This window comes from Salvelinus alpinus, chromosome 7 (assembly GCF_045679555.1).
Source record: "Salvelinus alpinus chromosome 7, SLU_Salpinus.1, whole genome shotgun sequence".
NCBI lineage: Eukaryota > Metazoa > Chordata > Actinopteri > Salmoniformes > Salmonidae > Salvelinus > Salvelinus alpinus.
In genome coordinates, this window is record NC_092092.1 from 68307449 (window position 1) to 68378562 (window position 71114).

General features: G+C 43.6%; 4 protein-coding genes across 4 annotated transcripts; 3 read left to right on the top strand and 1 right to left on the bottom strand.

Annotated features, from left to right (window-relative positions):
- Nucleotides 1–14006: 14006 nt before the first annotated feature.
- On the top strand, nt 14007–34269 carry LOC139581507 (matrix-remodeling-associated protein 5). Its single transcript, XM_071411336.1, has 7 exons — nt 14007–14283; nt 17744–17982; nt 20802–20931; nt 21129–21519; nt 22329–26270; nt 28390–29299; nt 31942–34269. The coding sequence occupies exons 2-7, from the start codon at nt 17771–17773 to the stop codon at nt 33848–33850; spliced, it is 7494 nt and encodes a 2497-aa protein (XP_071267437.1). The 5' UTR covers nt 14007–14283; nt 17744–17770; the 3' UTR covers nt 33851–34269.
- Nucleotides 34270–35041: 772 nt separating this feature from the next.
- rab33a (RAB33A, member RAS oncogene family) lies at nt 35042–43172 on the top strand. The gene is made up of 2 exons (XM_071411337.1): nt 35042–35402; nt 41939–43172. Exons 1-2 carry the CDS (start codon nt 35133–35135, stop codon nt 42386–42388), a joined length of 720 nt encoding a protein of 239 aa, XP_071267438.1. The 5' UTR covers nt 35042–35132; the 3' UTR covers nt 42389–43172.
- A 5892-nt stretch (nt 43173–49064) lies between these two features.
- selenot2 (selenoprotein T, 2) lies at nt 49065–51984 on the top strand. The gene is made up of 6 exons (XM_071411339.1): nt 49065–49473; nt 50064–50174; nt 50265–50391; nt 50453–50540; nt 50675–50821; nt 50949–51984. Exons 1-5 carry the CDS (start codon nt 49256–49258, stop codon nt 50794–50796), a joined length of 666 nt encoding a protein of 221 aa, XP_071267440.1. The 5' UTR covers nt 49065–49255; the 3' UTR covers nt 50797–50821; nt 50949–51984.
- Nucleotides 51985–52210: 226 nt separating this feature from the next.
- LOC139581509 (lateral signaling target protein 2 homolog) lies at nt 52211–58227 on the bottom strand. The gene is made up of 13 exons (XM_071411338.1): nt 58192–58227; nt 57224–57364; nt 56818–56955; nt 56468–56670; nt 56288–56377; nt 56087–56176; nt 55866–55967; nt 54452–55774; nt 54103–54230; nt 53226–53342; nt 52648–52746; nt 52460–52563; nt 52211–52339 (listed from the first exon to the last, which is right to left on the bottom strand). Exons 1-13 carry the CDS (start codon nt 58225–58227, stop codon nt 52211–52213), a joined length of 2700 nt encoding a protein of 899 aa, XP_071267439.1.
- Between the last annotated feature and the right edge of the window lie 12887 nt (nt 58228–71114).

Here is a 71114-nt window from a genome sequence, read left to right on the forward strand (position 1 = left end):
ATCCAGTATAGACCCTAATATAATATCTGATCCAGTATAGACCCTAATATAATATCTGATCCAGTATAGACCCTAATATAATATCTGATCCAGTATAGACCCTAATATAATATCTGATTCAGTACATACCCAAACCCACTCAGAGAAGTCACCTCTAGCACAGGATAGCAGTGAGCTGCGGGGGGGAGTTTATGGAGGAAACACGTGCCAACGGGGCTTAAGTTTGTGACGTGGGAGGTTCAGAGTCAGACACTCGCCAGGGGAGACAGACTGCAGTGTTGGCAGCTGTCAGTTGAGAGGGTGAGAGCCATGTGCTGATACTCCCAGGCAAATCCAACCCCCCAACCCACCCAGGGAGAGCCCAGTGGAGGCAGGCCCAGCACAGAGAGGCCCAGCTGGGCTTGACTAGAACACCACACACAGACATCGATTTCATATAGATCCCAGGGCAAACACAAATAACTGTGGTCCTTATGAACCTGCCCACGGAGCAATACACTCACTGGATATGGCATCACCTGAGCTCGTCCCTAACCAAACACAATCATACCTTCAATCATCTCTGCCACACACTCCCCGTTGCTGGGATTTACAGCAGATAGGGAGAGTATGGTACTGAGAAGACAGGAAAAGATAAGATGATTTGTGTGTGTGTGTGTGTGTGTGTGTGTGTGTGTGTGTGTGTGTGTGTGTGTGTGTGTGTGTGTGTGTGTGTGTGTGTGTGTGTGTGTGTGTGTGTGTGTGTGTGTGTGTGTGTGTGTGTGTGTGTGTGTGCGTGCGTGCGTGTGTGTGGACTATTAACTATTCTTGTGGGGACCAGATCTCCCCACAAGAATAGAAAACAAAACAAAAATTTGACCAACTGGGGACATTTTGTTAGTCCCCACAAGGTCAAATGCTGTTTCTAGGGGGTTTAGGGACCCTAACTCTAAACCTAGTGTCACGCCCTGACCTTAGTTATCTTTGTTTTCTTTATTATTTTTGTTAGGTCAGGGTGTGACGAGGGTGGTATGTGTGTTTTGACTTGTCTAGGGTTTTTTGTATATCTATGGGGTTTTGGTATTGTCTAGGTAAATGTAGGTCTATGGTGGCCTGAATTGGTTCCCAATCAGAGACAGCTGTTTATCGTTGTCTCTGATTGGGGATCCTATTTAGGTTGCCATTTTCCATTTTGGTTATGTGGGGTATTGTCTATGTGAAGTTGCTTGTCTGCACTCGTTGTATATAGCGTTCACGTTATTTTGTTTAGTTTGTTCAGTGTTATTTCTTTATTAAAAGAAGTATGTATTCACATCACGCTGCGCCTTGGTCTCTTCACTACGACGAACGTGACACCTAGCTCCTAACCATAACCCTAAAACTAACCCTAGCTCCTAACCCTAACCCTTAATGGAATTCTAACAAAAATTTGACCAACTGGGGACATTTTGTTGGTCCCCACAAGGTCAAATGCTATTTCTAGGGGGTTTAGGGTTAAAGTTAGAATTAATGTTAGGGTTAGAATTCCGTTAAGGGTTAGGGTTAGGAGCTAGGGTTAGTTTTAGGGTTAGGGTTAGGAGCTGGGTTAAGGTTAGGTTTTTGGATTAAGGTTAGGGTTATGTTTTTGGGCTAGGGTTAGGGTTAGGGTTAAGGTAAGGGTTACGGTAAGAGTACAGGCTAGGTTTAGGAGTTAGGGAAAATAGGATTTTGAATGGGACTGAATTGTGTGTCCCCACATGGTTAGCTGTACAAGACTGCATGTGTGTGTGGAGGGGGGGGGGGGGATTCGGGCCTTGTCTGAAAGACACAAGGCCTCAAATTTGATCTTCCATGTTCTTTAATGAGGATGATATCATGACATCATAAAACATAGCAATATATAATAATATAACATAGCGTTTCCTGTAATTTATCATTATCCCAGAAAACGATAACAATAGACTTCATGTCTTCGGATTGTGGGCTTTTATGAAATGTCCTTATGCAGCTTTGTGCAGTCTAGTGGAGGACATCAAAGATTTTGAGTGGAATGGAGCACCATCTACTGGAGGAGAGGTGAATGAACAGAGGAAACCCATGACGTGTTGCCAATGTGCATGTAGGCATTTCCTGATCTGACTACAGCAGAGGCTGAGCTGTAACAGTATAGAATCCTGCACATGAGGCTGCCAGCTTTCCAGTCCATACTCCTGGCCACAAAAAATCCTCATTGTTGACAGAGATGCTCCATGGGCCTTGACCCCAGAGGAGGCTGGTGGGAGGAGCTACAGTAGGATGGGCTCAATGAGCCCATCCAGCTGTATCTCCTCCCACCAGCCTCTTCTGCTTCACCCATATTATCCAGTCCCTAAGGTCCAACAAGCGCCACATTTTAAAACAGGGAGCTGATGTATTTTAAAGGTGCACTTCTCCTGCAGGCAGGCATTTCATTCCCGGAGACTTGGCTGGGTCTGAATACGGAAACAGAGCGGCCTGGACAAATAAAGATCGTTCTGGGGCAGGAGCAGAGTGGGAATAGGAAGTGGGGGTTTGAGTCCCATAAATCACGTGGTGGTCCCCAGGGGGGTCTGTGGACTGGCCTGACGTGCCTTGTCCCTGCAGCCTGCAGCTCAGCATTCACATCTGGGCCTGCCATCAGACAGGAGAGCCTCTGTCTCTGTATGGGCCTCATCCTCAGGTACTGTAAACCTTGCCTGGCCGTCCACCAGGCCACCCTGGCCCCTCCATACTCTCTACTACTCCCTCTACTACTATGAGCTAGAGCCACTGAGCTGATATATGAGCCTGTCCTGCTATTGTGTGTCTGCTCGACAACCTGAGCTACTAATTTGCTGTGCCGATTCTTTCGGTGGCCTACATTTCAAACAGCGTACTTTCAAAGCCTGAGTGCTGAGCTCTCACTTTCCTCCCCTGGCAGGCACAATGGCTTTTCCATGTCTGCTGTTCATTTAGCAAGTTAGCCTGCGCCGCCGAGCACCAGCACAATGCGTCATCCGCCCGCCACACAAGATGGCTGGAAGTCAGCCTTACTGGAACTGTTAGTGAATGGGCTTGAATTGAAGAATCACTCAGTCAGTTTCAATGAAAAGCCCGACAGATTTCTACTCCTCATTGACTTTCCATCTCACTAGGCTCAGTCATGAGATGGGTGTAAAATGCCATTTATTTTCCAGCTGCACCACTTCATTCAGGTAAAAATAACAAGGGAAGCCTGGAACTATTTAGACAGTATCACAGTTGTTCAGTGTACCTTATGGTGACCCAGCTAGGAAACATGGATCATATCCTACAGATTAAATCTCGTCTCCAGTAATATTGACTGACTGTAATCGTTCCCTGAGAAAAATACATAGCGCAATGGGCTAATCGGCATGAAAGACTGCCCAAACTACAGATATAGAACATCGTACAGTATATCTCTATGGCCCAAACACTCTGTCTGCATGCGTGTGTAACTGAGTGTGTGAACTCCTGTGACAGTCATAACATGTGAATCCTCGGCTGAAAAGTCTGAGAAAGGTGCCAGACTAGCTAAGTCTCCATGCATGCTCCTTCTGCATGATCAACTCAGCCAATACGATCCTCTGGATGCCTTTTGGATTCATGCCTGGCAGTCAAGCATTGTTAACCTATCAAGGGAGGGAGTCAGGAGGCCCAGCCCTCCAACCACAGACAGACACTGATCCTCCCTAAGAAAAGCCCTCTGATAAGACATAGGTTGTGCAGCTGGATACTATCAGTTTGTCAAGCATCCTGCAGTCCGCAGCAGCAAACGAGAGCAGAGGGAATGATGTCTCTCAGGCTTTGCTTTCCTTTACTCCAATGACTCTAGGTTGTTACTTATTAGGAGTCGAGATGATGAGTGATGTTACCCCACCTCTGCTTTATACATGAGACGGCTTGTTGGATGTTTTGTGTTGGAATGTGCGTGCACCGGCACTCGCTTGCCTCTGAGCCAAATGGCAGCGATTCTATACAATGCACAATTTTCTGCTGAAGGGAGGTCATTACAGGTTACTGTTATGCAGTGTAATTTGGATTCAGTATAATGGAACTATTGTATGCTAGTATCCTATAATTGTGTCAAATGTGTGCATATAATATCCCTCTACACCTCGCTCCGACTCCAATCTTCTCTGACATAGTACTACAGCGTTAAAAAAAATATATATCATGATAATTGATGATGAAGTATGAAGTCTTTGAGTCTTGTTTTCCATTTGCATATTTATGGACATGTATAAGAATTTCCAACTCATCTGGTGGGCGTGTTCTGGCCCGGGGCAAAGTTATGTACAGTCAAGCAGCTGTCTCCTCCCGTTTGCTCTTACACTCAACACAGAAGGAGATGCTATAGCGATGGAACATGGCTGATCAAAGCATACATTGTCTTTACATCAAACCCAAGGAAGTCGGAGCTGTGTAGCTCCATACGGGCCTGATGGTGAAGTTTGCCAAAGAGGGGCAGTGACTGTGGATATCTGGGCATATGTTACAGGAAGGAAACAACACAGATATTCAATATTGAATTGAGTAAACTGCAATGTCAGATGAGTTCAGATCAGATCAGTGGCTCTACCCAGTCCACCATACTGAATATTCCCAGCTTTGTTCCAACCACAGAAACTACACGGCTTCCCAGGGTGGATCATCATGGAGCTATGGAGGTTAAAGAAGCAACCTGTGTTTTGGTTCAATGGAGAGCTCATCCAACCCCTGAGCTCAAATTATAAATTCACAAATCAAAAACTGTGACTGATTTAGTCCATGAAAACATGATGGTTGAAAGACAGATGCCTGTGTTCACGTAGCAAGCGATGTGCCAGGAAGAAAGCCAGTGAACATTTTCCATACTACGGCAGTTTAATCACAAACGAGGCCACATCATCTCCCAACATGTGGACTCTGGGGAGAGGAAAGACGTGAAGCAGATGGTTTCCTCATCACACTGTTGGTCTTCCTCAGGCAGTTGGGAGAGCAGCAACCGAGACCAAAATACACTAAATTAGCTTCCTAGGTGAGTTGAGGCTAATGACACGCACTGAGGAAAAACTAAATTAGCTTCCTAGGTGAGTTGAAGCTAATGACACTCACTGAGGAAAATCTAAATTAGCTTCTTAGGTGAGTTGAGTCTAATGGCATGCACTGAGGAAAAACAAAATTAGCTTCTTAGGTGAGTTGAGGCTAATGGAACGCACTGAGGAAAAACTAAATTAGCTTCCTAGGTGAGTTGAGGCTAATGACATGCACTGAGGAAAAACTAAATTAGCTTCCTAGGTGAGTTGAGGCTAATGACATGCACTGAGGAAAAACTAAATTAGCTTCCTAGGTGAGTTGAGGCTAATGGAACGCACTGAGGAAAAACTAAATTAGCTTCCTAGGTGAGTTGAAGCTAATGACATGCATTGAGGAAAAACTAAATTAGCTTCCTAGGTGAGTTGAGGCTAATGACACGCGCTGAGGAAAAACTAAATTAGCGTTCTATGTGAGTTGAGGCTAATGACATGCACTGAACAAAAACTATATTAGCTTCCTAGGTGAGTTGAGGCTAATGACACGCACTGAGGAAAAACACGTGAATGGAACACAGTCAAGTTTATGATGGAGAAAACCATAGAACACGCCAACCCAACTGTAACATGACTGCAAAACAAGAACACCACACAAACACAAACACACACACACCACACCATCAATCAGCAGCAAAGCGTGACAATGCCTTAGTCTCCCGTAACACCCCCAGCCAACAGTAGGGGATGCTTGACTGCAGCAACACTACACAAAATAACTTCAGAGGGGTATCCACAGCCTTTTGGATAAAATAATGGAAAAGGATATAAAAATTGTATTTCATCACTGTTTTCTCAGCATATTATATTGCAGAGATTTCCCCCAGAATCTGGTCAAACCACTTGTGAATGTTACATTGCTTAGCAGGCGAGATATACTGTACAATACCCCTCCTCTCGGATCCCATTATCTCCAACTGAAATCTGAACACACCTGTCCCATATAACTGTTATCTCTCCCTTAGCCAAAAATAATTGAACTACTGAAACAATGGCCAGTCGCCAAGTCTTAGTCTTGCTGTGTGCTATGTTTTAAACGTGCTGTTAGAGGGTCTGGGATGCTCTGACTCATACCTGTTTGCTTCAACTTGATTTCCATTCACATAATGGCTGAGATGCCATACTACAGAATGGTAGAGAAACTACAGGGATGCAGAAGTAATGAGGAAAGGCATTTCCACACATCTGATGTGGAGCCTACTGCTCAGACTGCAATTCTGATTGGCGGAGTGTTGGCTTCTCCTCGAGGGCGTAAAGAGATACAGTGGAAATGTCTCCTATACACATCTGTTCTCCTGTTCTAATGAGACAAGGCTTGTTTTGAGTCCCGACCGGTAGAGATTCACCCACATGCCAGCCCTTTCAGCAACTTGTCATAATAGGTCAATGCTTTTCATTCAAGAGTCTTCGATTTGATGCTTTGCGGCCCATTTGTTGTAGTGTATCATGGACGGAAAATTGGCAATGCATCCAAAGCATTTGCCGGAAGCTTTGTACCATAAGCTGCATGTTGTATTAATTATTAGGTCTCTGTGAAGTGCACATATCACCCCACTCACATAGATACATATGATATAATTCTGCCTCTTCCGTGGAAGAATCCACGATATAATGAATAGTCTAGTTGCTGTTACTTTTTTCAATAATTCAATAATGTCTTAGTAGGATATTTATTATGTATTGTTACAGGGAACGGGACATATGTATTTTTAATGTAATTTTTTAAAATAGGCGGTAGATCTGCTTAAATATTGCAGATAGATTGTGGCTTCCATCAATGTAATTGTCTGCATCATTTCCAATCCACCATATACAGTGGGGAGAACAAGTATTTGATACACTGCCGATTTTGCAGGTTTTCCTACTTACAAAGCATGTAGAGGTCTGTAATTTTTATCATAGGTACACTTCAACTGTGAGAGACGGAATCTAAAACAAAAATCCAGAAAATCACATTGTATGATTTTTAAATAATTAATTTGCATTTTATTGCATGACATAAGTATTTGATCACCTACCAACCAGTAAGAATTCCGGCTCTCACAGACCTGTTAGTTTTTCTTTAAGAAGCCCTCCTGTTCTCCACTCATTACCTGTATTAACTGCACCTGTTTGAACTCGTTACCTGTATAAAAGACACCTGTCCACACACTCAATCAAACAGATTCCAACCTCCACAATGGCCAAGACCAGAGAGCTGTGTAAGGACATCAGGGATAAAATTGTAGACCTGCACAAGGCTGGGATGGGCTACAGGACAATAGGCAAGCAGCTTGGTGAGAAGGAAACAACTGTTGGCGCAATTATTAGAAAATGGAAGAAGTTCAAGATGACGGTCAATCACCCTCAGTCTGGGGCTCCATGCAAGATTTCACCTCGTGGGGCATCAATGATCATGAGGAAGAAGAGGGATCAGCCCAGAACTACACGGCAGGACCTGGTCAATGACCTGAAGAGAGCTGGGACCACAGTCTCAAAGAAAACCATTAGTAACACACTACGCCGTCATGGATTAAAATCCTGCAGCGCACGCAAGGTCCCCCTGCTTAAGCCAGTGCATGTCCAGGCCTGTCTGAAGTTTGCCAATGACCATCTGGATGATCCAGAGGAGGAATGGGAGAAGGTCATGTGGTCTGATGAGACAAAAATAGAGCTTTTTGGTCTAACTCCACTCGCCGTGTTTGGAGGAAGAAGAAGTATGAGTACAACCCCAAGAACACCATCCCAACCGTGAAGCATGGAGGTGGAAACATCATTCTTTGGGGATGCTTTTCTGCAAAGGGGACAGGACGACTGCACCGTATTGAGGGGAGGATGGATGGGGCCATGTATCGCGAGATCTTGGCCAACAACCTCCTTCCCTCAGTAAGAGCATTGAAGATGGGTCGTGGCTGGGTCTTCCAGCATGACAACGACACGAAGCACACAGCCATGGCAACTAAGGAGTGGCTCCGTAAGAAGCATCTCAAGGTCCTGGAGTGGCCTAGCCAGTCTCCAGACCTGAACCCAATAGAAAATCTTTGGAGGGAGCTGAAAGTCCGTATTGCCCAGCGACAGCCCCGAAACCTGAAGGATCTGGAGAAGATCTGTAAGGAGGAGTGGGCCAAAATCCCTGCTGCAGTGTGTGCAAACCTAGTCAAGAACTACAGGAAACGTATGATCTCTGTAATTGCAAACAAAGGTTTCTGTACCAAATATTAAGTTCTGCTTTTCTGATGTATCAAATACTTATGTCATGCAATAAAATGCAAATTAATTACTTAAAAATCATACAATGTGATTTTCTGGATTTTTGTTTTAGATTCCGTCTCTCATAGTTGAAGTGTACCTATGATAAAAATTACAGACCTCTACATGCTTTGTAAGTAGGAAAACCTGCAAAATCGGCAGTGTATCAAATACTTGTTCTCCCCACTGTATATATACATTTTTTGTAAATATATATACAGTACCAGTCAAAAGTTTGGACACACCTACTCATTCCAGGGTTTTTCTTCATTTTTACTATTTTCTACATTGTAGAATAATAGTGAAGACATCAAAACTATGAAATAACACATATGGACTCATGTAGTAACCATAAAAGTGTTAAACAAATCAAAATCACCTGGAATGCATTTCAATTAACAGGTATGCCCTGTTGAAAGTTAAATTGTGGAATTTCTTTCCTTTTTAATGCGTTTGAGCCAATCAGTTGTGTTGTGACAAGGTATTGGTGGTATACAGAAGATAGCCCTAAAGGGTGGCTACTTTGAAGAATCTCAAATATAAAATATATTTTGATTTGTTTAACACTTTTATGGTTACTACATGATTCCATATGTGTTAATTCATAGATTTGATGTCTTCACTATTATTCTACAACGTAGAAAATAGCTAAAATAAAGAAAAACTCTGGAATGAGTAGGTGTGCCCAAACTGTTGACTGGTACTGTTTATAAAATATTGTTTTATTTTTTTAAATATATTTTCCTTTACATATGTTACCAATACATGCCATATTAAAGGTGAAGTCAGACAATAGTATACTTTCTGTATGCTGTGAACAACATATTGTGGCAACGGTAACAATAAAAAATACAAAACAATGTTTTTGGCATCAACTATCATATATCTGTTTTTTGATGAGATGTTAAAGACCCCTTTTCTCTCCCTCTGCACAACCTGGCCCGCACAGTGCAGGAAAGGGAGTGATAGAGGGAGAGGGAGAGGGAAAGGGAGAGAAAGAAAGGGAGAGACATAAAGAGAGAGAAGAGAGAGGGGAGAGATATGATAACCCTGGGCCCCTGAAAGGCATCCTTTCTATCTGCCATCGCTGATGATAAGCCTCCCAGAGAGGGCCTCTCAGCAGGTGAGCGTTATTAAGAAGTGGATCTGCCAAATCCCTTTACTACCTTCATCTGGGAGTGATGAGGTACTGGAGATGCCACGGCACCACCTGCTGGCTGGCCCTCAGCTACCCTAGGCGGGGAAAGGGGGCGGAGAGAGAGGGTTGGCACCCACAGCCGGGAAATGAAAGACATCCTGCTTTGCCCTCTTTCACGCTCTCACACACACAAAATGCCATATTATTATTGCATTTTTTATTTATCTAGGCAAGTCAGTTAAGAACAAATTTGTACTTAAAATGACGGCCTATCCCGGCCAATTGTGCACCAACCGATGGGACTCCTGATCACAGCCAGATGTGATTCAGCCTGGATTTGAATCAGGGACTGTAGTGTCGCCTCTTGCACTGAGATGGAGTGCCTTAGACCACTGCGCCGCTCGGGAGCCCGTTCTTATTAAATGCACAACGTGTGACCAAGAAAGGTTTTGTTGTTGTGCATTGTTCGGTGGTAATATCACTACCAAAGACATCTGCTGTCTCCCTAATCGTGCTCCATCTCTATAAAACAATTGGAGCCTAAATCATGATGGATAATATGTCAAGTCGCGTTGATAATGGATAGTCCTGTTCCAATAAAACTCCTGCTATGGAAGTGAACTTGGCTGACTTGACCGCCATGAGTGTGTTTGACTGCTCCCCTACAGTCCAGCTGCCAGGGCTGCACACACGCACAGGGCAGGCACGGTGTAGCCTGTCCTATCCTGCCCTGGTCTGGTCTGGTCTGACTATAGAGAGATTTACAGCTCTGCAGAGGAGGGAGGGGTGACAGAGCATTGAGGAGCCATGGACTTATCTACCCAGGGATAACCTTCTTCTTGGCCCTGCTCCATCCTGTCTGTCTGCAGCTGGTCTCGGTTAGGAGAGATTTCCATTGGTCCATTCCTGAAGGACAGACTTGATCCGCCACGTTATTGGAATTGGGGGCAATATGGGTGAGAACAAACGAAGTGTGAAATACATGGAGGGATGGGTCATTTGATGAGGACACTGTTGGACAGATTCACAATGGATATTCATTGTCTCAACGAGGTACATTGATAACAAATGGCCATAGGCCTAACTCTTTTCTAATTGATAAGGAGACATTTCTCAGTGACTCAGCGCTTCTCTACCTGGCTTTCTCCATTGACACTGGAGGAAAGAAAGGAAGGTACGGTGTCCCAGAAGGGTTACGTGTTATTCAGATAATTCATCCCACCATGAAGTCAGAATGTCACAAAGAGCAGTGACCTGTGAAAGGGTTAAGCATTATAAATGAGTGTCAATGCCAAGATCTTGGGTAGATCAATTACTGAGACAAATACAATCCAGTCAGAGATGAGATTATTCCCCAGGAAACCTGGATACGCCCCAAAACTCTATAGAAGAAGAGGTGAACAAACTAACACGGCCCACACAGGCTTACAGAAGAATAAACTGGCACGGCCCATACAGGTTTACAGAAGAATAAACTGGCACGGCCCACACAATCTTACAGAAGAATAAACTGGCACGGCCCACACAGGCTTCCAGAAGAATAAACTGGCATGGCCTACAAGCTTACAGAAGAATAAACTGGCACGGCACACAGACTTACAGAAGAATAAACTGGCATGGCACACACAGGCTTCCAGAAGAATAAACTGGCACAGCACACACAGGCTTCCTGAAGAATAAACTGGCACGGCCCACACAGGCTTCCTGAAGAATAAACTGGCACGGCACACACAGGCTTCCTGAAGAATAAACTGGCATGGCACACACAGGCTTCCTGAAGAATAAACTGGCACGGCACACACAGGCTTACAGAAGAATAAACTGGCACGGCACACAGGTTTACAGAAGAATAAACTCTTATTGACTTCACAGGGAGAAGATTACAAGCCAAACACATTCAGTAGAAGTTGTGATAACCATGTCCCGTGAACTTTTAACTTCCTGTCCACTGAACTGTTGACCACTTGATTTGTGGCTGTCAAAGGGGGTCACGGATTACATGGGGGAGACAGACAGAGACAGAGAGAAAGGGAGAGTAACAGAGAGAGAGAGAGAGAGAGAGAGAGAGAGAGAGAGAGAGAGAGAGAGAGAGAGAGAGAGAGAGAGAGAGAGAGAGAGAGAGAGAGAGAGAGAGAGAGAGAGAGAGAGAGAGAGAGAGAGAGAGAGAGAGAGAGAGAGAGAGAGAGAGAGAGAGAGAGAGAGAGAGAGAGAGAGAGAGAGAGAGAGAGAGAGAGAGAGAGAGAGAGAGAGAGAGAGGGAGGGAGAGAAGGCAGCCAGGGGCTGAGATGAACAGGGTAGGGACAAGGTGAGAGGTGAGAGAGAGACAGAGCACGGCATCGATAATGAACTGTATGTTTCATTGTGATTTAGGAGACCCCCCTTAGTATGTGATTGGTGAAACTCTCCATTTGTATCACAGGAAGTCCAATCATCCTGAGCCTAATTTGGTAATTAAATGCTCGACTCAGCTCTGCTGGAGATGTGGTAGCACTGTAGCCCAAAGTGAAAAGGTTATCATGCATCACACTGCTGGGTTCTGTTCAACACTGGCAAATGGAGGAGAGTATTTCCACTCCTGATTTTTTTTTAGATCATTAGAATGATGGGCTGGCTCACTGTGAAACTGCAAGTAAATATCATTGGCATCTTTATGAATTGAGATGTGGAATGCATGATCATGCCATCCCAGGATGGAGTGGAATCTTAAGAATGTGCTTTCAGGGTGCGCATAGACCATAGCCATTATTGAGTGGTCTCATTGTGTGAGTGCATAATGCTCAATTGAATGTTCATGGTTGATAATGCCTTTTTAATGATGTAGGCCTGAGGTGAACTGCTCCAGCTCTTTACGGAGCAAGTTGGTAGAGCAAGTTGGTTTCTGGTGTAGTAGTTCTATCTGCCATCGATTTTAGGTCAGCAGGCAAAACAAGACCTGATCCCTTTACATACAAGTAAAGTTGGATCAAACACCCAATGATACTTTGATCTTCAAATGGACCTGGTCCAGGACAGCACCACCACAGCATTACATAGCAGTTACACGCTCAAAAGGACAGCCAGGCCCAGTTGATGAAGAGCAGAGCTGAGGGGCCTGATTTGGTATGCTGCTGCCACTTAGCTCTGGGCTAGCTGGGGTAATGACCTAAGAGATCTAAAGGAACTCTGTCCCTGGAGGAGTGAGTGAGTGAGTGGGTGAGTGAGAGAGAGTTAGTTATTTAGTCCCAAATTGTCCCTAGCATGTTGTTTTACACGTGTTAAGTCCATTGTACAGATGACACAGAGAGTGCATGCATTAATATCAGAGCACATGGTGGGTTGTCTGCATATCAGTTAGACAGCGTACTGACAGCAGTGTTCTGGGAATGCAAGACGAGCCCACTCATGTAAGGTGAGACCTCTCCTGTGCATGATCTCTTTCATAGCATTGTTCCCCTGTCAACCCTCACAGTACCGCAAGCAGAGGGCAGGCATGGCTTTATCTGTGTTGGTAGAGAAAAGGAGGATGAATTAATGATAAACTAATACCAAAATAACGTTCAGTCTAGAAATGGACGTACCCTGACTGTCTCTCTTTTGGTTAGGAGTGATTGAGGCTGTTGTGCCAGCTTCCATGGTTCAGATGTCTTATTTCCTCTGCTACATGTACTGTAGCTACAAGGTATTGGCCTGTGTATCTAATCTATTTAGCAAATTCAGAGTGATTGGCTGCTTTGCTATTTCTTCACTTTACAACATTTTCCAAGGTCTGACTATCGCTGAGAAACAGTAAAAGGTGGAGAGAGCCAAATTAATTTGCCAGATGCAGCTGAGAGACATGGTCAGCATGATGATGAGCAGACACATCCTGTCCCGACACTGCTGGGCAAACACAGAAAATGAAACAACAGCAGAATACAGAAAAAAAACAGAACAGAATCTGTTAGGGGGGGGTACTATGGATGGATGATGGGGTGGGGGGCTACTGTGGATGGATGGTGGGGGAGGTACTGTGGACGGATGGTGGGAGGGACTGGGGATGGATGGTTGGGGGGGTACTGTGGATGGATGATGGGTGCAAACTGCAAAGCCTGTCATCACAGACATGGGGAAGAAGATACGTTTAGGAGGTGAAAGGAAGAAGGGGGACAGGAATGTCAGAGCCCAATCTGACAATAATACCTGCCTGACTCATATTTACAATGGGGAGATGGATGGGTGGGGGGGTGTATATTGGAGTGGGGAGGGTGGGGAGTGTATATTCGGGTGGGGGGGTTGCATATCGTATATTGCAACCTCACAATTTGGAAAATTCACAAAAGTATTTGACAACATTGCTTTCAATGCGATTATCTTTGGGGGTATTCATCTGAATATATCTGATACCAACCTGTTCAAATAATCTGAAAATATGCAAAACACTATAAATGTATCATCTTTACATTCATGATATTCTATGTAAAAACCAACCAGACAAGCCAACAGGATAGAAATAATCACAGTGTTAGAATAAGAGAGGGGAGGGTGGAGAGAGAGAGAGAGAATAGAGGGGGTGGAGGAGAGAGAAGCAAAGGCAGAGCCAGAGCACAGCATTCCTCCCCTGTATAGCCAGGCTCTCAGGAAGAGAGGAGTGGGTCAGAGTTAAGCTCTAATCCAGATGTGTGTGGCTGGGTGGACCAGTGCAGGCGCAGCTAGGGTCCCACCTCTCTAAAACAGACCCAACTCTCCTCCATCACTCCTAACACAGACCTAGTGCTGCTTGGTTTACCTCAGAGCGTCACAACAAGACTAAACACAGACTGGATACCTCACTCCTCTACCGAACTGGTGTCTTATTGTCCTGGCTACTGTGAACACTGCTGTCAACCAACTTTTTCTTGGAGGAATTTCCAGGTAAGCAACATACAGTATTTGACAAGAGTTGAAGAATATCGCCACATAGTAAAGATCACATTGTTGTTGGTGCAAGAAGTTATTGCTGATGCACAAAATTCCTTTCTTAGGTGAATAATCAACTGATGCCAAGTCTGATTGAATTAATTTACCATACGTTATCAAAAGAGCAATTGCCTGAAGAATCTTTGATTTGTCAACATATAGGCTATTTAAACACACAGCATTTACCTATAAGAAACAGTCAATTCTAGTTGGAAACTAATTCAACACTTAAATCAAGACATACATTAATGTTATTTTTATATGGTTCCTGTCATTTTGGACTGATTGACCTGTGGTTAGGATATACATTACCGCAATTCATAGTGAAGCGCTTAATCACAATTCAGAGTAAAGACAGACATGTGGAAAAGGGGCTTTAGTCCAACATTTTACAGTCCGAGAGATTCATTTTATTATATCCCTAAAACGGAATATTTAAAATGGCATCTTCAATTTGCTTGAAATCTCAATAAAAAGTGTGAAGGTTCTTCATAACATACATTACGTCATATATGGGAAACATATGGGTGTCATATATGTGTTATTTTGACTCCCAGACAGCACATGTGATTTTGATCTGAATTAGATATATTATACATTACAGGCATGTGGTGCCTCAGCTCTGCCAGGTGATTTATGACTGGAGAGAAACTCCTCTCTAGTGTATAGCTGTGGGTTGTGTTAAACCCATCAATGTAAGGACCAACTGACTGGCAGTTACTTGTTATGAACTTTTGGTGGTACGTGACATGTCATCAGGTGTGCACCAAAGATTGGAGGGTGTTTTCAGTACTGTGGTATACATTTGTACATTTTCACACAATACGGTTTATACCCAGCAAAGCCTGCATGATCACCTACTGACAATGATATAAAAGCACAGCTAACAAACTTTTACAACTAGCAAACATGTAGCATAGACTGCTGTAACCACAAACCTCTCTCTATTTTCACTCCTGTCATCAGTGATTTGTGTGTGATGTGTTTTGGGTTGTAGTCTAAAAATAGAGAGATGATGATGAAGTCCAGTGATGAAGATGCGTCTAGCGACTTGCAGGCGCCAAGGCCCAGCGTGATGACTCCATCATGATTTATGGCAATGCCTGGATGGCTGACCATATGACATCTATCACAAGAGTCAAACATACCTTATCCGTGGCTTTCTCCAGCGCCGGACATTCCCACAGAGAACAAAAGACTGGTGGAAACTTTGTTCATGGAGTCATTGTAAACCTCCTGGTGTAGCGTTCCATTACACTACAGTGGGTTTTTATACGTTTAGAGTTTTAGATATTTAGTATCTTTTGACATCGAAGACTTCTGGTAGGAACCAAGTGTATTCTTATTGCATAACTGTAATAAATCGGATTACTTTTAAATGAATATGAAAGGTAGTCCTCATATGTCTGAGTATTATTCTGTGAATTATTATTTTATGTATGGTCTAATGATAAACATTATTCACACTACACATCGCAGATATGCTTGGCCTCTTAACTGAGCCAAGGTTAACTCAATCATTTAATGCTGACATTAATCGCTAGATACAGTGTTAGCTCTTTGTCTCTCAGCTTCTTAATAATTGCATAACGGTTATCTTGGACACATGTATCTTACTGAGTGTATAAAACATTAGGAATACCTTCCTAATATTGAGTTGTACCTCACCGTCTTCACAGAACAGCCTTAATTTGTCGAGGCATGGACTCTACAAGGTGTCGAAAGCGTTCCACAGGGATGCTGGCCCATGTTGACTCCAATGCTTCCCACAGTTGTGTCAAGTTGGCTGGATGACCTTTGGGTGGTGGACCATTCTTGATACACACGGAAAACTGTTGAGCATGAATAACCCAGCAGCGTTGCAGTTCTTGACACAAAACCAGTGCACCTGGCATCTACTACCATACCCCATTCAAAGGCACTTAAATCTTTTGTCTTGCCAATTCACCATCTGAATGGTACACATACAAAATTCATGTCTCAATTGTCTCAAGGCTTAAAAACCCTTCTTTAACCTGTCTCCTTCCCTTCATCTACACTAATTGAAGTGGATTTAAAAAGTGACATCAATAAGGGTGAATCCACTTAGCTTTCTACTGGATTCACCTGGTCTGTCTATGTCATAGAGCAGGTGTCTGTCTGGTCTGTCTATGTCAAAGAGCAGGTGTTTTGTAAACTCAGTGTACAGTATTCAGAGTGGTGATGCAAGGCTAGCTCCCTTGACTAGACCCATCGGATACGCTTATGGACCAACAGCATTCACATGATAATGGAGTCAGATTGTAGACTATATTATGGTCGTATTACTCGTACACTAACTCCTGTCATCCTCAGACAGAGTGTATTTTCACTCTCTTACAGGGTCCCTTTAGGCTGGGCTGGGCTGGGTTGGGCTGGCCTGGCCTGGCCTGGCCTGGCCTGGGCTGTCAGTATGTTATATTCTCACTCAGATGGGTATTTCAACATGCAGCTGGAGTCAGCAAAGGTGGTGGGGCAGGAAGAGGGGAGGGAGGGAGGAAACTGTCCAAAATTGGCACACTCATCATGGGTCATTATCATACCAACGACAGACATGATAAATCATGGCTCCCTCATAGACCCTCTGCACACACGGCATGACAAACAGCTTAGCCTCTAACCACCAAGGTCCGCACAAGGCAATGCACCAACAACACAAGAAACTGTAGCTTGTTTTATTTGCCCTCAAGGTGAATATTTTGCAGTTTGGGAGGTACTGTACTTGTCATCAACCTTTTGAAGGGGGATTTTGTAATTGAGCTCTCGAATGCGTAGGCCTGCTAGCACAGGCATGCAATAAGTATTTAATGCTTTGCATTTTCTAAGGAAGAATCTTATGGGTTTTTTCCCCTATGAATTCAGCAGCAGCTCTATGCATTTGGATATGAAACATCTAAAACAATATTCTAAAACTCATTCCCATAATTCTTAAACTCTTAACGTTAAAGGGTTCTTCGGATGTCTCGATAGGAGAACCCTTTGAAGACACCTTTTTGGTTGCAAGTAAAACCCTTTTGGTTTCAAGTAGAACCTTTTTGGGTTCCATTCTACCTGGCTGGAACCAAAAAGGATGCTCCTATGGGGACAGCCAAAGAACCCTTTTGGAACTCTTTTTTCTAAGAGTGAAGGACAACGTTACGAAAGCAAGAGATGCAGCAATGAATACAACCAAACACTGTAGCTAGGCCTACTTTCAACAGTTGAATACATCTCCAGCCCTGCTTTTGTAATGTTAGCATGTTGTACTACCACTGAAGAAGATTTTGATTTATTTGCACTATTACAGGAATTCTAGAGTTTGCAAATGTTCAATCACAATAACAATAGCTATACCCTTTACAAAGTGAAACTGCTGAAGCACACTAAACTTCCCTCCTGTGTCTTCATGTTGTCCCAGGTCGGATGATGGCGTGAGAGACCTGCCATGGCTGCTGAGGGTGTCACTGTCCTGGCTCCCTGGCTGAGACTGAGGGCAGTGCTGTTGTTGCTGGTGCTGCTCCTCTCCCCGCTGGCCCTGTGTGCCCCATGCCCCAGGGGCTGCAGCTGCCCCGGCATCAAGGAGGTACACTGCACCTTCCGCCACCTCACCTCTGCCCCACGTAACCTGCCCAAGGACACAGAGAGGGTTAACCTGGGGTAAGACTGCTCCTGTATTCCAAATACTGTATAAATGTTCTATTTAATGAGTGTGACGAGGTTGTGAGCTATAGTCATGTGATGTCAAAATGTAATGTTCTGGAGTGTGACGAGGTTGTGAGCTATAGTCATGTGATGTCTAAATGTAATGTTCTGGAGTGTGACAAGGTTGTGAGCTATAGTCATGTGATGTCAAAATGTAATGTTCTGGAGTGTGACGAGGTTGTGAGCTATAGTCATGTGATGTCTAAATGTAATGTTCTGGAGTGTGACAAGGTTGTGAGCTATAGTCATGTGATGTCTAAATGTAATGTTCTGGAGTGTGACAAGGTTGTGAGCTATAGTCATGTGATGTCTAAATGTAATGTTCTGGAGTGTGACAAGGTTGTGAGCTATAGTCATGTGATGTCTAAATGTAATGTTCTGGAGTGTGACAAGGTTGTGAGCTATAGTCATGTGACAATGTCTAAATGTAATGTTCTGGAGTGTGACAAGGTTGTGAGCTATAGTCATGTGACAATGTCTAAATGTAATGTTCTGGAGTGTGACAAGGTTGTGAGCTATAGTCATGTGATGTCAAAATGTCATGCTCTGGAGTGTTTGCAAAATGTCATGTTCTGGTTTCCTTGTATGGACAGCTGGCGTCAGGTCCTGCCACAACATTCCCATGGGGTTTAGGTACGGACTTTGTCTAGGCCATTCTGAAATGCGGAATTTCTTCTTCTGCAGCCATTCTTTTGTAGATCTGCGTGTAAGTTTAGGAACATTGTCTTGCTGCATGACTAACTTTCGGTTCAGCTTCAGCACGAGAACGGATAGCCTGACATTCTCCTCTAGAATCTTCTGATACAATGCAGAATTCATGGTTGTGTCAATGATAGGTCCAGGTCCTGAGACAGCAAAGCATCCCCAAACTATCACACTCCCACCACCATTCTTGACGGTTGGGATGAGGTTCTTCTGTTTGAACGCAGTGTTTGGTTTTCGAAAAAAACATAACATTTCTAATTGAGGCCAAAAGTTATACGTTTGACTCGTCTGTCCAGAGAGCACGCCATTAAATAGAGTTAATGAGGATATCTGCGCCTTTGTAGCCTGAATGGAGAATGTTTAATGGACAAAGCGGTCCACAGGGAAACAAGTGTATACCTTCCCAAAGATTGTCTATTATATTGTCAAGACAGTCAAGTGACCGCTCTAACAATGGTAATACTGAAAGATGGAAGGCGGGAGGGAGGCAGCAAAATCAGGTGGGACCATTTTAGGCAATAAGAGGGAAGATATGCGTGTGAACATTATAGTGTCTGTGACAGCATGGGCAGCGCTACTGAGTCTATCTCCATGTTAATGTAGTCCATTTTTCTTCTTCTTCATTGGCTGTTTGCTCCCAACTCAGATGAATCCCCACCCAAGTGACTACTTTAAAATGGAGGAAGCCCCCAATGGCAGTGTCCATGCTAAAACAGATAATATCCATGATGAGTCCTCTATCTCTGACAACAGGCACAACTCCAATATAAAGTTATTTTTTTTAAGTTGCCGAAATGTCACGTGAGTCCACTTATATCAACACGTTCATAGCCATTGTTCCCGAGTGGTTTAGTGGTCTAAGACACCGCATCTCAGTGCAAGAGGTGTCACTGCAGTACCTGGTTTGAATCCAAGCTCCATCACATCTGGCTGTGATTGGGAGGCACATAGGGTGGTGCACAATTGGCCCAGAATTGTCTGGGTTTAGCCCGGGTAAGCCGTCATTGTAAATAAGAATTTGTTCTTAACTAACTTGCCTATTTAAATAAAAACATAACAGCCTAACCATGATGAAACTTCTATTCTATCAATTACGCCTCACGTAGCAAATTAACAATATGTTAACAAAAGTCAAAACTCTCTCATTGACCTCCATAAAGAAATTGTTCACTTTGTGGACTTACTTTCGTGGACCGCAATGCATATGTAGAAGCACCGTGGCTAGGAAAAACTCTAGAGATGAACCAGGCTCTGCAGGGTGGCCAGTTCTCTTCTGGTTGTGCCGGGTGGGGATTATAAGAGTATATGGCCATTAAGGCCAGATTGTTCTTCAAGATGTTCAAACATTCGTAGATGACTAGCAGTGTCAAATAATAATCACAGTGGTTGTAGAGGGTGCAACAAACAGGTCAGTACCTCAGGAATAAATGTCAGGTGGCTTTTCATAGCCGAGCATTCAGAGGTCGAGACAGCAGGTACCCTTTTAATGATCATGCTGTTCAATCAGCTTCTTGATATGCCACACTTGTCAGGTGGATGGATTATCTTGGCAATGGAGAAATACTCACTAACAGGGATGTAAACAAATTTGTGCCCAAAATTTGTGAGAAATATCTATTATTTCAGCTCATGAAAGATGGGACCAACACTTTACATGTTGTGTTTCTATTTTTGTTCAGTGTAAGCAGACTGTTGGGTCCTCTATCTTAATAATATCCAATATAATAGGCCAACATGTTCTGGTTACACTTTATTTGACAGCCCAGTATAACATGGTAGCCTATTTACAAGAAACTATGTGGTGCTCTGGGTTATGGGAATTCAACCGTTTTTAAAGAACGCCCTGTACTTGCACCCAACAATCTACGGTACATGTGGGGGGTTGGAATGGCTCACACTGGTGTAACATATTTTAAGCAACTTTCCCTGCCAAAGGATTGCTTGATCTGTTCCATGTCTTTGAGGATTTCTCAGGATGATTGGCTCTTTACTTGTTTATATTTCACACAGGCAGGCAGCTCCTGCAACATTCTCATGTTGTCCCTCCCTCTCTATGTCTCTCTGTGTAGCTATAACAGCCTCCAGGCAGTGGGGGGGTCAGAGTTCACACAACTCCGCCAGCTGGAGATGCTTATGCTCCATGGGAATGATATCACGACCGTGTCTCCAGGAGCGTTTTACAGCCTGCGCTCTCTGCAGGTGAGTTTCCCCGACAGACAGGCTGGCACCAGGGGAGTCTGTCGTCTCATTCAAGACCAGAAAGATAACCTACATAGATGCATAACAGTCAGGGGATTGTGTCTCACTATTAAATATTCAGTCACTTGTCTACAGGCAATCATATTGTAAAACATTTAAATGTTACATTTTTTTAACCAATTTCTCTTTCTTGACAGATTCTGAAGCTGAGCTACAACAAGCTGGAGGCCATCACCCCTGGTATGTTTGAGGGCTTGGTCAGCCTGGTGCGACTCCACCTGGACCGCAACAACATAGACTTCATCGAGCCGTACACCTTCAGTGGGCTAACATCATTAAAACTCCTACAGCTAGAGGGCAACAAGCTGAGGGACCTCCACCCACACAGCTTCATCACCCTCTCTCTCCTGGGGAACTTCTGGAGCTCTGGGCTGCGTCACCTCCACCTGTCGGACAACCAGCTGCACTACCTCCAGCCTGGGACCCTGACGCCCCTCAGCAAGCTGGAGCTGCTCTCCCTGCATGGCAACCCTTGGACCTGTGACTGCCATCTCCAGTGGCTGCTAGAGTGGAACAACAAACATGAGGGTGAGGCCTCTCTCTCTCTCTCTTTCTCTCTCTCTCCAGTCTCTATCTATCTCTTTGTCTCTCTGACCTCTCTCGCTCTCTCTCTCCCGTCTATCTGTCTCTCTCTTTCTGTCTTTGCCCTCTCTCTCTTTCTGTCTCTCCTGTCTCTCTCCTGTCTCTGTCTCTTTCTCTTTCTGTCTCTCTGCCCTATCTCTCTCTCCCATCTCTCCCTCTCCCTCTCTCTTTAGTTGTTTGTGCTGTATATTTCTCCAGTGTCTGCCATACACTCCAACACTTAAATATTTGTCATTCACTTCACAACAATGATTGGGCCCATGTGTATAATACATCAATGTGAGTGTTTATGTGCTGTTTCCTCTGACCCAGTTGGACTGCTAATATTTATAAATAGTTGCATGACTCGATCATTAAGCAATGCTCTAATTAGCGTGCAGTAATCTGTAACTTTCTCTGAACCAACTTTAAGGTAAACAAACTGAAAAATGACAATTCTGCTCTCTTTCTTTCTTTCTTTCTCTCTCTCTCTCTCTATGTCTGTCTGTCTCTCTCTCTCTATCTTTCTCTCTCACGCTCTATCTTTTTCTGTCTGTCTGTCTGTCTCTCCTTCTCTCCTTCTGTCTGTCTGTCTCTGTCTGTCTGTCTGTCTGTCTGTCTGTCTGTCTGTCTGTCTGTCTGTCTGTCTGTCTGTCTGTCTGTCTGTCTGTCTGTCTGTCTGTCTGTCTGTCTGTCTGTCTGTCTGTCTGTCTGTCTGTCTGTCTCTCTCTCTCTCTGTCTGTCTCTCTCTCTCTCTCTCTGTCTCTCTCTGTCAGGAGTGATTAAGTGTAAGAAGGAGCGGGACGCTGCCTCTGGTGAGAGCTGTGCTGTCTGCTCCTCACCTCAGTCCTTAAATGGCAGCCAGGTCCTGGGACTGTCTGCTGGCCAGCTGGCCTGTGAGCGGCCCTCTCTGGTGTCCCATCTGAAGCAGTGGGACAGCCCCAGCTGGGACGACGCGGACTCAGAGCCCGACCTGCCCTACACCAGGGACCTGGAACGTCCCCTGGGCCACCTCACCTTTGTCCTGACCGACAACCACGGGAACAAAGCACACGTGGCCTGCGATGTCCGGCGGCCCAGCGAGAGCTCCTCCATGACATGGGAGAACCTGCGGACGTCCGGGGAGGTGGCGGTCAACGTGAGCCTGGTCAGCCTGCTGGAGTGTGAGATCGACCGGGACGCTCTGCAGAACCTCTGGAGGCTGGTGGCCTACTACTACGAGAGCCCTGCCCTCTTGGAGAGGGGAATGAGGAGGGAGAACACCAGCAGAGTCACGTTTCAGTACTCCCAGGGACACAACGAGGAATCCCCTTACTTTACAGATCTCAAAGGACACTTAATGGCTGAACCGACGTGGCTCCTCCAACCAAGGGTCACCCTGCAGCTGAACAGACGGCAAACCACCACGAAAAAACTGGTGCTGGACTTTACCACGTTCATCTCCAAGCACATCAGTGGTAGGGGAGAGCAGGAGGATGTGACTTCCTCCTGGGCCCTAATACAGAGAGGAAGCCCTGGGAGAGTTCAATCTGTGCTGGAGGGCTCTGAGGTCAGTCTGGGGTGTACAGTTATCAGTTCAGGGTCACAGTCTGTGGAGTGGATGCTCCCAGATCTATCTATCCTGGAAGAATCTAATTTCCGGCTGGTGTCTGAGGGAGGCAGACTGGTCATTGGAAATGCTAGTGTGTCTGACTCTGGGCTGTATCACTGTCTAGTCCGCACAGAGACTGATGTGGACATGGTGCCTGTGAGGTTGACAGTGAAAGAACGCCTGCTCAGTCCGAACACTCTAAATGGGAAGAAGATGGAAGTGGAGAGTGGGGAGTCCCTCTCACTCCCCTGCTATGTGAACTCAGCACAGCCTAGCGAGACACGCTGGTACCTCCCTAAAAATCAGATCCTACAACCGTCGCAACCGAAGGGGAGGGTCTACGTCAATCAAAATGGATCCCTGGTGATCAAAAAGACAACTCATGAGGACGCTGGGGAGTACAGCTGTTTGGCTGCTAACCTCTATGGAGTAGACATGTTGGCTCATCTCGTGGTCGTCACAGGGGAGAAAGACTCGGATGCAAAAGAAGAGTTTGAGAAAGAATCACCTGGTGTTGAAACAGCCAGAGGAGAATCACCTTTGTTTGGGAGTAAGGAGGATGAAGGTGAGGGGTCAGGGTTCCAGGAGATAAAAGGCCCCCATGCTACACAGTCTCCTAAGAGGGTGGGTGGACAACAGAGGTACCCTGGAGGGTTTTTACGCCCTGGTATGAAAGGGAAGAGGATCAAGGATAACAAGAGGAAACCTAATAAGTCTGTCAAGGAGCTCGACCCCAACCGCTGGGCTGAGATCCTAGCCAAAGCTAACGCTAAACCTCCGACACTACCGCCTACAAGACCACCACCAACTACACCAACAACAAAAACAGCAACGACAATGACAGCCAAAACCACTACTACTACTCCTAAACCCACTACTACTACTACCACTACTACTCCTAAACCCACTACTTCTACTACTACCACTACTACTCCTAAACCCACTACTTCTACTACTACCACTACTACTCCTAAACCCACTACTACTACTACTACTACTACTCCTAAACCCACTACTACTACCACTACTACTACTCCTAAACCCACTACTACCACTGCTACTACTCCTAAATCCACTACTACCACTGCTACTCCTAAACCCACTACTACTACCACTACGACTACTCCTAAACCCACTACTACTCCTACTACCACTACCACGAGAAAAACTACAACAACTACGACTACAACAACAACTACTACTACTGCTCCTCCTTCAACTACCAGAACAACCACAACTAAAAAGCCCACCAAGAGCCATTCTAAAACAAGTCACCACACAGAAACAGAAGGTGAATTGGACTTTTCCGAAAAGCAACCTGAACCTTTACGTCCTCCACCTAGAAAACATGTGACACAGGCCCCAAGAGGGAAAGCATTACTTGTGGACCGTGGTAGAGGTAGAGGAGGTCCAAACCCAGATTCAGACTCAGTCATAAACCTGTCTGTTACAGAAGCTCCTCAATCCGTCACACAACCAATGCAGCTAGAAGACAAGCATGTGGGGAGGGAGAGAGAGAGAGTGAACCAGAAGAACAATCCTGTTTGGACAAACAGACGAAGACCCCCTTACAGACGGGGCAGACCCCCACAGAGACGGGTTCGACCTCAGAAACCCTCCCTCCCCTCATCACACAAACCACAGACGACACTCCCTCAACCCACAACAACAGTGGAAAAACAAGAATCTACTGCATCGCAAAACGACAATTCTAAAATGGAGGACAATATTACAGAACACATACCCACTATTTCAACACATGATGACAATGAGCCTGTTGACCCGATCATTAAGCCCAACACTGCTACAGACAAATCAGATAGCATTGACATAAAATCATTAACACCAGAGGTGAAAGACCCTAGTTTAGTTAACCCATCAAACAGGGAGCATGTGCCTGCACCAGAGACAATCACCTCAGCAGAAAATCTACCTCCCCCAACTGAGGTGCCTCGACAGGAGAGGACATGGGAGAACTTAAATAAACAGGATGTTATTAGACAGACTACCCAAAACAGGCAAACATCCCCAAAGATAACAACAACAACAAAGCCCACTCATATTAATTATGACATTCATTTAAAACCTAATTTGTCACATGATACGGTTGCTATGGCAACACCCGTCCTGACTAAATTTGACGTTTCAGATAAAGGAGCTGCAAAGCCAGAAACCCCTTTAACTAAAGTACATTTTCTAAATCCAACTCCTAAAAAATCACAAGATAAGACACAAACACATTTGAGAACCGTTGCAAAAGACAGTGCTGCTCGGGAGGACATTCTGAGGAACACACACAGAAACTCGTATAAAAAGGAGGAGGATCACTCTCAAATGAAACCTGACAGTCCCAGTCTCCCCATCCACCCCTGGATCTACCAACAGAACGTCCAAATGAGAGTTCAAACCACCCCTCCACCCCGCGCTCCCACCCCCTATTGGCCTTATAGCCGCTTCCCAGTGTGGCCCTCAGGTCATGGTTCAGGGCCACATCCTGCCTTTACGGAGAGGCCCATGCTTTTCCCCCACCCAGGGGGCCGGGGCGTTGGGGTCACCAATCGACCAGAAATCACAGCTGAGACTGTCAGGCCCACAGCGTTCATCTCTGCTTCACCGGGCAGTGGCATGGCAGCCTCACTGACCTCCCACCCACCCCACAGGGGCCCAGGCCCAGCCAGCAGGACCCGACAGCAGGACCTCTTAATGCTCTCCAAGCTCAGAAACAGATACAGACAGGCTCAGCTGGACCGTATTTTACAGCTAGGGAAGAGAGTGACAACTAAGCCCAAGATCAGTCACCCTAAACCTAGACCTCACTACCAGCCTCCCACTCCATCATACAACTACTGGCCTGTGCCCCCCACCACCTCCCTCCCCGTGCCCACCAACAGGCCCTACTCCACAGCCAGTGTCCTGTACGGCAGCCGCTGGCACTACAGCCACTGGGGCCCGAGGAGGCTGAGCACGGCCCTGCCATTCCCCAACCTGATGGGTAGTGGGGTGAAGCCTAGGATCAGCTCTGTGAACACAGTCAGTGTGTCTGCCTTGGCTGAGGGCGATGTGCTGCTGCCCTGTGAAGCATCAGGAGACCCACAGCCAGCGCTCTCCTGGACTAAAGTCTCCACAGGTATTTAAACACTTTTATTGTGAAAGACTTTGTAGGGTAGAAACAATTATTGCCTCTCTGCAGTGAATTACAGTATAGTTTCTCTGTAATGCATGGCATAAATATTTTGACTTCAGGCTCTTGTGAGCTTACCATGGTAAAGAATAATATCCAACAGAAATACTATATTTTACAAGCTTGTTAACATTCAAGGAGTAGCAGAAATAATATATGCATAGGCTAATTAAGGCTGCAAAGGATTAGACAGACCTACAGACCTATATCTACCCTACCCTGCCTTTCTAAGGTCTTCCAAAGCCAAGTTAACAAACAGATCACCGACCATTTCGAATCCCACCGTACCTTCTCCGCTATGCAATCTGGTTTCTGAGCTAGTCATGGGTGCACCTCAGCCACGCTCAAGGTCCTAAACGATATCATAACCGCCATCGATAAGAGACAATACTGTGCAGCTGTATTCATCGAGCTGGCCAAGGCTTTCGACTCGGTCAATCACCACATTCTTATCGGCAGACTCAACAGCCGTGGTTTCTCAAATGACTGCCTCGCCTGGTTCACCAATTACTTCTCAGACAGAGTTCAGTGTGTCAAATCGGAGGGCCTGTTGTCCGGACCTCTGGCAGTTTCTATGGGGGTGCCACAGGGTTCAATCCTCGGGCCGACTCTCTTCATCATCAATGATGTCGCTCTTGCTGCTGGTGATTCTCTGATCCACCTCTATGCAGACGACACTATTCTGTATTCTTCTGGCCCCTCTTTGGACACTGTGTTAACTAACCTCCAGACGAGCTTCAATGCCATACAACTCTCGTTCCGTGGCCTCCAACTGCTCTTAAATGCAAGTAAAAACTAAATGCATGCTCTTCAACAGATCGCTACCCACACCTGCCCGCCCGTCCAGCATCACTACTCTGGACGGTTCTGACTTAGAATATGTGGACAACTACAAATACCTAGGTGTCTGGTTAGACTGTAAACTCTCCTTCCAGACTCACATTAAGCATCTCCAATCCAAAATTAAATCTAGAATTGGCTTCCTATTTCGCAACAAAGCATCCTTCACTCATGCTGCCAAACATACCCTCGTAAAACGGACTATCCTACCGATCCTTGACTTCGGCAATGTCATTTACAAAATAGCCTCCAACACTCTACTCAGAAAATTGGATGCAGTCTATCACAGTGCCATCCGTTTTGTCACCAAAGCCCCATATACTACCCACCACTGCGACCTGTATGCTTTCGTTGGCTGGCCCTCGCTTCATATTAGTCACTGGCTCCAGGTCATCTATAAGTCTTTGCTAGTTAAAGCCCCGCCTTATCTCAGCACATTGGTCACCATAGCAGCACCCACCCGTAGTGCACGCTCTAGCAGGTATATTTCACTGGTCACCCCCAAAGCCAATTCCTCCTTTGGCCGCCTTTCCTTCCAGTTCTCTGCTGCCAATGACTGGAACGAACTGCAAAAATCACTGAAGCTGGAGACTCAAATTTCCCTCACTAACTTTAAGCACCAGCTGTCAGAGCAGCTCAAGGATCACTGCACCTGTACATAGCCCATCTGTAAATAGCCCATCCAACTACCCCATCCCCATACTGTTATTTATTTTATTTATTTTGCTCCTTTGCACCCCAGTATCTCTACTTGCACACTCATCTTCTGCACATCTATCACTCCAGTGTTTAATTGCTATATTGTAATTATTTCGCCACTATGACCTATTTATTGCCTTTCCTCCCTTATCCTACCTCATTTGCACACACTGTATGTAGACTTTTTCTATTGTATTATTGACTGTATGTTTGTTTATTCCATCTGTAACTCTGTGTTGTTGTTTGTGTCGCACTGCTTTGCTTCATCTTGGCCAGGTCGCAGTTGTAAATGAGAACTTGTTCTCAGCTAGCCTACCTGGTAAAATAAAGGTGAAATAAAAATAAAATAAAGACATTTGTAAAATATATTAACAAAATGGCACCACCTAAGTGTGCTCAACTCATGCTGTAATATTTGACAGAGAGACCCTTGACAAAAACTCCAAAATAATTCACTGCATTAACATTAGGACGCAAGCCTAATCCAGAGTACCAATGATGAGCTTCTCTCTCCTTTCAACAACAGGTGCAACCGTCCAAGCCAACACAAAACACGGACAGAGATTTGAAGTTGTAAAGAACGGCACCTTTGTGATTAAAAACGTTCAGCTACAGGACAGAGGCCAGTACCTCTGCACAGCACAGAACACATTTGGCTCGGACCGAATGGTCATTACCCTGGCTGTGCTGACCCAGCCTCCCAAAATCATAGGTCCCCACTCCAGAGAGGTCCCAGTGTATTTGGGGAAGGCTATAAGCTTAGACTGTGTAGCCTCTGGCAAGCCCCAGGCTCAGATCTCCTGGATTCTTCCAGACAGGACCTTTGTGCGTGATGTGGGAGCTTTTGACAGGTCAGCCTCTCTGCTGGCTAACGGCACCCTGAGGATCCAATCAGCTAACTTCTCCAGTAAAGGCGACTATAGGTGTATCGCTAGCAATGCGGCCGGGGCTGACACAGTGACTTTTCACATCCACGTGGCAGCGCTACCGCCCACCATCAACGAGGAGGCCTCGGAGAGCATCGTCATCCAGGAAGGGAGAAGTGTGTACGTCCACTGCACTGCCAAGGGAGAGCCTGCGCCCGTGCTAAAGTGGACCCTCCCTGCAGGGGTACATGTCAAACCCTCTCAGTTCCTCGGCAGGAGACTGTTTGTCTTCCCCAATGGGACGCTGTACATCAAGAACATCTCTCCGGAAGACTCTGGGAGGTATGAGTGCTCTGTGACCAACGCAGTGGGCGCGGCCAGGAGAGTTCTGTACCTGAAGACCAGGCAGGAGGTCCCCAGCCTGCGACTGTCACACCACCCCTCCCAACAGCACAGAGTCACAGCCATGTATGGCTCCACTGTATACCTGCACTGTCCAGAGTCCACTGGCTCTCCCCGTGGCACTCTGTGGCAGCTACCGTCCAAAACATTGCTGGAACATCGCTACAGGTAACTCCACCATGCTAGTAATCAAACCTTCTATAGGAGTTTTCCTATAAAAATAATACATTGTGCTGATATTGATTAGGTATCAGAGATCTGAAGAATAGCTATAATTATTCATTAAGCTAAATTATTTCACAAGACCTTTAGAAGTCCTTATTTCCATTCGTTTTATCGGTTGAGATTCTGTACTATCATTCTAATCGCTTTCCCTTCAGTGACCTTATAAAGAACTTCTCAACTCTATTACAGCCCTCAATTTCAGGGAGGTTTAATCAAATGCAATTATTTTTTTCAAACACAATTAGTGTAATTCAAAACAAGCTATCTGCTGGAGCCTGACCAAGGTCAACCTGCCTGTGATCTCAGGGTCAGAAACGCTGATGGGTCCCACTGTCAGAGACTACATTCTTAAAAATTAAAAACAAGGTTCTTCAGAGCAATGCCATAGGGGAACCATTTTAGGTTCTCTGAAGAACCTTAAATGGGATGGTTCTTTGAAGAATTACACACACTCAGCACCTTATTTTATGCAAATAAGGTGTTGAGCATTATTTTCATATTTCCCAGGGTGCTTTTAGAGTGAATTTTAGTTACCAGTACCACCCATGACTGTGCTTGATAGTGAAAGAGAAATGGTTGCTGCATTCATTCATTTTCAGGCCTATGGCCTTCACCAAGTGAGATCCTAAGGGAATGAGTTATCATTAAAATTCAATGATTTAAGACAATACAATACCTAATTATAATAATTTCATAAAGCCAAATTTTTAGGTCCGTTTTACTCTAATACAATGGCCTTTCATAGTTTACAGGCCATATCAGGCATACCAGTCACATTATTCTGGCTTGCAAAGTGATGTGCAATTCCTATTGGAAGCCACCCAGAGTGGGGATAGCCAACATCTAAACTGGAACAACCATTTTAATAACGGGTGCAATAAGTCCAAGTAACAGATTTGATTAGTTTAGAAAAATTATGTTATTTATATTTGAGTAGCATAATATTGTACATGAAAAAACATACAATCAAGAAACATGCAAAAACATAGATATAAACCAAAAATCAACCTGCTATAGAGCATGCTGGGAAATATGGTAATGATAGGCGTGGTTTTGGTTCAACTCTGGTTATTAACACCAACACGGGGGTTCTTTTACATCACTGATTGTTAATTTAACTCTTGAATCAATACTGGAAATGTTACACTGAAATATCAACACTAGTTAACACTGGCCAATTTGCTGTGTGCTATTAAATGGACATGCTTCCATCTAAATAACCTTTTAGAATTTTAGATGCCACTTCAAGAACCCCACACTGAACTCAAAGGTTCTTTATCGGGCAAGAGTTCTCCAAGGAACCTTAAGAGTTGAGGAAGAACCTTTAAAAAATAACCTTTATTTCAGTGTAAAAATATCCTTACGGTCAATTTGCAGGGTGTCTGTCGAGTACACCCAATTTAATTCCTGCTCAACATGGTTCCCAAACAGTGGAACACTAGTGGCACAGAATTCAGTAAGACAAGAGAAGCAGGAAATGGGAGAAGCACCATTGTACAAATACAAAGTATCTACTGTGCAGTTACATTATGTAATTACACTTTAATTGAAAATCCAGTGTAACTAAATGGTGTAAATTATTGCACATAATTTGATTAGAATGTATCTTACAACATAATACATTTTAAAATGTCACTAAAATCATATTATATTTGTGATTAAAAACCAGGGGTTGGAACCAAAATTATTTTCTAATTGTTTCGTTCTGAACAGAACCATAATTTTTTTTGTTATGTTCCACTGTTCTGAGCAGCAAAATAAAGTTCTGAACCGGTTAGAACCCCCCAAAAAGTACCGGTTCATATCATTCCTTTTTGTTCCTTTTCAAACCTCTTACATATATATATATATAAACATAAACATTTCTGTTGCATCTCACACCCAACACTGTGACTGGCAGCACAGTGTGTGTTTGTCTTTCATTATGATTAAACCATGCTGTTATGACAAAATGCAATTTGCTCTTAATGACTTCACTATACAGATTAAACCACTTACCCACTACACAGCAAACTCCTCTATCCTCCCTGATTGGTGAAGTAATTTAATGTTGAGCTAAATGTAAAATATATATATATATATTTTTTTTTACATACAGATTTTGCTCAAATTTAAATTACTACACCAATCAGGGAGGATTAGAGGAGTTTGCTGTGTAGTGGTTAAGTGGTTTAATCTGTATAGTGAAGTCATTAAGAGCAAATTGCATTTTGTCATAACAGCATGGTTTAATCATAATGAAAGACAAACACACACTGTGCTGCCAGTCACAGTGTAGGGTGTGAGATGCAACAGAAATGTTTATGGTTAGGAGAGAGGATGGAGGAAGCTTGCCTTGAAGCACTTTGTTGTGATTTTTGTGGGACTGGAAAAAATTGCCAGTAACATAAAATAATGTTATTAACTGGTTCCCATGCTTCTAAAATAACAGTTATGTTCCGGAACAGTATAGATCACTTTTGTTTTCGGTTCGGGTTCTGTTCTTCAAGTAATTGTTATTTTCTGGTTTTCGGTTCTGTACTCTGAACCGGTTCCAACCCTTGTTATAAACACTAATATTGTGTGTCTATTTCTTTCATAATCAGCCCTGAGAGACCTGTCACCGTGTTCTCCAATGGGACCTTACGGATCCTGCAGCTGACTGAAAAAGACGGAGGTAGCTACCTGTGTATGTTCCAGAGGCCCAACGGTGAGGACATGGAGCTATTCCAGGTGCAGGTGCTCATGATGCCACCTAAGATCGAACATCTGGCCACAGCTCAGAAGAGGGTGACCTCCGGGGAGAACTTCCAGGTGGACTGTGTTGCCTCAGGCCTCCCTGACCCAGAGGTGTCCTGGAGCCTCCCTGATGGAACCATGATCAACAACGCCCTACAGTCGGACGACAGCGGCACCCGTTCTCGCCGCTATGTCATCTTTGGGAATGGAACACTGTTGCTGCAGCAGATGGGAAAGAAGGATGAGGGGGACTATACATGCCATGCTAAGAATGAACTGGGGGAGGATGAGATGAAGGTGAGCATCAAAGTAGGCCCTGACTTTCCCCGAATCACATCCAAGGCTCAGTTGTTGCTCACGGCCCGACTAGGAGAGTCTGCCTATATGACGTGTCAGGCGACTGGGGAGCCTCCACCAACCATTGTGTGGCTCTCCCCAAGCAATGACATCATCACATCCTCTTCAACCAAATACCAAATCTTAGATGATGGGACTTTGGTGATAAAGAAGGTGACTTTGGCCGACCAAGGGAAGTATGCTTGTGTGGCAAGGAGTTCTGCTGGGGATGACATCAAGAACATTAAGATACAAGTAGAACCAAGAGAGCCACACATCAATGAACAAGGTGGAAGAAGCAGTATGAAAGTGTTGGCAGTATCTTATCAGACAACACTGCTCGACTGCAGAGTGGAGGGCAAGCCTGAGCCACGCGTTTCCTGGGCCGCACCCTACGGCCTCTCTCTGCCAACACCTTACCTGGGAGGACGCTTTCAAGTCCACAAGAATGGGAGTCTAGAGCTACGTGGAGTAAGGAAGACAGACGAGGGTCAGTATGTGTGTTTGGCCAAAAATCACTTGGGAGAAGCAAGCCTGGCAATTGAGCTTGAAGTGGCATCCATAGCAGAGAAGCCAAGCTTCGCCATGCCGAACATTGAGATTTTACCAATAAAACAAGATGGAAGTGATGTCACTCTGGAGTGTCCTGCCCGCGGTAAGCCAAACCCAGAGTTTGTTTGGATCCTGCCAAATGGCACAGCGCTGATGCCAGGCACTAGACATCAACACTTCACTCACTATAGAGGAAACGGGACGTTGCGCATCGCCCAGCCAGTGACGGCTGACAAAGGGGTTTACCGTTGTCTGGCGAAAAACGTGGCTGGGACTGCAGAGAAGCGATACGCTCTAGAACCAGGAAGAAAGCCTGTGATTCGAGGCACAACAGGGATCATGAAGATCACGTTTGGCCAAGTTCTGAACCTGCCGTGCTCTGTGGATGGCTGGCCACAGGCCTCAATCACATGGACCCTACCAAACGGCCTGGTCCTGGACAAGCCCCAGGTTATTGGGAGAATTACATTTTTATCAAACGGCACGCTTCAACTCAAAGAGGTCGCCACATTTGACAGGGGAACCTACGTCTGCAAGGCCACCAACACATTTGGGTCATCTGCGTTGTCATACCCAGTTGCAGTTATGGTGTATCCTCCAAGTATCACAAACGCACCCCCTTCCATCACTAGAGTCCACAGAGGTTCATCAGTAACACTTAGCTGCATCGCTGCAGGCATACCAAAGCCTGAAATAACATGGACTCTACCTGGAAGAACCACACTTGTTCCCAACAACCGTTTCACGGCACAGGGAGGAATTCACATGACAGTTGAGGGCAGCTTGGTCATACAAGACCCAGTGCTTATGAACTCAGGGATTTACAAATGCAATGCAAAAAATGCTCTAGGAAGTGACTTCAAAGCAACATATCTTCAGGTGATCTGAGCCACAACCAAACAGAAGTGCCTAATCTAATCTGACAATTACACTTGAATGTAAAACCTAATCCTCTAGAATACCATATGTACAGTGTAATTATGTAACCTTACCATTAATGTGCATATTATAAGAGGTAAAATAGTGTGAACTCTAATATCACTTACAAGGAAAGGAGAAAAAGGTCTGCTATAATTGTTGGCAGAAATATAAGCATATAAAAACTTGACAGATGTGACTTAGGGAATGCTCTCTTTTCTTTGAATTTATAAATATTCCTGTATGTAAATATCTAAGTGTACTGTGTTGACTGAACTCACATTGTTGGTTTATCTATATGCCTTTTTTACCAAGATACAGCTTGCAGGTGCCTAGTGTTACTTCTGACAATAGAAAAAATAAAAGTGTATCACTTACACAGGAATCTATCTGTTTGTACGCCCTCTCTGATTGTGCGAATCCCATTCTGAGGCATGCTTTCAGATTTTATGCAAACCATTTGGAACAAATGAGCCTTTCATAGAGGGCGTAAAAGGAAGCTTTGTGTGATACAAATGTTCTAATTGTTCTACAGAGCTAATCAAAATGGAGACCCAGCAACTAATTCTACCAGCTATGAATTTATTTAATACATTGTTAATACATATTTGGGAAATTTTACTTAATGACTAGATCTAAATATTTAATTATAACAGGCCTAGGATATCCAGTGCAATGTGGAAAACATGCATCACTGGTGCACTCACTTACGTGAAACCTCTCAGTATTGATTTTCACCTTACAAGCTCCATTATACAGCAGACACTTGTCTTATCTGGACAACAGGTTAGAGGCCAATGCATTTGCGCCATTTTGGATGATGGCATCTGATCAGCTGGATGGATCACATGATTTTTCAAGTGTGAAATCAAACCTGAGTGAAAGACATTTGTAGGTTACATTTGAATACATGTAAAAATGTCTATGGCAGAGGAATAAACAATATTGACAGATTTGTGTTGACAATCTTAAGATTGTTAAATATTAGCCTACTGTATGTAGCCTTATTCATTTCCTCTTTGATATAGGCTATAAATCACATTAAACATTACCATTGTGTTTACTGACTAGAAACTATTTTCTATGCATATTTACACTATTTGTAAATAGGGGAACATTGCAATAATTGCATTTTGCCTTCTTCAATGAAGCTGCTTGTGAGGGAGTGGGTCGCTGTTGTTGCCGTGCCTGACTGCCTCACCTTCCCCCATCCGCGAGACCAGTGCACAACTGTGTACATCATCTTAGCGTAATGGCAAATGAATCTTTTGAAAATGAGGGAGGTACCGGTTCGAGAAACTCAAGAAATACAAATTTCACATCATCTGTGGATCTCAGCACGTCCTTAGATTCAAGTGTTCAGACTCGAATATTTAAAATAATTGTAATCGGGGATTCAAATGTAGGGAAGACCTGCTTAACCTTCCGCTTCACTGGGGGAAGCTTTCCCGAGAAGACTGAGGCGACAATCGGTGTGGATTTCAGGGAGAAAGCAGTGGAAATAGAGGGCGAAAAAATAAAGGTAATAGCCTAATTTAGCATCTGGTCGAGACAGGGACGTTTTTATTTGTTTATTTGGGTCAATTGACAATGTGTTCGGCTTTAACCGTTATAAATCTATGCATGACATGTCAATAAACCGAGTAGAGAATTATTTCTCTCCCGAGTCCATCAATTTATATTTAATGGCCTGTTAGGTTGAATCTTTCTTTTAATTAATAGATCTTTCAGCAATGTTGGCATGGTTTTCGAATTACGGAATTTACCGTTTAATTTCAGATCACCATCACCATCATATCCCCAGTTCACCAACCGTTTTCTCTGCATGTGCCACTAAGGCCTAGTAACTATACTGAACAAAAATATAAACGCAACATGCAACAATTTAAAATATTTCACTGAGTTACAGTTCATGAGAAAATCAGTCAATTTAAATAAATAAATTAGGCTCTAATCTATGGATTTCACATGACTGGGAATACAGATATGCATATGTTGGTCACCTTTTAAAAAAAAAGGGCCTCACAATGGGCCTCAGGATCTCGTCACGGATTTTGTGCATTCACATTACCATCGATAAAATGCAATTGTGTTTGTTGTCCGTAGTTTAAGCCAGCCCATACCATAACCCCACCTCCACCATGGGGCACTCTGTTCACAACGTTGACATCAGCAAACTGCTCGCCCACATTGACTCCATACACATGGTCTTAGGTTGTGAGACCTGTTGGACATACTGCCAAATTTTCAACAACAAAAAATTACATTAGAGGCGGCTTATGTTAGAGAAATTAACATTACATTCTCTGGCAACAGCTCAGGTGGACATCCCTGCAGTCAGCATGCCAATTGCACGCTCCCTCAAAACTTGAGACATCTGTGGCATTGTGTTGTGTGACAAAACTGCACATTTTAGAGTGACCTTATATTGCCCCCAGCACAAGGTGCACCTGTGTAATGATCATGCTGTTTAATTATCTTAATGATATGCCACACCTGTCAGGTGGATGGATTATCTTGGCAAGGAGAAACGCTCACTAACAGGGATGTAAACAAATTTGTGCACAAAATTTGAGAGAAATAAGCTTTTTGTGCGTATGGAAAATGTCTGGGATATTTTTATTTCAGCTCATGAAAAAATGAAACATGGGACCAACACTTTACATGTAGCGTTTATACTTTTATTCGGTGTATATAAAACACAAAATGTCAGTGTAGTACAACCTCTGAATGCCCCCGCCCCAAACATGATGACTTAATCCCAGTGTATCTAGCAACAGACAGTGACATGATAGATATTGTGAGGTTTTTACAATATTATCTCTTCATCATGACTTCTCATTGAGATTCACCCTCAAAATAAAAACCTTTCCTCAGTATGAAAACATAAGAAATAGAGCATCTTTGTTCAAGTATCAGTTATTTTATTTATTTTATTCAGAAATGGAAGACATGCACTAATACAGTCTTCAAAATATAGTGCCTTCCCACAGGGCACAAACTGGTTGAATCAGCGTTGTTTCAATGTCATTTGCCAACATATTGTGACATGGAATCTGTTTAAAACACATTGGATTTGCAAAAATTCATCAACATATCATCAACTTAAACTGTTGTTTTGAAGGTGAAATTTCAACCCCAGGATTATGTCATGATGGGAATCAATTTTAAACATAGGCAAATCTTCAATGTTATATCAACTATGAGATAAAAAACAATTGGCTGGGCATCCACAGTTTTAAACAAGGCCAGTCGTGCTCAGCTTTCATATTTGTCACAGACTCTTAGCAATGTGCTATTGTGAGAATAATTATTGAGAATCCTCCACTGAAAAATGAAATAGATTCACTGTTGCTATCAAAGTCATTTCAAATAGTAGGTTTAACAGTAACCATACTTGATGAATCAATATCATTAATGATACTATTTAGGCCTATATAGCATTTGTAAAGTCATCAACAGCTATTGTTACAATTCAACCCAGAATTCAACTAAAAATAAACAATACAATAGGCCTAGGGTTTCAAGCTCTGGTTGATTTCAAATTTAATCTACAGGTTAGTAATTAATATGTTGGTTTTCTGATCTCCGTCTCAATCAACAATGTAAGTTAAACAATAGGACTAAATCAAATCATAGACTAAGATACAGTAGAATAGGACAGAATACAGTATACATATGAGATGAGTAATGCAAAATATATCAACATTATTAAAGTGGCCAGTGATTTCAAGTCTCTGTATCGGGCAGCAGCCTCTAATGTGCTAGTGATGGCTATTTAACAGTCTGATGGCCTTGAGATAGAAACTGTTTTTCAGTCTCTCGGTCCCAGCTTTGATGCACCTGTACTGACCTCGCCTTCTGGATGATAGCGGGGTAAACAGGCAGTGCCTCGGGTGGTTGTTGTCCTTGATGATCTTTTTGGCATCACCTCCTCCCTGTAGGCTGTCTCGTCATTGTTGTTAATCAGGCCTATTACTGTTGTGTCGTCTGTAAACTTGAGTTGGAGGAGTGCGTGGCCACGCAGTCATGGGTGAACAGGGAGTACAGGAGGGAAATGAGCACGCATCCTTGGGGGCCCCAGTGTTGAGGATCAGCGAAGTAGAGGTGTTGTTTCCTACCTTCACCACCTGGGGGAGGCCCGTCAGAAAGTCCAGGACCCAGTTGCACAGGGCGGGGTTGTAGTTGTAGTCAATGAACAGCATTCTTACATAGGTATTCCTCTTGTCCAGATGGGATAGGACAGTGTAACGGCGATTGCATCATCTGTGGATCTATTGGGGCGGTAAGCAAATTGAAGTGGGTCTAGGGTGTCAGGTAAGGTAGAGGTGATATGATCCTTGACTAGTCTCTCAAAGCACTTCATGATGACAGAAGTGAGTGCTGCGGAGCGATAGTAATTTAGTTCAGTTATCTTTGCTTTCTTGGGTACAGGAACAATGGTGGACATCTTGAAGCATGTGGGGACAACAGACTGGGATAGGGACAGAACAACACTCTGGAGGGCAGCATTTCTCTCAAGCAGACATTCACAGCTAAGCTACAACAACATTTCTCTCAAGCAGACATTCACAGCTAAGCTACAACAACATTTCTCTCAAGCAGACATTCACAGCTAAGCTACAACAACATTTCTCTCAAGCAGACATACACAACTAAGCTACAACAACATTTCTCTCAAGCAGACATTCACAGCTAAGCTACAACAACATTTCTCTCAAGCAGACATTCACAACTAAGCTACAACAACATTTCTCTCAAGCAGACATTCACAGCTAAGCTACAACAACATTTCTCTCAAGCAGACATTCACAGCTAAGCTACAACAACATTTCTCTCAAGCAGACATACACAACTAAGCTACAACAACATTTCTCTCAAGCAGACATTCACAGCTAAGCTACAACAACATTTCTCTCAAGCAGACATTCACAGCTAAGCTACAACAACATTTCTCTCAAGCAGACATACACAACTAAGCTACAACAACATTTCTCTCAAGCAGACATTCACAGCTAAGCTACAACAACATTTCTCTCAAGCAGACATTCACAACTAAGCTACAACAACATTTCTCTCAAGCAGACATTCACAGCTAAGCTACAACAACATTTCTCTCAAGCAGACATTCACAGCTAAGCTACAACAACATTTCTCTCAAGCAGACATACACAACTAAGCTACAACAACATTTCTCTCAAGCAGACATTCACAGCTAAGCTACAACAACATTTCTCTCAAGCAGACATTCACAGCTAAGCTACAACAACATTTCTCTCAAGCAGACATTCACAACTAAGCTACAACAACATTTCCCTCAAGCAGACATACACAACTAAGCTACAACAACATTTCTCTCAAGCAGACATTCACAGCTAAGCTACAACAACATTTCTCTCAAGCAGACATACACAACTAAGCTACAACAACATTTCTCTCAAGCAGACATACACAACTAAGCTACAACAACATTTCTCTCAAGCAGACATTCACAACTAAGCTACAACAACATTTCTCTCAAGCAGACATTCACAACTAAGCTACAACAACATTTCTCTCAAACAGACATTCACAACTAAGCTACAACAACATTTCTGACTCATTCAGCCACTCACCAGACAATCTCTGTTTCACAATCATACCACAAACTGGAACTGAAGCCAGTAGGTATATCTTGTTTAAATGTTGATATTTGGTTTTGTTGATAACAAAACACAATTCAATATCACTTTTGCAATAGATTAAAAAAATATGTTGGATTCACATCTCCAACTCAACCAAAAATAAAAGTTAAATGGGATTAAGTCAATGGCTCAGATGGAACTATCCAAGCAGTAGATCTCCTTTAAATGTTGATATTTGGTTGCCTGGTCAACAGAACACAATTCAAAATTACTTTTATTATACAGTTAATGGCCTAAAGAGTAACACATCTGTGACCACATTGAGGTTACTGTAACTATAATGTCCTCTTATGTAATCATAGAACGTGTTCATGTTCAAGATAGCATGCAAAGGTCGCAGGTCTGTGGAGATCGTCACAGCTGCTATAATAAAGTACCTCAAACAGCATTGATCACTTATACTATGCATAGGGTACATACTTTTAATGTAATCAACAGCAGTACAGGTCATGTGGCTGTGCTATTAGATGAAGGGCAGTGATGACAAAGATATATAAATAAACATGTCAGTCATTGTATTCCTATTTCAACTTTGCTTTTATATGGTTGAATCCCAGTGATAAAACATTTAGATGACAACTAAACCAAAAATTTGACTTTGTTGTTCAATTGTAATTTGGATGTGCTTTTAGATGGTTGAAAGCATAGTGATAACACATTGGGAATTCAACTAACTTTTGTCTGTCTTTTTGAGTGAGTGCATGTAGGTTGTAATTTCATCTGTCAACATCTCAACCAGATATTACCCAGTTGTCCACGTTGAAATGACGGGTGTGACCAGTGGGTTTGATCTCTTATGATAAAGCATCAATGTGGAATTATTCTAATAGTCAGCCCTTTTGGGAATGGTTCATGCCCACAGGCCGCAATGGTTCTCCAAACATAATTGTTGCGTTCCTTCCTCCAAGAGGTGTACGCAACACCCTGCTACACTCAACTCCCCGTGGAGTGAAAGAGGTATGTGACTGTAGGTGCGGGTAAGGATGACAGAGGCAGAGAATATTACCGTTTACAGGGAAGTTATTCTCTTCACACGGTAAAGTGGCAAAAAGGGGTTGGACAGAACCAAAACAAAGAAAGTTAAAGTTAAAGTCCCCTCTCCTATCTTACCTGCCTACCCACTCTCAACGCCACCTGGCACGCTAACCAAAATACAGAGGGTGGGCCACTCAGGTCTTACCTAGTGTGCATAGACAGAGTACATACTACGGGTATATGTATGCTCGCAGGCCTCTTGCCTAAACACTCCCAAGGTGCTTTCCTGGGAACAAATTAAACAGAATAAGTCACCAAACTCCGTGAACAATTTGAATAAACCAAAAACACTAGGTACTATAGCAAACACATACCTCTGCAGGACCTGCTACAAAATACTTTACAACAAATTTACCAGACCAACAACCAACACAGCACATACAAAGAAGCTCTCCCTCTTAACAAAGGAACACTGGCTTTTAAAGCTGCAGAAGGAGTCGGTAATTGCAGACAGCTGTATCCCCTGATGAGAGGGCAGGGTCAGATCTGCAATGGGGCCGACCAATCAGCTGCTTGGAATCCAGGAAGCCATCCTGAAACAAACACATACAAACCCACAACAACACTGACACTGGGGAACGTAACAATAATGCAATGGTCCTCCAAACATAACGCAATGGTCCTCTAAACTTAATGCAATGGTCCTCCAAACATAACACAATGGTCCTCTAAACTTAATGCAATGGTCCTCCAAACATAACGCGATGGTCCTCTAAACTTAATGCAATGGTCCTCCAAACATAACGCGATGGTCCTCCAAACATAATGCGATGGTCCTCCAAACATAACGCAATGGTCCTCCAAACATAACGCAATGGTCCTCCAAACATGACGCAATGGTCCTCCAAACATAACGCAATGGTCCTCCAAACATAACGCAATGGTCCTCCAAACATAATGCGCATTTTCCTAGGTAGTATTTTCCAGTGTAGTATTTATTCTGATTATGTCTCAACCCTCGTAATCCCAGATAACACACATATGTCTGTCCATCATAGGCACGATATATACAGGATACATCAGGAAGATGGTGTTTAGACATTGTTTGCTCATTGGCAAGATGTCTTTCAGATGTGTGTAGAATACCTACATTCTAAATTCTACAGTTCTACATCTTTTATATGTTGGCCAGGCGTCAACATTATATTCTGATGTCTTGGCGACATCTTCCCAATGTGCAAACACTCTACCAACTACATATTCCCTATGCAATTCGATACGTCAGCCAAAGGTGTGCGTGTTTACTGTGATGCGTTATCTAGAGATGTTTTCCCATTTCTCTCTGACCAATACACACGATTCCTCTCTGACCACTGGATGTGTTATTACTCCTCAACAGGTGCAGGTGTGGGACACTGCAGGACAGGAGCGCTTCAGGAAGAGCATGGTAGAACACTACTACCGCAATGTGCACGCTGTCGTTTTCGTTTACGACGTCACCAAGATGGCCTCATTCCAGAACCTGAAGACGTGGATCCAGGAGTGCAACGGGCACCGTGTCTCACCCACTGTGCCTCGGGTACTGGTGGGTAACAAGTGTGACCTGGTTAGTCATATCCAAGTACCCTCCAACACTGCCCTCAAGTTTGCAGACGCCCACAACATGCTGCTGTTTGAGACCTCGGCGAAGGACCCCAAGGAGAGCCAAAATGTGGACTCCATTTTCATGTGCCTGGCATGTCGGCTGAAAGCCCAGAAGTCCCTGCTGTACAGGGATGTTGAGAGGGAGGATGGAAGGGTTAGGCTTTCACAAGAGACAGATGTTAATAAGAGTAACTGCCCTTGTTGAGGCTCCTCCACTCTGCAATTATTCCTTATCTCCTTTTAATACTGCTGTGACTTGAATTGAACAATTTAACATAAACAACGTAAGGCAAAGATACTGTTCTAATGTTAACATTTCTTGAAAGAATGTGCCTGCAGTTATTTCAATTTCTTCTTAAAAATGATAATAGTGTTTTGCTGTCTGTCTGTCTGACCCTCTCTTGTTTTACTCTCTTTCTTTGATATGTTATCATTATCACATTCTGTAATAATGGCCTTAAGTCAAGAGAGATCATCCAGTGGTGTTTGTAAAGTATGTTTATTTATTTTGTATTTGAGTTGTACATGTCTGTACATGTCTGCTGTCAGTATTATTATGTATGTACATGTCTGCTGTCAGTATTATTGTTTCATGCAATATACTTGTGTGTAACATGATTGTCACAATCTCACAAAGGGACTTTCATAAAGACTATTTGGGCTTCACACTGACGTACTGTATATGTGCTGCAATCGTTTTACATTTGTTCAGTATATTGTTTGTGTTTTTTAACTATATTTTAAGAAATATCCGCTAATAATCCTTCACATTGAATTGTCATAACCATAATGCAGAGGATGGACAGGCAACGATGCTAGTTAGCCCAATACCCTCCCCCACCCCACCAGGGGTTTCTCTGGCATCAGGTCTGCTATTTCTGCTTTCTGTTTTCTCTCCATTGATCATCATCATATTTCTGATCGTCATCAAAACATGCAATTTGTGACCGTTTCCTGTCTTTGCCTCAAAATTAAATATTCAACAAATATCATGTGTCCTTTATTGCATTTTGCAGCTGGTGATCACAAAGCACATACTACTAAAGATAACATTTTGAGGTGAGGATCTTTCACTTGACACAATTTTCAAGGTTATTAAAAAAATGTAGTGCGAAGATTCTCCACTAGATGTTGCAGAAATTGGTAGTCGCAGTCTGACTTTCATGAAAATAACATTTCATATTACTTAGCCGAAGAGTCAAATTTGACACACTTCATAATATCTCAATTGTTTATTGGATGTTTTGTGATATTTATTGGATCTGCTCATAAGACAGTGAGACACTAAGCCTGTTTTAAGTATCTCAGTGCTCCATATTAGTCCCCTACTGTAGTCTCTGTTCACCCACGACTGCGTGGTCGCGCACGACTCCAACACCGTCATTAAGTTTGCTGACAACACAACGGTGGTAGGCCCGATCACCGACGACGATGAAACAAGACAAGTGACAAGACAACAACCTCTCCCTCAATGTCAGCAAGATAAAGGAGCTGATTGTGGACTACAGGAAACGGAGGGCCGAGCACGCCCCCATTCACATTGACGGGGCTGAAGTGGAGCGGGTTGAGAGGTTCAAGTTCCTCTGTGTTCACATCACTAAAGACCTATCATGGTCCAAACACACCAACACAGTCATGAAGAGGGCACGACAATGCCTCTTCCCCCTCAGGAGACTGAAAATATTTGGCATGGACCCTCGGACCCTCAAAATGTTCTACATCTGCACCATTGAGAGCATCTTGAATGGCTGCATCACCGCTTCTTATGGTAACTGCTTGCCATCCGAGTCCAAGGCGCTACAAATGGTAGTGCATACAGCCAAGTACGTCACTGGGGCCGAGCTCCCTGCCATCCAGGACCTCTATACCAAGCAGTGTCAGAGGAAGGCCCTGAAGATTGTACATGACTCTAGCCACCCAAGTCATAGACTGTTCTCTCTGCTACCGCATGGCAAGCAATACCGGAGCGCCAAGTCTAGGTCCAAAAGGCTTCTGATCAGCTTCTATCCCCAAGCCATAAGACTGCTGAACAATTAATCAAATGGCTACTCAGAATATTTTTGAACTGACTCTCTTGCACACTCACTGGACTCTACCCCCACACTCACACACACTACACTGACACTCCAATACACACCACACACACACACAAACAAAACACACACACATGCATGCATATTGACGCCAAACACACACTCACACACACTATCACACTCTTTCACACTCTTCACATATGCTGCTGCTACTGTTTATTATCTATCCTGATTGCCTAGTCACTTTTACCCCAACCTACATGTACAGTTGAAGTCAGAAGCTTACATACACCTTAGCTAAATACAATTAAACTCAGTTTTTCACAATTCCCGACATTTAATCCTAGTAAAAATTCCCTGTCTGAGGTCAGTTAGGATCAACACTTTATTTTAAGAATAGGAAATGTCAGAATAATAGTTGAGAGAAGGATTTATTTCAGCTTTTATTTCTTTCATCACATTCCCAGTGGGTCTGAAGTTTACATATACTCAATTAGTATTTAGTGGCATTGCCTTTAAACTGTTTAACTTGGGTCAAACGTTTCAGGTAGCCTTCCACAAGCTTCCCACAATAAGTCGGGTAAATTTTGTCTCATTCCTCCTGACAGAGCTGGTGTAACTGTGTAAGCTTTAACTTCCTGACTGATGTCTTGAGATGTTACTTCAATATATCCACATAATTTTCATTCCTCATGATGTCGTCTATTTTGTGAAGTGCACCAGTCCCTCCCAGCAAAGCACACCCACAACATGATGCTGCCACCAACATGCTTCACAGTTGGGATGGTGTTCTTTGGGTTGCAAGCGTCCCCCTTTTTCCTCCAAACATAACGATGGTCATTATGGCCAAACAGTTCTATTTTTGTTTCATCAGACCAGAGGACATTTCTCCAAAAAGTACAATCTTTGTCCCTATGTGCAGTTGCAAACCGTAGTCTGGCTTTTTAATGGAGGTTTTGGAGCAGTGGCTTCTTCCTTGCTGAGCGGCCTTTCAGGTTATGTCGATATAGGACTCGTTTTACTGTGGATATAGATACTTTTGCACCTGTTTCCTCCAGCATCTTCCCAAGGTCCTTTGCTGTTGTTCTGGGATTGATTTGCACTTTTCGCACCAAAGTACGTTCATCTCTAGGAGACAGAACGCGTCTCCTTCCTGAGCAGTATGACGGCTGCGTGGTCCCATGGTGTTTATACTTGGGTACTATTGTTTGTACAGATGAACATGGCACCATCAGCCGTTTGGAAATTGCTCCCAATGATGAACCAGACTTGTGGATGTCTACAAAAAAAATGCTGAGGTCTTGGCTGATTTCTTTTGATTTTCCCAATATTTAAAGCAAAGAGGCCTTGAGTTTGAAGGTAAGCCTTGAAATACATCCACAGGTACACCTCCAATTTTCTCCAATTATGTCAATTAGGCTATCAGAAGCTTCTAAAGCCATGACATCATTTTCTGGAATTTTCCAACCTGTTTAAAGGCAGGGTCAACTTAGTGTATGTAAACTTCTGACCCACTGGAATTGTGATACAGTGAATTATAAGTGAAATAATCTGTCTGTAAACAATTGTTGGAAAAATTACTTGTGGCATGCACAAAGTAGATGTCTTAACCGACTTGCCAAAACTATAGTTTGTTAACAAGACATTTGTGGAGTGGTTGAAAAACGAGTTTTAATGACTCCAGCCTAAGTGTATATACATTTCCGACTTCAACTGTACATATTACCTCAATCGCCCCAACTACCTCATACCCCTGCAAATAGACCCAGTACCGGTACTCCTTGTATATCGCCTCGTTATTGTTATTTTATTGTGTTACTATTTCCTTCTTTTTTTTGTGCAAATGTTCTTACTTTTTAACTCTGTGATGTTGGGAAAGGGCTCGTAAGTAAGCATTTCACAGTACAACTGTTGTATTCGGCGCATGTGACAAATAAGATTTGATTTGATATTATGTGAAACCTTCAGTAAGAATTTACTTTATTTACTTTATTAAAATAATGACATGTTCAATTTTCCTACATACTGTTTGTTAGAAAAGTATCTCCCAACATCATCAATGATGATAGCTGCATACAGAGCTACAGCACCTTCTAAAAGTATCGCCCCAACATCATCAATGATGATAGCTGCATACAGAGCTACAGCGCCTTCCAAAAGTATCTCCCCAACATCATCAATGATGATAGCTGCATACAGAGCTACAGCACCTTCCAAAAGTATCGCCCCAACATCATCAATGATGATAGCTGCATACAGAGCTACAGCACCTTCCAAAAGTATCGCCCCAACATCATCAATGATGATAGCTGCATACAGAGCTACAGCACCTTCCAAAAGTATCTCCCAACATCATCAATGATGATAGCTGCATACAGAGCTACAGCACCTTCCAAAAGTATCTCCCCAACATCATCAATGATGATAGCTGCATACAGAGCTACAGCACCTTCCAAAAGTATCTCCCCAACATCATCAATGATGATAGCTGCATACAGAGCTACAGCACCTTCCAAAAGTATCGCCCCAACATCATCAATGATGATAGCTGCATACAGAGCTACAGCACCTTCCAAAAGTATCTCCCCAACATCATCAATGATGATAGCTGCATACAGAGCTACAGCACCTTCCAAAAGTATCACCCCAACATCATCAATGATGATAGCTGCATACAGAGCTACAGCACCTTCCAAAAGTATCTCCCCAACATCATCAATGATGATAGCTGCATACAGAGCTACAGCACCTTCCAAAAGTATCGCCCCAACATCATCAATGATGATAGCTGCATACAGAGCTACACCACCTTCCAAAAGTATCTCCCCAACATCATCAATGATGATAGCTGCATACTGAGCTACAGCACCTTCCAAAAGTATCTCCCCAACATCATCAATGATGATGATGATGAAAGAGAGCGAGAAAGAGAAAGAGAGAAAGAGAAAATTAGAGGGAGCATACTTAAATTCACACAGGACACCGGATAAGACAGGAGAAATACTCTAGATATAACAGACTGACCCTAGCCCCCCAACACATAAACTATTGCAGCATAACTACTGGAGGCTGAGACAAGAGGGGTCGGGAGACACTGTCCGACGATACCCCCGAACAGGGCCAAACAGGCAAGATATAACCCCACCCATCATCAATGATGATAGCTGCATACTGAGATTCAGCACCTTCCAAAAGTACCTCCCCAACATCATCAGTGATGATAGCTGCATACAGAGCTACAGTGCCTTCAGAAAGTGTTCACACCCCTTTACTTTTTCCACCTTCTGTTGTGTTACAGCCTGAATTTAAAATTAATTAAATTCAGATTTGTTTGTCACTGGCCTAGACACAATACCCCATAATGCCAAAGTAAATTTTTTACATGTTGAGTCAATAAGTATTCATCCCCCTTTGTTATGCCAAGCTTAAATTAGTTCAGGAGAAAAAATGTGCTTAACAAGTCACATAATAAGTTACATGGACTCACTCTGTGTGCAATACTAGTGTTTAACATGATTCTTGAATGACTACCTCATCTCTGTACCCCACACATACAATTATCTGTAAGGTCCCTCAGTCGAGCAGTGAATTTTAAATACAGATGCATCCACAAAGACCAGGGAGGTTTTCCAATGCCTCACATAGAAGGGCACCTAGATGGTACAAATAAAAAAGCAGACATTGAATATCCCTTTGAGCATGGTGAAGTTATTAATTACACTTTGGATGGTGTATCAATACACCCAGTCACTACAAAGATACAGGTGTCCTTCCTAACTCTGTTTGCTGGAGAGGAAGGACAACGCTCAGGGATTTCACAATGAGGCCAATGGTGACTTTAAAACATTTACAGAGTTTAATAGGTGGGATTGGAAAAAAATGAGGATGGATCAACAACATTGTAGTTACTCCACTATACTAACCTAATTGACAGTGTGACAAGAAGTAAGCATGTACAGAATAAAAAATATTACAAAACATGCATCCTGTTTGCAACAAGGCACTGAGGCACTAAAGTAATACAGAATTATTTTCGGTAAAGCAATTAATTTCTTGTCCTGAATATAACGTGTTATGTTTGGGGCAAATCCAATACAACACATTACTGAGTACCACTCTATATATTTTCAAGCATAGTGGTGGCTGCATCGTTTTATGGATATGCTTGGAATCGTTAAGGACTGGGGAGTTTTTCAGGATAAAAAATAAACAGAGGAAAACATGGTTCAGTCTGCTTTCCAACAGACACTGGGAGATGAATTCACCTTTCAGCAGGACAATAACCTAAAACACAAGGCCAAATCTATGCTGGATCTTTCTTACCAAGAAGACAGTGAATGTTCCTCAGTGGCCGAGTTACAGTTTTGACTTAAATCTGCTCAAAAATCTATAGCAAGACTTGAAAATGGTTGTCCAGCAATGATCAACAACCAATTTGACAGAGCTTGAAGAATTTTGAAAATAATAATGGGCAAATATTGTACATCCAGGTGTACAAAACTCTTAAGAGACTTACCCAGAAAGACGCACAGTTGTAATCGCTGCCATAAGTGATTCTAACATCAGGGGTGTGAATACTTATGTAAATTATATATTTTTGTATTTCATTTTCAATACATTTGCTAACTTTTCTAAAACATGTTTTCACTTAGACATTATGGGGTATTGTGTGCGAATGGTTGAGAAACAAATACGATTTAATCCATGTCGAATTCAGGCTGTAACACAACAACATTTGGAATAAGTCAAGGGGTATGAATACTTTCTGAAGGCACTGTACAGTGTATCCATAAAATTAGAGATACAGTATAACGTATTCATACAAATATTGCTGCATCCACTCCGGCAGGGGGCAGCATATCAGAGATGTGGTGCACAGACTACAGGAAGAGGGTGAAGCTGCTGCTAATCAAGCTAGCCAGTTTGTAGCCGCTTGCCAGTGGAAACGAGTCAGAAGAAAACTGTCAGGTGTACAGTAGTTTGCCAGTCGATAGACTTGGCTGTAAAGCGGGGCGTTGGTCCCCTAAACCCCGTTTCAAATGGCAGAATATAGCCAAACGGGCATTTTGACGGCGCTTCTGCTGTTCACAGTTGTCACTGTAAAAGACATTTACGTCGGGAGGTCCATGATGACTCAACACCCAGCGCAGGCCTCTGACAGCCTGAATATGGGGGCTGATCGTTTGCGGGATGCCGACCCACAGAGGCTCAGCAAGCAGGCCCTCTACACTGGGCCAGTGCTGAAATTCCAGTTTTGGTAAGATTATCGTTTTTTCTCTTATGTAGCTATTTTTCTAGCTAACGTTAGGTAGCAGGTGCAGTTAGCTAGTCAATGTTAACTAGCTTATGCTAACTAGCCATTTGATCGTTTGGGGACATTGTTTGATGCTAGCTACTAGCTAGTTAGCTAGTAAGTTCTTAGCTGAGCTTGCTCGCTAATCCTCCTCGCTATATACAGCCTTTTTGGCTCTTAATATAGAATGAAAGAACAGCCATATTACCTGAAGTAACTAACTATATGCAGGCTGGTATTTGGTGGCACAGTATTATTTTTATTTGTTTAATGTAACCTTTATTTAACTAGGCAAATCAGTTAAGAACAAATTCTTATTTACAATGACGGCCTACACCGGCCAAACCTGGGCCAATTGTGCACTGCCCTGGGCCTCCCAAACACGGCTGGTTGTGATACAGCCTGGAATCGAACCAGGTTGTCTGTATTGACGCCTCAAGCGCTGAGATGCAGTGCCTTAGACCGCTGCCCCACTCGGGAGCCCCTAAATATAACGTCAAAGGTACCTAATTTATGTCAAATACACAAATTTCTAACCAGTTTCTGTGTTACAGCATCTCCTGAGGGTATAACAAGGTGTTCCAGGAGTACTCCCGGTCTATCAGCCAGTTGTACCCGGACATCCGCATAGAAGGGGAAAATTACCCTCCCACAACCATCAACAAGTAAGATGGCACGTCATTGCCATGTAGCCAACATATTTATTTTGGTGTTTATTTGGTGTTCTGATCACCACTGTTTTTGCCCTCCACCAGATATCTCGGAAATGTATTTTCCTACTTCAAACTTCTTGCCATTGCCCTGGTTGTCAGTGGACAAAATCCCTTCGCTATGCTTGGACTGGAGACTCCCAGAGCATGGACGTGGACTCAAGAAAATAAGGTGAGGTTTTACGGTTTCAACTAAAATAGATTTTGACTAAACACACTTGTTTGTCTTCCAGATATTCTCGTGCCTGATGACATTCTTCCTCAGTAACATGTTGGAGACCCACTTCTTGTCCACCGGTGCATTTGAAATCACACTAAATGGTGAGTTGAATGGGGTCACTGAAAACACTGTCTTCACTTTGCATGGATGTACACAACTAATTCAGTGATGATGAAATTCAGTTAAATTATATGTAAACATCTTTGTCTCCTATCTTTTCTACACTCCCTTTTAGATGTACCAATCTGGTCCAAGCTGCAGTCAGGATACGTACCCAACATTCAGGAGATCTTCCAAATCCTTGATAATCACATTAAGATGAATCAAGTTGACAAGATCTCCTTTCCATCTCTGTAGTGCTGACGTTTAAGAAGATTAGTAGGTAATGAAATGCATCTGCCATCCACAGACTGAAGCATGTCGATGTATCTTATTGTTCTTTGTGTTATCTTAGACATGGAGTCTGGGGCAAGTGTTCGTTAACAGCCTGCTCTGTTTTTCCATCCCAGGTCTCTGAAGCAGTTGCTCAGGTCAGTGGGACTGCATTGTGGTGTAATGAAGGCTTGGTCTGCAAACAGCTTGCTGTGAGGCCAGGCTGGATGTCCCTGCCACTGACCACACTTCCTCTGCCTTGGGAAACGCTCCTGTGTCCTCGATCTAAACAAAAAATAAGCATGCCACTAGCTGGCTTGGATGACAAGATCCTCTCATATACAATACAGATATTTTGTGAGCAAATTTGAAATATGTTATTTTAAGAGGCTACTGTGATGTGTCTTGTGTCCTCCAGGGTAGTCCTATAAGTGGTTTAGTTAAAGAAAGCTAATGGTTTGCACTGCTGTTGTACCAAGGGCTTTTGTAATGGGGTGGTTGTTTTTTCAGTCAGCCGTTCTGTGTCAAGTCTCCCTTGACTGTCTGAACCTTTACATTGGGGACACTGGGGGGAGGGCTTGTTCTGTCCTGCTTGAGTTGACAAAATCAGTTCTGTTTGAAATGCTTGGAAGTCTTTGAATGTGCTTTTTCTTTTTTTACAGCTCTTATCTTTCAGATGTTATTCATGATTGAAATAGTTGTTTTTGGGGGAAGAAAATTTATCTGAGAGGGCTAATTGCTCACTGTTACTTTTAATGGTAATTCTGTCTGATGGATCTTCTAGTGGAGATGCTTGATGTGTTTTTTGAGTACAATGAATTGTCCAACCAGGTTGCTGACAATGTAAAAGTAGGACGGAAGAAAGTTAAGCTGTACGTGCCCAGCTGCCTAACAATTCAAATTAGTGGATATTGTGCAACACAGCAGTTATATTGTATCTTTGTGAACTTGTGGTTAAAGAAAGCACTGCTCGCTGAATGAAATGGTATTGTTATCTAATGATCCCTCTCACTCAGTTTGACATTGTCAACCACTCCTAAGTAGTGTGAGAAAGCACCCTTGTTCTTGTATATGTGTGTGAAATCAGATGGTGTGGCTACAACTCAAGGATTGAAGCAGAATAAAATATCTGTCTCGTCTTAAAGTAATAAACATTCTGAGAGGTTTCACTCATATCAGTGCCCAGTTGTGATGATGTAGAAAGAAAAACACTCAATATAAAATATTATTCAATACAAATGATTGAAGGTCCTCCACATGTGTAATAGTAAGAGTATCAAAATGTTTCAACATCTAAAAGACACAAACAGGTACCACATTGTGAATGCCTATTTAATTGATAAGCTAGTAAACTACCTTAAACAGTTGGATTGATAGAATAATAAGGGCCAGGGTTGAGTCAGTTGCTGTTCCAGGGGCAGAATGGCGTGACGTGAAACATGTAGCAGTGGGTGCATACCCTCACAGCCTTGACCTGGCCGTACCGCGGTAGAGGTGCTGAGCGGGCAGAGCAGCGAGAACAGAAGATCTGAGACGACATACATTTCAAAATTATTCACAAGTCTGTGTGTGACTATGTTTGTATGGCTGGAAGTGAGACTGTTGAGTGGTGATTATATGGTACCCTTGTCTGGGTATTTACAGGTACCTTGCCACAGCTCCTGCAGTGGTGCTTCTTGCGTATTAAGGTGAAGGGGGCGTTACATGCTGTGCAGACACTACAGGCCTCATCAGGAACCCAGTTTGGGAGCGCTACATGTGATTGAGGTTGTTGATGTATGGTTAGAAAATTATAATAGGGACAGTTAAAATGACAAGACCAAAAGGAGACATCACCTTCACATTGGACATCTTGCTCCATCGATGGGGAGGAGGACAGCCACTCCATACACAAGGCACAGTCTTCCAGAGCCTTGTTACTCAGGCCTAAGGATGCTGGTGAGACAGGACACAGACCATATTGAACTGGGAGTCGAGAGATTTTGGATGCATCTACGTCACAGAAGGCTGCTGAGGGGAGGACAGCTCATAATAATGGCTGGAACGGCGCAAATGGAATGACATTAAACACATGGAACCTATCTGTTGGATGTATTTGATACCATTCCACCTATTCTGCTCCAGCCATTACCACGAGCCTGTCCACAACATATGTTTCACCAACCTGTGGTCTACGGACACTGCAAATAATATGATTAAGGTAACATTTCTTAAAATAAGAGAAAAGCCCTTTTAGATTAAAATAAGAAAACATTTCTGCCAATGATGTTAGATGATTTAGCTTGGTAAGATTTTTTTTTAAAGTGAGTTATCACTCAATATAAGATATTTAAGCATGCTTAGATTGAAATTTTGCAGTGTAGAATCTCTCGTGTCATGGTTATGTCACATTATATGCCCAAGCACTGTAGTACCTTTCCTTTGCTTGTCTTCTTCTGCAAGAACTGTCTTAGTCGTCATTATCTGGAAGAGTGTCTTCAATATGGTTCTTAGGTCACTAGAGTAGTTGCTTTGTAGCTGGTCTGCAACACCTGGTTAGAGTTGATACATTATCAGAGACTAAGATCACTTGTCCCCTCAGTCTTATGATGTAAGAGCTATGTCAAACAGAGGGATAGGCATATCCAGATACTGTATGACATAATACAGGGGCAGACTGGCCATCTGGCATTTCGGGCAATTGACAGATGGGCTGGTCCATTTTTAGTAGTGCTGAGCGATTAACCGAAATATTGGTTAAATTATTTGAATGCCATTTCGTTCAGTTTTTTTCTGCCCGATGCGCAGTTTCTCTAGAGATAAATCAGATCAAGCCCAAACTGTGCGATGTAGTAGGGAGTTGTTAGACAGCATAGGTAGAAGCTCTATAAAGATGATGACTTGGAATTAAATAATAAAGTCATCAAATAAAATAAATGTAATATACACAACAACTGAAATATTTTATGAAAGTAAAGTAATGTGAATACATTATGGTTAATAAATGGACAGTCACTACCATCATGGGACTTTTATTCATTGTTTTTATTCAGTGTTGTTACAGCATTCAACCCACATAATGCATTGTGCGTTGAAAACCGTGATAATTTTTTTAATTATTGAACCGAAACCAAAACGACCTCAAAAAGCACTAATAGCTCATCGCTAATTTTTTGCGTAGTGGGCCTGTCAAACTTGTTTTTTTTGTGAAAAATAAAACATTTGTGGCTAATAACGAGGATCTAAAGGGGAAAAAATTAGCAAATGTTTTACAATATTGACAAAGCGAAAGACAATGAGGACCTACTGTACCTGAGATGCATACAAACAGACGGTGAAGGAGGTCACCGCTGCTATTGAAACGGGATCGGATATTGTGGCAGGCCAACTGGATGTCAGGATGCTCAAACCCCTCTGTGTTATTACTGCTGGGTTGATAGCTGAGAGAAGTAAGGGACATAGGGAACATTAGGTTCTGCTCAGTCATTGAAAACTAGGCTAAAACTGTTATTGTCATGTATTATAAAAATTCAGTCATTTATAAAGTGCCACTAGAGAAAATAGTATAATCTGCTGGTTTATAGTAGTGTAATAGTAGTATAATTTATCAACTTTTGGGTTACGTCATTCAAACTAGAGCAAGTATGAGGTTAGCACTTACCTGAACTGAGACAGGGTGTATTCCTCTGGCTCTGCCTCTACCACTCTCTGTTCAGCCTTCCCATCTCCATTGGTTCTCCACTGGGTCAGGCTGGGGCAGGCAACAGATGCTGGAACACCATCTCTCTGTTGACCCTTGGCCCGTAGTGAAGAGAACCGTGGGCCCAGCACATGGCTCCTCTCATTCCCCTGTTCCCTGGGGCTCAGAGCTGGGCTTCTAACAGCAGATAAGGGGGGACCTTGGGTTTGGGGAGTCAGGCAGCCATAGGTGTCATGGTCTGGTGGGAATATATGCAGACTGGGGCACTGGAGGCAGATACAGGGGCTGATCTGGCAGTATGTGGCCCCTTCATTCAGAGACTGCAGCTGTGAATCCTCTTCGTCGTCATCTTCGTCGTCATCTTTTTCCTCTTTCACCTTCTCAGTCCAGGTAGACAGGTTGGGAGATGGGGGATTGATCACAGTTGCAGAGAGTTTCATCCCCTTCATCCTCAGTGCAATCAGCTCTGACATCTCTAAAACATCCTGGCTCACATTCTGGCTCAACCCCTCCCCATTCAGGTAGATGGGGGGGACAGAGAGAGCCCCAGGGTCTGGGTTCGAGAGCCTGCTACTGCTGGGCCAGTTCTTGCTGCGCTGGAGGGCTGCCTCCGCACACTTCCTGGACAAGCTGGTCCACTGTGAAGAAGGGCAAGACATGTTCCGCCTCATATTCAGATATGGGGAGTTAGGAAGGGAATAGCCTTGCTTCTGTGTCCCGTCCAAGTCATCCATGTAGAAGACACTCTCCTCTTTGTCTACACTTGACCCACCAGACGACCAACCACCAGACGACACTCTGCTCCCAGCCCTGCGGAGCCTGAGAGGAGAGGCCATGGGGCTGGGGGTGAGGCTGGCAGCCCCCCTCCTCTGGGGGTAAGGAGATGAAGTCTGGCTAGATGTTGGGGACAGAAAGCTGGACATCTCATCTCCCGCCTGGTAGAACATCATGCTGAGCAGCTCCATCTCCGTGATGTCAGCCTGCATGGAGGATGACAGCTCAATCTCTGGGTCCCACTCTAAACGGCCAGGTTCAGCTTGCAGGAGGGAAGGGTTGTCCTCCTTGTCCTCCTCCATCACAACACATGCCTGAGGAGGAACATTTGACTGGGACTTTGCCCCCTGCTTCCCATGCATGGTATGCTCCAGTTGCTGGGCCAGAGTGATGGCTGAATGTGGTATGGCTGAAGAACAGCGGCGGGCAACCAAACCCTCTTCATGAGTGACACAGAGGTTGCGTTCCAACGAATGAAGCTCTTCTTCCTTGAGCGTGCGCAGGAGAGTCCTGTTCATATACCAAAATGTTGATTTTTGGAAATACCTCATCAAGAATAACGCTATTGTTAAAACTGGGCTTTGAAATGGAGGTACTGTACCTAATTTTCTTCAGTAAAGAGTGGAAGGGCCTGAATAACTCAGACATGTCCTCCAACTCACCATCCAGCTTCATGGGGCCATCAGGAAACACCATTAGACCACTAGACAGACATATGGCATTTGGTTTGAGAATTTGTAGTGACGTAGATTGTTCAAATACTGTACAATAAAAATGACAATTGAAAAGGTATTTACTGGAGAGTTTTTTCAGAACACTCACCACACTATAGCTAATCGTGGGATTGTAAACATGAGTGCAGGCTCATAGTCATCGATCATGTCTTGAGTGATATATCCCCGTTTTAGTGCCCTAACAGAATCCATGAGGGGAAAAGTGACTTAGTAACATTTATTAGTAGATTAATAAAACAATTATCTGATAGGAAGCATATATAGGTGAGAACTATGTATACATTCTCACCTGGACACTGTCTCACAGAACAGCACAGTGACATCCTGTTGGATGTCATACTGTTTAAAGGACTTGACTGGTACCATGGCTGAAACATAGCTGAGGTACAGAAGGAAAAATAGAGTGAGTGTGTTACGCTATGAAACCCACTTTTCCTGTGGGAGTAAAATATAATTTTCACCGTCTCACCTGAACTCGAAACCTGCAAACAGGTTGTCAAATTTTCTCAAGGCCTGGCACAGTAGCTCTGTATAGATGTTCCGATTGCGAAGAGCCTGGTCACGGGCGATGTTCCGTACTTCATCTATGCAGCGAGTCAGTTTCTTTGCTAGGGGACGCATTGCCTCGCTCTCAGCCTCCTGGTTCATGATGATGGAGCCAGCAGCCAAACACTAGGGAGATAACATAAATGTGTTATTCTACATAGTCAGCTTTTCAAAGATGATAGCTAAAATCGCTATGACCAGCAATTGTTCTATTATGCTGTCGCCGAAACATGAACTTCTGAAGTGTCAAGATAAGATTGTGCTAGCAGGTACCTCAGCTCCAAACCACAGCTGGCCTTCCAGGTTCTCTTGTTGGATCTCCTCTGGGAACTTGACATAGAAGTCTCGGTTGGCTCTCTCGCCTGGGATACACTCATTCATGATCTGGTTGAGGATGCTCAGCACATTGTCCTGTTGTAAATCCAAGAAGAGGAATTGAAATCCCATTGAAGATAGCACATACTATTTTACAGTTTGTGAATCATTATCTTAAAGGTCACTACTGATGCTTTTATCATTACAATAAGAGGAAGTGATGATGATTCACTTGTCAGTATCCAAAATGGCACCCTATTCCCTTAGTAGTGCACTACATTTGACCAGGGCCTTTAGGGCTCTGGTCAAAAGTAGTGCACCAAATAGGGAATAGGGTTCCATTTGGGATACATCCTTTCTTTACCTGGCATGAGCGGAACTGGCTGACCAGCAGGGCACAGCGTTGGGGTTCGTTCTTGCCATTCAGGCTGTTGAGCTTGGCAGCCACTTTGCTCAGCTCTTCATCAGCACAGTAGAACTGGGCAAGCAATTGTTGGTCCGATTTCTTCAGGCAAACAAATAGTGTAACATTAAGAAATTAAAGACTGAATAGACTAATCAAATTTTTTACGGTAAAAGGACTGAGGAGGGAGTAACAGTACATATTTTTTCTGTAAGACTCTACACTTTGGACAAACAAAAGGAGCTCAACAAATGAGAGAGAACAATGCCCCTGGGGTATGACTTGTGGCTAGCTGAAAAAAGCCAAGAAGCAGAGCTATTGAACGAGGTGATAAGCTGTGTCTCTATTACAAAGCCACAGCAGCCACCAACAAAGGAGCCCTTACTGTAATTAGCTGCGCAGCAGTTTATATGTCCGTGTTTACAGAGGAAACATGGACATCCCACTGGTTTGAAGTTTTAAAGATACTGCTAGCATGTCTGACTCAAATACAGGATATTCTACATGGAATAGTAATGCTAATGTTTATAAGATTATTGTTGCTCCATTTTTTTAAATAATGGGAAATGTGTTTCTCACAAAAAAAGACAAAGAAACTGCTAGGAAATGCAAGAATATATTTTTTTCTTAAAATACCTCAAATAATCAAGGGTTATGAATGATTAGATTTGAATAAAATCTTCCAAAAAAGAGTAAGACATTTGATAGGGCCAAAAGATTGTGATGGGTGGCAGGTAGCCTAGTAGTTAGAGCATTGGACCAGTAACCAAAAGGTTGCTGGATTGAATCCCTGAGCTTAGAAGGTAAAAATCAGTTGTTCTGCCCCTGAACAAGGCAGATAACCCACTGTTCCACTGTAGGCTGTCATTGTAAATAGGAATTTGTTCTAAACTGACTTGCATGGTTAAATAAAATAAAAAGACACTTACCTTAGGTTTGTGAAACCACTTTCGAAATCTGTTCATGGTTGAAAATGTTCACCTTGTCTATATCCTTAATTTAATCTAGCCAATCTAATATTCAAATCAACAATAATCCCAAGATTTCTGTCAAAGCCGTTCCAGATGACTTTAGTGCAGCAGCAGCAGCAGTGCTAGCATATCCTTCTTCAACCACACGATTGTCAAAGGAGACTTGCCTGTTCTCACCCTTTTTACCTGACCTTACCTGCACATGTATGGGCGGGGCATAGACTACCTTGATATATGGATTTACAGGAACCTGTAACCATGAATGACTTAATGAAATGTTTGGTTACTGAATTAATCCATTATTGTAAAGTAATCCATTGAGTTTGGAAAACATGTACTTCCATTTTCTCTATTTGTATTTACTGAAATGCATTTGTGTACTTCTTCACATTCTAAATCAACTACTATGGCAGCTTAAATACTTTAAATAGGTTTTACCATTATGATAATATTGTGCCACTTGTCAGAGTAGTAACACCAATGATACATTTTAGGTCAATTTGGATTTTCTGAAATGGAGACCACAGATGCTCAAACCTAAGGTCATTAACCCTTTAAAATAATTTACAAAGGTGATATGATTAATCATGTTTCTCACAATGTAACTTCCCTTCATTTAAATTGAGTAACACCTCATGACATTTAGGATTGAGACACACAAAATGTCAATGGAATAATCCTCACATTTATGACACATTTATAGACCCCTCCCCCAACAATAGTTTGCCACTGAAGGGAATGCTCAAGGTCCTTGTAGAAAACCCTTACAGTCCCTCTCCTGAACAATAACTCACAGCCCTCTCTAACTTTTGAAACAAGTAGCCTACCTGCCCCCAACTACAACTCTACTTTTTTTTAAATTATTTATTTAAACAATATATTAAATTATTTTTTTCTTATTTTTTTACTTTGAAGCATTCAAAGCCATAGAGATACTGAATTTTTAAGTCCCAAAACGTCACTACAACTCTACTCATTACTACTGGAACAAGCCAATTTCCTTGCCCTAAGTTAAACAAATAACGTCGGAGAGCGCTCCGTAAGCGACGCCTGGATGGTCTTTCGGACGACACCGGCAACGAGCTGTATCTTTGTTTTTGGCGGATTTGGAACAACTGTACTGTGACTGAGGTCGGCATTTCGTATAGTTCAGATGGTAGCGTTAGGGCAATTGATGATGATAATGATGATAAAACCAGTAGTGATCAGACATTTACAAATGAGGGTGATGGAGGGATGAATACTGCTGGGGAAACAATGAGTAGTGTTGAGAGTAGACCTGTAAAGGACCACTCTAGACAAAGAGGTTGGAGTAGAACGTTATAAAGTTATGGTAGTGTTCCCAGAACCAGCAAGTAAGTACTTTCATCCGTTGCATTTCACAAAATCAATTAGGAAAAAGATTGGGGTGATTAGGGATGCCAAACCACTGGGTTATGGGAAGGTCCTGATCATTGCAAATAGTAAAACAATATATATACTCACTATATTGGGGTCGGGTGAAATGTCACATTCATGATGTTATGTCTAAACTGAGAGGAGTAATTGCTGGGATGCCAGTGGAAATGACCATGGAAGACGTTAAGGCTTCCCTGAAAGGAGGAAAAGTTATTGAAACGAAAAGGATGAAAAGCAAAAAGAAGTGGCGGTCAAGTGGACACTACAACTGTACTGTTACACATTGAGGGGAACCTGCCGAGTGCAGCTAGGATCACTACTCAGTTATCCGGTTAGCTAAAGCAGCCAACAGTATGGGTCGCGACGTGTCAGAGTAAATGTATAATTATTTAATTAATTACTGGAATGGATTTGGCCAAGTTATGCAGCGTTGCATCAACACTGCATAACATTTTGCTTAGCTAGACAACTAAACTGATGCATGTATCTTTTGCAGACGGTCGCATGCGGATGGACACATGGAGGAGAGAATCCTTCTCGCAGTATCCTCAAAACCGTGTCTTTTTGACACAACTGCTGACAGCTACAGGGACATAAACACACAAAATGCTGCTTGGAGACAAGTGTCCACGATGGTAGGATTGCCAGGTCAGTTAAGTAGTGAGCTTGTGCTAGATACCTCGCTTGCTAACCTAACCAATGAGGTGTGTGTGAAAGAAATAGTAATATAATTATGCTAGTTACTACCCCTGATAACTTGCCCAAATAATCATGTTTGAAAGTGTGTGGGTGTGTATGTCAGATAAATAGTAATAGAAATGATGGTAGATATTACTGTACCCCTGATAATTTGGTCAGATAACTGTGTGTGTGTGTGTCTGTCTGTACAGTAGGTGACATGTCCATGATAGCTATCTAATAACTATAGTAATGCAAGGTGATGGTTTGGCTTATCATGTTCATGTCTATGTAGAAGAAGACTGTAGGAGGAAGTGGAGAGGACTCGGGGACAGGTATCAGAGAGAGAGAAGGGCAGAGAAAGAGAAGAAGAGGTCAGGGTCAGCAGCTTCGGGTCAGCAGCCTTGGCGCTTCTGTCACATTCTTTCTTTTCTGGATCTTTTTATTGTGCCTAGGGCAACGGGTGGCAATTTTACAGCCAGACCCTTTACTTCATCCACAAGTGTGGGCGCCACCGGTGCATCAAGACCCTCTACGTCATTTACAAGTGAGACCACCACCCCAAACCGGTGCAGCGAGATCCTCTACAACGTCCACAAGTATGACCACCACCGGTGCAGCCATGGAAGATGATGAAATGGAGGAAGAACCTCTAGATCTAGGACTACTTGAGATTATTATGACCCTCAAGGAAGTGACCACTGAGGACCTTGAACAGGATATGGCCGTGGAGATGTAACGGATGTGAAATGGCTAGCTAGTTAGCGGGTACGCGCTAATAGCGTTTCAATCGGTTACTTCACTTGCTCTGAGACTTGAAGTAGGGTTTCCCCTTGCTCTGCAAGGGCCGCGGCCTTTGTGGAGCGATGGGTAACGACGCTTCTTGGGTGACTGTTGTTGATGTGTGCAGAAGGTCCCTGGTTCACGCCCGGGTATGGGCGAGGGGAAGGTTTAAAGTTATACTGTTACAGAGACAAACGGGGAGAGAAACATGGAGAAATGAAGAGGAACAACGTCACACCAGGCGTCATCGGAGGTACCAGCCCCCAGATCCACTCAACTCATTTCAGCAGGCTCCTCCAAGCCGTCGAGAGGGATGCAGCCCAACCTGATGCTCACAGGAAGGAGGATGAGGAGACCCTCTTTGCCATGAGCCTGGTGCCAACCCTGAAGAGGCTGCCTCAGCAAAGACAAGCAGCAGTCAAGGTTAAAATTCATCAGCTGCTTTTCGATGCAGAGTTCAATGGTACGTTTTTTTTCTCCACAACACAGGTAGTGCCATAAGTATTGCGACAGGGAAGTAGGTCAAAGTAGGTCATTTTTACAGTATACTCATGTAGGCTAATTGGTATTTCAGATCAAAGTATTCATATGAGGGAAATGTATAGCTGTTCTTTCTGGGTTAGAAAATATACTAAAACAATAGTTTGCTGTCTAAATATTTGCCTGTCATATTCATCTTTTGATCTGAAATACAAATTCCATGAGTAAACAGCAAGAATGACCAACTTTACTGCACTGTTCCAATATTTATGCCACCAACTACACCATACAAGCAGTATGTAGTTAACATAAATCTCACCTTTTATGGTGTTATATTATGTAATGCTTGTATGTGTTGTTTTTCTTTTCCCTTCCCGAGATAGAGTCAATTTAGCCGACCAGCTCACAGGAAGGACAGGAAGACCTTCTCCTCCAATGGGTTTTGAGTGGGAGGTGAGGAGAGAGGACGCAAGGAATCAAGGAAATGCAACTGAGGTTTTCCAACTGTCCTCAATTGAGATTTTCCAACTGTCCTTATTCCACTTACTATGTCCTTGTTTGTAGGCTTTTTTAGTATACAATTAATGGAATTCATAAAGTAAATAGTTTCTCAATACTTAGGATAGCATTCATTATTAGTTGTACATAGATTGCATGAAAATTGACTGAATTGAAACTGACACACCGGAGAATTCAGATGCTCTTGTTCTTTTACAAGACTTAAGGTGAAATGTCTGTTAACCTGTATTGTGGCTACACATTCACTTTTTTCAGACACACACACCTCTCCTCCACTCCTCTCTGTACCTCAGATCTCCAGTGCCCTGCCCTCTCTCTCTTTATGGCCATGTCTGAAGTTCCCCTCATAGGCTTTATGAGAAGTCCCTGTATCTGTCTGCAGTTGTGCCAAAAATACATGCTCTTGTTGTTCTCTTACAGATTACAGGCTACACATACATTTTTGTATTTTTACACGCACATGCACACCTCTTTCAATAGTGAATTTAAAAAAAAACATTTTTAAACACATACCTGTCATGTTCTTTCCTGTACTTGGAATACTTATTAAATTATGTTTTCATAGTCAGTTGTTTCATTTGTTTATTAATATCTAATTTAGACTTAATCTGTTTATTTCTTCCCTACACCTTTGCAGATCTAAAACCAGATTAAAGTAAAAATACATTCTCTTCTTAATTGTTTTTTTCCCACCTGTATTTTGTCAGACCAGTGAAGATGGTGGTAAACTATATTATTTGTATGGACCCTAGGTTAACTTTTCACATTTTTATCATACTAACTAAGGCCAGCATCCCGGAGTCGCCTCTTCACTGTTGACGTTGAGGCTGGTGTTTTGTGGGTACTATTTAATGAAGCTGCCAGTTGAGGACTTGTGAGGTGTCTGTTTCTCAAACTAGACACTCTAATGTACTTGTCCTCTTGCTCAGTTGTGCACCGGGGCCTCCCATTCCTCTTTCTATTCTAGTTAGAGCCAGTTTCTGCTGTTCTGTGAAGGGAGTAGTACACAGCGTTGTACGAGATCTTCAGTTTCTTGGCAATTTCTCGCATGGAATAGCTTTCATTTCTCAGAACAAGAATAGACTGATGAGTTTCAGAAGGAAGTTCTTTGTTTCTGGCCATTTTGAGCCTGTAATCGAAACCACAAATGCTGATGCTCCAGATAATCAACTAGTCTAAAGAAGGCCAGTTGTATTGCTTCTTTAATCAGGACAACACTATTCAGCTGTGCTAACATAATTGCAAAAGGGTTTTCTAATGATCAATTAGCATTTTAAAATTATAAACTTGGATTAGCTAACTTAAAGTGCCATTTTTATTTTAATGGACAATTTTTTTTGCTTTTCTTTCAATAACAAGGACATTTCTAAGTGGCCCCAAACGTTTGAACAGTAGTGTACGTATAGTTGCGTATTTTCCTAAGCTTGGGTCCCAGGAAAAACATTTCTAATTTGGGTCCCAGGCTGAAAAAGTTTAAGAGTACGTGCCACCTCTACTTCTGTGCTTCAAGTGCCAACGGATGGGGCATGTTGCTAATGTGTGCAAAGGTAAAATGAGATGTGTGTTACGCTCGTCGTCGGAATGAGGAGACCAAGGTGCAGCGTGGTAAGCGTACATCCTTCTTTATTAGATGCACACCCAAAAAATATATATAAACGAACGTAACGTTCTGCAGGCTACACAGTAACTATAGAAAAACAAGATCCCACAAACTAAAGGTGGAAAAAGCTGCCTAAGTATGATCCCCAATCAGAGACAACGATAGACAGCTGCCTCTGATTGGGAACCATACCTGGCCAACAAAGAAATAGAAAACTAGAATGCCCACCCAAATCTAACCAAATAGAGAAATAAAAAGGCTCTCTAAGGTCAGGGTGTGACAGTACTCCCCCCCTCCCCCCAAAGGTGTGGACTCTGGCTGCAAAACCTGACTCTATAGGGGAGGGTCCGGGTAGGCATCTAGCCTCGGTGGCGGCTCCGGTTCGGGACGTAGACCCCGCTCCGCTCACTGATCCCTCCGCTTCCGTGGAACCGGACTGTGGATCGTCGCCGGAGGCTCCGGACCGTGGATCGTCGCCGGAGGCTCCGGACCGTGGATCGTCGCCGGAGGAACCGGACCGTAGATCGTCGCCGAAGGAACCGGACCATAGATCGTCGCCGGGGGCTCTGGACCGTGGATCGTTGCCTGGGGCTCCGGACCGTGGCTCGTCGTTGGAGGCTCCGGACCGTGGTTCGTCGCAGGAGGCTCTGGACTGGGAACCCCCGCTGGAGGCTCTGGACCGCCGACCGTCGCTGGAGGCTCTGGACTGCCGACCGTCGCTGGAGGCTCTGGACTGCCGGCCGTCGCTGGAGGCTCTGGACTGCCGACCGTCGCTGGAGACTCTGGACTGCCGACCGTCGCTGGAGAGTCTGGACTGCAGACCGTCCCTGGAGACTCTGGACTGCAGACCGTCGCTGGAGACTCTGGACTGCAGACCGTCGCTGGAGACTCTGGACTGCAGACCGTCGCTGGAGACTCTGGACTGCAGACCTTCGCTGGAGACTCTGGACTGCAGACCGTCATTGAAGATTCTGGAATGCAGACCGTCGCTGGAGGCTCTGGACTGCAGACCGTCGCTGGAGGCTCCGGCCATGGATCGTCACTGGAGGCTCCGGGCCATGGATCATCACTGGAGGCTTCATGCCATGGATCATCACTGGAGGCTTCATGCCATGGATCATCACTGGAGGCTTCGGGCCATGGAACATCACTGGAGGCTTCGGGCCATGGATCATCACTGGAGGCTCCGTGCCATGGATCATCACTGCAGGCTCCGGGCCATGGATCATCACTGGAGGCTTCGGGCCATGGATCATCACTGGAGGCTTGGTGCGTGGAGCAGGCACAGGACGTACTGGACCGTGGAGGCGCACTGGAGGTCTGGAGCGTAGAGCTGGCACAACCCGTCCTGGCTGGATGCTCACTTTAGCCCGGCAAGTGCGGGGCACTGGCACAGGACGCACTGGGCTGTGAAGGCGCACTGGAGACACAGTACGTATGGCCGGCGCAGGATATACTGGGCCGTGGAGGCGCACTGGAGGTCTGGAGCGTAGCGCTGGAACAACCCGTCTTGGCTGGATGCTCACTTTAGCCTGGCAAGTGCGGGGCGCTGGCACAGGACGCACTGGGCTGTGAATGCGCACTGGAGACACAGTGCGTATCACCACATAACATGGTGCCTGAACGGTCACACGCTCCTTAAAGCGAGTGCGGGGAGTTGGCTCTGGTCTGAAACCTGGCTCCGCCAACCACCCCGTGTGCCCCCCAAACATTTTTTGGGGGGGCTGCCTCTCGGGCTTCCTTCGTGGTCGCGAACCCCGGTGTCGTCGTTGTTCCTCCCTCTGCTCCAATGGAAGGCGATCCTTTCCGACCAGGATCTCCTCCCACGTCCAGGATCCCTTACCGTCCAAGATATCCTCCCATGTCCAGGATGTCTGCTCCTCCTGGCCACGCTGCTTGGTCCATTTGTGGTGGGATCTTCTGTTACGCTCGTCGTCGGAATGAGGAGACCAAGGCGCAGCGTAGTAAGCGTACATCTTTCTTTATTAGATGCACACCAAAAAAATATATATATATAAACGAAAGTAACGTTCTGCAGGCTACACAGTAACTATACAAAAACAAGATCCCACAAACTAAAGTTGGAAAAAAGCTGCCTACGTATGATCCCCAATCAGAGACAACGATAGACAGCTGCCTCTGATTGGGAACCATACCCGGCCAACAAAGAAATAGAAAAACTAGAATGCTCACCCAAATCACACCCTGACCTAACCAAATAGAGAAATAAAAAGGCTCTCTAAGGTCAGGGCGTGACAATGTGCAAAGTGTGTTGGGGATCACTAGTATGGGAAATGTGGGACTGATGCTAAAGTTAAATGTTGTAACTGGACAGAGAACATGCAGTATAAGGAGGATGTGACGTACAACTCAAAGCCATGGAAGCGCAGCGGTACAAATTTACTAACAATGTATCCTATGCTGAGGCTGTTCGGAAAGGGAATAATGAACCTAGTGTTCAAAATACTCCAGATACAACATATCGGCAGATAGTGGCCGCGCCGAGGACGCCAGTGGAACCTCAGCCGATTGTTATTGTGATATGCGAGCATAAATGCTTGTACATAAATGCTCATACATTCCAAGATGGCGTAGCAGTGCAGACATGTTTTGTTCGTCCTCTCGTGTACTTTTGTATTTTTCGTCCTTTTTTGTATATATTTACATTTTATTTTCAAACTCTTTTCCATTTTAAATCAATTATACCTTCCGGTAACCTGCCTCACCCAATGCGATATGGAACGGCAATTTTTTTGGACTTTATAGCCAGAACCACCTAGCCATCAGAAGCTAGCCATCAGCAGCTAACCATCTAATTAGCCACATGCTATTTAGTCATTGTTAGCCACTTGTCACGTTCGTCGTAATGATGAGACCAAGGCGCAGCGTGCATAGAGTTCCACGTAGTTATAATAAAGAGAAACTCACAAAACAAAACAATAAAGAACAAATGAAATGTCCCACCTCCAACACATGCGGTGACCGCACCCATTATAACAGGCATGTCCAGAGATGCAACCTCTCTTATCATCACTCAGTGCCTGGGCTTACCTCTGCTGTACCCGCACCCCACCATACCCCTGTCTGCACATTATGCCCTAAATCTATTCTACCACACCCAGAAATTTGCTCCTTTTATTCTTTGTCCCCAACGCTCTAGACGACCAGTTTTGATAGCCTTTAGCCGTACCCTCATCCTACTCCTCCTCTGTTCCTCGGGTGATGTGGAGGTAAACCCAGGCCCTGCGTGTCCCCAGGCACCTTCATTTGTTAACTTCTGTGATCGAAAAAGCCTTGGTTTCATGCATGTTAACATCAGAAGCCTCCTCCCTAAGTTTGTTTTACTCACTGCTTCAGCACACTCCGCCAACCGTGATGTCCTTGCCGTGTCTGAATCATGGCTTAGGAAGGCCACCAAAAATTCTGAGATTTACATACCTAACTACAACATTTTCCGTCAAGATAGAACTGCCAACGGGGGAGGAGCTGCAATCTACTGCAGAGATAGCCTGCAAAGTTCTGTCATACTTTCCAGGTGTATGCCCAAACAGTTCAAACTTCTAATTAAAAAAATAGGGCCTCCTGGGTGGCGCAGTGGTCTAAGGCGCCATTGCAGTGCTAGCTGTGCTACTCTGGGTTCGAGTACAGTCTCTGTCGCGACCGAGAGGTCCATGGGGCGACGCACAATTGGCCTAGCGTCGTCCGGGTTAGGGAGGTAGGGATATCCTTGTCTCATCGCACACTAGCGACTCCTGTGGCTTGCCGCAGTGCATGCTGACCAGGTCGCTAGGTGTACGGTGTTTCCTCCGACACATTGGTGCTGCTGGCTTCCGGGCTGGATGCGCGCAGTGTTAAGAAGCAGTGCGGCTTGGTTGGGTTGTGTTTCGGAGGACGCATAGCTCTCGACCTTCGTCTCTCCCGAGCCCGTACGGGAGTTGTAGCGATGAGACAAGACAGTAACTACTACCAATTGGATACCACGAAAAGGGGGTTAATAAAAAATATTTTAAAAAATTAAATGTATTTAAAAAATGAATCTCTCCGGAAATAAGTCTCTCCCGAGAGATAAATAAGTCTCAATGTTGCCGCCTGTTATCGACCCCCCTCCGCTCCCAGCTTTGCCCTAGAATGAATTGATCGCCCCCCATCTAGCTTCAGAGTTCGTTCTGTTAGGTGACCTAAACTGGGTTATGCTTAACACCCCGGCAGTCCTACAATCTAAGCTAGATGCCCTCAATCTCACACAAATCATCAAGGAACCCACCAGGTACAACCCTAAATCCGTAAACATGGGCACCCTCATAGACATTATCCTGACCAACTTGCCCTCCAAATACACCTCTGCTGTCACGCCCTGACCTTAGAGATCCTTTTTATGTCTCTATTTTGGTTGGACAGGGCGTGAGTTTGGGTGGGCATTCTATGTCTGGTGTTCTATGTTGTCCTTGTTTTGTATTTCTATGTGTTTGGCCTGGTATGGTTCCCAATCAGAGGCAGCTGTCTATCGTTGTCTATGAGTCCTTCCAGACTCATATTTAACATCTCCAATCCAAAATCAATTTGAACCAAGGATTTGAACCAGGGACAGATGCAGTGCCTTAGACCGCTGCGCCACTCGGGAGCCCAAAAAGCCGCTCCCATACCGGGAGTTGATAGCCAATGGACAAGAATTTAAGAAGTTTATACATGTTTTACTGGACGTGGTGTGTATACAAGAAACATGGTTTTAACCTCAGTTGGATTATATTGTACCTGGGTTTATTTCTGTGAGAGGTGATGGAATAGAGGGTCCGGGTGGTGGGTGTGCTACATTTATCAAATAAGGTGTAGCAGATAGAGTGATACATGGTTTCAAAGAGCATGAATGTGGAGCGGTGGAGATGTGTAGAGAAGGGGGTAATATCACGTCGTTGAATTACTATAATCCTTGTAAACCCATTTCTGTATCTAAATTAGACACGGTTGCGAAATCCAGTTCAAGTGATAAGGAGATATGTTGTGGAAATGTCTATGCTCATAACAGCTTGTGGGGCAGCAATACCACAAATTCCAATGGTTCAGTTGTTGAAGATTGAATGAGAGGTACATCGTCATGTCCTCTATTGCTGGTGTCCTCCATTGCTGGTATATGTGAGTGGGATGTGAAGATAGAATCCACAATAGGTAGTGATAATTTCCCAGTCATGTGCAATGGTGATTTTAGCACGTAAATCTTGGTGGGGCAAACAAACAAAAGAATGTGGGATGCATGCCAGCAAAGCCACTACACAACACAACACTAAACAATACATGAACTGCACTATAACGGTGACAAATGGTGCCCACAAACTGTTATGGCCTACATAAAGCTGTCCCAACAGCAGAGTCCCAACACCTTACCACTGCTACACCTGGCTATCAGCGGAGCCTTGTCTGGCAGTGAAACAATTCATTCAGCCTCATTTACTGCCTTTAAAAAAAACATAGCTTACAGTGGCGATTTTAGTATCTAAATCTTGGTGGGGCAAAAAAAAAAAAAGTGGGCTGCATGCCAGCAAAGCCACTACACAACACTAAACAATACATTAATTGCACTATAACGGTGACAAACGGTGCCCACAAACTGTTAGGGCCTACATAAAGCTGTCCCAACAGCAGAGTCCCAACACCTTACCAGTTCATTCAGCCTCATTTACTACCTTTTAAAAAAACATTGCTGACTTGCTTAAACAAATTTGGTTTATACTGACATTTGAGATGTACAAACTATGGCATAAGGGGACAACAAGCCGATAAGAGGCAATCCATCATTTCGATTAAGACATAAATAAATAAAATAGGATTTTTTAAATTTTTATACAGGTTTTTCTCATTGAAATAACATCTCTTTTCCAAGAGAGACCTGGTCCAATAGCAGCAGGGGGAACAACGTTTCAGACAAAACAACTTACATACACTAACACAACATTAAACCAAACTTTAAACACACATACAGTACAACAAAAACAAATACTATAGCTAAGAAAGTAATACTAAGTGTATGTTGTGTAGTAAGCTGTTAGTAGCCCATATGTCTCTGCCTAATAATTTAGTCTATTTTTACCTCTTAATTTCGCCTACTGTTCTGACTTGGTGGTGCACATGTAGCTATAACCTGTTTTTGAGAAATATAATCATTGAATATTGTAAGAGCTTTTCACTGCCCCATCTGCCCTGAATGGCGGGTCGCCACTGGTCATGTGCAACAGAGATCTTGACGTAAGTTTCAGAAAAGGGAACTGGTTTCAAATTGGTGCTTTAACAAAGTAAACTCAGAACTTTTTTATACTTTGTGTGAAAAGGAGGGTCATAAATTGTCAATGGAAAGGTCGGTAGAAGACTGTGCTGCATCTGTGCATTCAGTCATATTGGATGCTTCCTTATTGGCTATTCCAATAAGAGGGGGGAATGGTAGACTAAAGATAGTTCCTTGGTTGACTGAAGCATGTACTAAGGCCATCAATTGTGATAATGCTTTTAAAACTTTGAAGAATAATTTTACATTTGATAGCAAAGAGAGTGTTGGCTAGGAAAGTCATTAAGAATGCAAAGAAAGGTGCAAGGCGGGAATTCTGTTCTTCTAGGAAGGGAAACAACTGGGGGATATGTGGAAAATGTTAAAGAGAATGATGGGGAAAGGAAAGACAGTACAGATACCTGTGTTGGCTGAGGAAAATGTTATGTCTGTTTCAAACAAAGAAAAAGCAGGTGCTCTAGGACGAGCTTTTGCAGCAGTGCATAAAGTTGACAATCTAAGTGATGAATGTAAAAGACGTAAGGAAGAAAAGCTACGAATGCATGAAGGTGTATACCGTAAGAAGTGTGATTCTGGAGTGTCACTGAATGCTTAATTAACCATGTTTGAAATAACGAGGGCCTTGGAGGGGTGTGGTTGCACTGCTCCAGGTGAAGATCGATTATGCTGCATTATGTTTTGTCACGGCCGTCGTTGAAGGAAGACCAAAGTGCAGCGTGGTGAGTGTACATTTTCCTTTTTATTTAAAATGTCGCCAACAAAACAACAAACGAAAGAAACAACCGTGAAGCTTACAGGGCTATAGTGCCACAAACAAAGTTAACTACCCACACTGAAAGGAGGGAAAAAGGTCTACCTAAGTATGGTTCCCAATCAGAGACAATGATAGACAGCTGTCCCTGATTGAGAACCATACCCGGCCAAAACATAAAAATAAAGAAACATAGAAAACAAAACATAGAATGCCCACCCCAAGTCACACACTGAACAAACCAAATAGAGACATAAAAAGGCTCTCTAAGGTCAGGGCGTGACAGTACCCCCCCAAAGGTGCGGACTCCGGCCGCAAAACCTGAACCTATAGGGGAGGGTCTGGGTGGGCATCTATCCGCGGTGGCGACTCAGGTGCGGGACGCAGACCCTGCTCCA

Excerpts from the sequence above, each read along its gene's own strand:
- LOC139581509 (XM_071411338.1), bottom strand. The coding sequence starts at position 58,227 with ATGAACAGATTTCGAAAGTGGTTTCACAAACCTAAG. Across the intron at positions 56,177-56,287 it reads TTCTGTGAGACAGTGTCCAG|GGCACTAAAACGGGGATATA; the intron begins GTGAGAATGTAT and ends GGATTCTGTTAG. Across the intron at positions 52,564-52,647 it reads GCAAGATGTCCAATGTGAAG|CGCTCCCAAACTGGGTTCCT; the intron begins GTGATGTCTCCT and ends AATCACATGTAG.
- rab33a (XM_071411337.1), top strand. The coding sequence starts at position 35,133 with ATGGCAAATGAATCTTTTGAAAATGAGGGAGGTACCGGTTCGAGAAAC. Across the intron at positions 35,403-41,938 it reads TAGAGGGCGAAAAAATAAAG|GTGCAGGTGTGGGACACTGC; the intron begins GTAATAGCCTAA and ends ACTCCTCAACAG.
- LOC139581507 (XM_071411336.1), top strand. The coding sequence starts at position 17,771 with ATGGCTGCTGAGGGTGTCACTGTCCTGGCTCCCTGGCTGAGACTGAGG. Across the intron at positions 26,271-28,389 it reads CTGGACTAAAGTCTCCACAG|GTGCAACCGTCCAAGCCAAC; the intron begins GTATTTAAACAC and ends TTTCAACAACAG. Across the intron at positions 29,300-31,941 it reads TTGCTGGAACATCGCTACAG|CCCTGAGAGACCTGTCACCG; the intron begins GTAACTCCACCA and ends TTTCATAATCAG.